This window comes from Neolamprologus brichardi, chromosome 14 (genome assembly GCF_056152115.1).
Source record: "Neolamprologus brichardi isolate AB-2024 chromosome 14, ASM5615211v1, whole genome shotgun sequence".
Lineage (NCBI taxonomy): Eukaryota > Metazoa > Chordata > Actinopteri > Cichliformes > Cichlidae > Neolamprologus > Neolamprologus brichardi.
Genome location: NC_142117.1, coordinates 36826872 through 36890000, shown reverse-complemented (window position 1 = coordinate 36890000; position 63129 = coordinate 36826872). Strand labels below are relative to the sequence as shown.

General features: G+C 46.6%; 2 protein-coding genes and 1 pseudogene across 2 annotated transcripts in view; 2 read left to right on the top strand and 1 right to left on the bottom strand.

The window, feature by feature from the left end:
• The first annotated feature begins 3558 nt into the window (after window positions 1-3558).
• Window positions 3559-35717, top strand: ece2b (endothelin converting enzyme 2b). The gene is made up of 19 exons (XM_087851275.1): window positions 3559-3853; window positions 19616-19702; window positions 23585-23720; window positions 24170-24385; window positions 24522-24646; window positions 26145-26291; window positions 26506-26571; window positions 26651-26839; window positions 29679-29821; window positions 31003-31117; window positions 31919-32029; window positions 32123-32221; window positions 32485-32562; window positions 32929-33032; window positions 33536-33646; window positions 34014-34081; window positions 34568-34758; window positions 34836-34931; window positions 35211-35717. The coding sequence occupies exons 1-19, from the start codon at window positions 3821-3823 to the stop codon at window positions 35385-35387; spliced, it is 2292 nt and encodes a 763-aa protein (XP_087707401.1). The 5' UTR covers window positions 3559-3820; the 3' UTR covers window positions 35388-35717.
• Window positions 35718-39339: 3622 nt separating this feature from the next.
• Window positions 39340-50743, bottom strand: LOC118455016 (scavenger receptor cysteine-rich type 1 protein M130-like; annotated as a pseudogene).
• Window positions 50744-57545: 6802 nt separating this feature from the next.
• Window positions 57546-63129, top strand: part of LOC148099665 (P2Y purinoceptor 14-like) — an 8653-nt gene continuing 3069 nt past the window's right edge. The window contains exons 1-2 of the mRNA XM_087851748.1: window positions 57546-57689; window positions 58992-59251. Coding sequence (XP_087707874.1) covers window positions 57546-57689; window positions 58992-59251 — 404 coding nt within the window. The remainder of the gene's footprint in view (window positions 57690-58991; window positions 59252-63129) is intronic.

Sequence of the window (63129 nt, the reverse complement as noted above, 5' to 3'; positions counted from 1 at the left end):
TGCAGAGGGTGTGTGTGACAGAAGAGGTGCTCACTCAGCTCTGTGAGAACAGACGCCTGGAGGATTGATGATGTGCTGCCACCTGGTGGACAGACTGTTCACTATCATCTGACAGAAACACGGCAACAGCCTCCATTAGAGGCGTCTGGCAAACAAGGAAAAGAAGGCAGCTGTGCGACACTCCTCCACGTGACGTCACGGCGAGTAGCTCACAGAGGCTGAAGAACTGCTGCTTGTACTGTGTGTCTGTGGCCAGCAGGGGGAGCTGCTGGATAACTTTGACTTCATCTGCACAGTTTAATCAGGAAGCAGGTGTGACACAGACACAGGCGTGAGTCACCGCCAAGAGAAGAACCTGTCCGAGCTCCAGGTGTACCTAATAATGTGGCCTGCTCCCAGGTGAAACTTTATTTTGATGCTGAAATCTGAGCACTTCCTCCTCCTGCTGATCCAGTCCAGCCGGTTCCTGGTTTGTGCCTCCTGTGAGCCGTGATGTGGGAGAACCTGCTCAACCCGCCTGACCCCGCCCACCTGCTCCAGGTGACAGCGCCAGCTCACATGCAGCGCAGTCGTCTTTATAAACGCTCCTTTCATTCCCTCAGCAGACATTTTGATTGGATAAAGTTAAAGAGGATGAGTTCTGCTCATTTCCTGCTTTTATTCTTGGAGCAGCTTTGCATGATTCACTGCTCAGAATAATCCTTCTTTGAGGTTTCTCCAAAAAGGCCACCGTCTTTTCTGGTTGGCCGGCTTCTGGAAGCCTGCAGAGGGACAGCACTCAGTGCCCATGAGCTGTACTCTCTGAGCTTTGGAGATTTCTGAGGTTTGTGTTCCTGGACACAAACAGTGAAGCGTGCTGGAGCGTCCTCAGAGGAAAATGCCCTGGATTGAAGTTTGCTGGACAGATAAATTCAGACCGTTATGAAAGCTCTCACTGACTCGTGGTTCGTACATGTGAGCGTCCCCCAAAGAGCCGTTAAGAGCAGGAAGAGCAATAAACAGTTTATTGATTTGGTCTCTCTGTAAATGGTCTGTGTTTGTAAAGCGCTTTTACTTGGTCCTAAGGACCCCAAAGAGCTTTACACTATACACAATCATCCACACAATCATTCACACATTCACACACTGATGATGGCAGCTACAGTAGCCACAGCCGCCCTGGGGCGCACTGATGGAGGCGGTTTCTAGTCTGTCCTGTGAGGCTGATGGAGTCCTCGGCCTCTCACGCCAGCAACCAGCGCTCAGCTCACACTGACCATTAACTACACATCTAATCATAGAGATACAGAAAGTGGTTTGAGGGTGGTGTAGTACGGTGGCCCTGAGGTGATAAAGAACACCTCACTTCCTGGGAAACGATGGATCACATTCGCAGTTCCCGGTGTGAAGGTTAAACTGAGCTGAGAGCAGCAGAGAAGATCAGAACCAGCGAACGCCGTGAAGTTGTGATGTGTTCATTTTCAGCGTGTTTACATTTTAAACAAGTGTTTTTTCAGTTCAGTTTAAAAATGTTTCGGTTTTATGAGCATCGTTGACTTTTGTGAATGATCAGAATAAATGTAACAGGGTCATAAATCACATTGTTATAATTACACAAAATGTGTTCTAAACCCCCAAACTGTTCCTTTTATGCCTGACTGCCTCCAAGCCTGTAGTTATGTTCATTATCAGTTAGAGCCCCTCCTCATTCTCTTCTTCTTCTTTGGTGCAGTCCTATAAATACACTGCACCCCTTTTGCCTCTCCCCTTTTCTACAATTCCCCTGTGGGAGAGGTGGGTGTCATTTCTTTCCAACACCTTAAAACACACATATAATGCATATTTAGCCACCTGGATGTTTCTGATTGTGATTTTAGTTCAATTATTGTCATTATTAAGCCTGTTTTTGTTAGATGTTATAAGTGTGTAGTATGTGTGTATCATAAATGTGTTTTAGGCGCCATAAATGCTAGTAGAGGTGGGAATCACCATACATCCCACGATACGATATTATCACGATACTTAACGCACGATACGATATTATTGCAATTTTTTAAAATATTTTGTGATATTCAGATTCTGTACATAAAGGTAAACTTTATCAATATTCGTTTTCTCTAATATCAAAGTCTCACACTCAGTCTTTCTCTCATTTCAGTTTTATTGTTGACAAACTGAACGGTTTGTATTACAGTCTAGTCCAACTTAACTGAATCAACCATCTGGTACAATTATAGCTATTCTGAACTATGCAGTTTATGAAAACTATGCAGCCCCTTCAGCAACTGAAGAATTTGAAAGTAAATTAAAACAAAATATAATTTTACATTAAATAAAAAAGTTTTAAACTTAATTAAAATAAAACATGTCTTAAATTAAAATAAGTAAACTGTCATGTTTATTGCTGCCAAAAACAAGTTAAACACATTTGGACAGTGAAGGAATGTCAGGATTCTTGCTCAGAAAAAGGATCAACATGCTCTGAAGTCAGAGCACAAAAACCTTTTTTGTAACAAAATATCGATTTCTGCTGTCCCTGTATCCATACATTATTAGCAAACAAAATATCACCATACTACACAGTATCCATTTTTCCCCCACCCCTAAATGCTAGCATGAATATATACTCCTTGCTAGCTTGGAAGTTGTGGTGGGTTGAGCTAACCCTCTTCCCCACTGTTTGTATTTGGTCGTAGGAGCTGGAGTGGGCAAATTATTTACTTGGAGGTCTTTCTTTCTTTTACCTTTTTTATCAGACACAACGCAGAATCACACCGGTTACATAAAGACTTAAAATAATATACAGAATACTCCTAAAAATACACTTAGTATACGTCTCAGTGTGTGTATATAAATGGAGAGTCCTCTTCACACGCTGAGGTTAACTGTGGAGTTCCACAGGGTTCAGTGTTGGGACCAGTTCTGTTTACATTATACACCCTTAGAGCGGGTCTCAAACTCGCGGCCCGCGGGCCACTTGCGGCCGTATATTGATGTGAAGAAATCACTGCAGTCTGGTGCTTGAAGTTTGGGAGGGTTGTTTGTTGAGTTTGTTGTTAAAATAAGTTCTTAAAAAATGATTCAGCATGAAGACAACATGAGCAGAGAGCACGTGAGCTCTGTGAGCAGATGTGAGCAGATGTGCAGGTCAGCTGCTTCTGTGTTTGTAACAAATAAAAATGAACATATTTTTTTTAGAGTTTCTACTTTGTTCGGTTTGATCTGAGTAACGTCATCACGGGTGACCGTGCCGTGATGTGCGCGCGGTAACGTTAAACCTTCAGGGTCGTGGAGGCTGAAGCTCTGCGGTCACAGGAGTCACTGCCGCCGTGGATTCTGGGAGTTGGAGGAAGAAATGAAAGTGTAATATTAAGGGAGGAGGAGGGCTAACAGCGGCGGGTTTTCGCCCCACGGGGGGGTGAATGAGGCCACGCGTGGTGAATTCACAAAAACTCAGTGCGGAACTGAGGAAAACTTACCGCAGCCACAGAGCGACGAGGAGCTGGAGGAGGTGACGTAGGGCCGTGTGAGTGACGTCAGTCCCTGTGTGTCTCGGGGTGTGTTTGTTTGTGAGAGGAAGAGGCTGGTTGGATGTTGGGCGGGGTCTGAGGAGAGAGAGGGAGAGAGAGAGAGGGAAGCGGAGAAAACCGAAAAACCTCCCGATCCTCCTCCTGCTGCTCCTGCTGCACACAGACAAAAGGAGAGCGGGACGACACACGCGCACAGACACACACACTCGCACCCACACACACAGAGCGCGGCACAGACGGACGGACACCGGGAGGATGGGCCGGCGGAGCGGTCGTCGGTAGCGCTCTGATTTCGGGGACGGAGCTCCAGGATGAGCGTAGCGCTGCAGGACCTCCGGAACACCGTGAGTACGCGCACACGCACACCGCGCCCGGACGCGTGACACTCGCAGCCCACGCGTGTTCTCTGTGATGCTGATCACCTGTCAGTCACTGTCGTCGGTGCGTGTGCATGCGTGCGCGTGAACAGGAACCCTGGCAGGCCTGAAATCAGGGCTGACCTGACAGTGACGTCACGGATCAAACAGCCTGATCAGAAATGAGTGTGACACACACACACACACACACACACACTGGTTTAGGTTTGTTTATAACCACAGAAGAAGAACAGACACAAACACTCTTCTTCTCCTCACCTTGTTGAGCTCAGGTGGACAGTGAGCTCGTGCTGCAGGTAAATCTGCTCCTGCACACTTTGATAGTAAAGATGGAGCTACGTGACACCACCCACTGGTTTCTGCTGTTTTGGCTGTGTTGGTTTTTATGGTGCCAGAAGTGACCATATTTGGATAAGACCGTATTGGAGCATCTCACACACACACACACACACACACACACACACACACACACACACACACACATCGATACCTGTAACTCAGTAGCACACAGTATTTCAGGGACTCCTGTTACCCAGGTGAAGCCCAGCAGCTACCTGTATCAGCAAGCAGCTGTCAAACAGGCCACGCCCCTCTTAATGTAAAGTTTAAGTCAGTGTCATCAGGGTGTGGGTGGAAGTGGGAGCAGCTGCACATAAATAAAACAAATAAGAGTCAGGGGTCCTCATCGGGTGCCCTGTGGTACTCCAGATCTGATACTCACCTTTGCAGTGATGTGATTTGTCAGGAACGCAGACACACGTGTGCGAATGTGAGGATATCTGAGGTGTTGTGCTTTAACTGTGTGTAGGTCTGTGTGTAAGTGATTTAGCTTCTTATTAGCTATTTAACAATGTGTCTGCATAGTGGGAGTGTGACCCACGACGGGCTCGCCGGACTCGCAGAACAGGAAGTTTCGGGCCAGACCTTAAATACCCAGGATGTGATGATAGCTGAGCCCTGCACAGGTACGAGCAGCCGCCACTCTGATGCTGACTGCTTCAGACAGTAACCGAGCACACTGGTCGAGGAGTGACACGCTGAGGTTTCCGTGTGTGCTGTCAGACCTGCAGATCCACACCTGCAGGCCTCAGACTGACACGTCCACAGGATCAGCCCGTCGGGCCCGTTTAACGCCGCGCCGTCACTTTACTGGGGAAACATCAGCGCTCACGCTTCAAGTGGGTGGTATCAGCTGTCCACGTGAGCTTCTTGGTGAAGTGTGCTGGAGCAACATCATCACATGTCTTAGATCAGCTGCAGTGTTGAACAGACTTCACCTGTTTGGAGCTTGATTTGATTTATCTGCACTGAGAACCCGAGCCGAGAGAGCCGAACGCCAAACGAGCCAAGCCCCCTGAAAGTGACGCAAACAGGAACACTTTGTTTGCACTCTGCAGTTTGTCTCACAGAGAATGAACACATGAGCTGTGTCTGCAGTCATGAATGCGACGTATCAATAGTTTCCTGGAATTAAAAGATTATTATTCAGCTTAATTGAGTTTAAATGGGCGAATTCTTGGAAGGAAAATCTCTCCCGGAAGTGTTTAACAAAGTTTAGAGGAAGTTGTGGAAAGTCTGGAAAACAAAGCATCGCTTGTTGGCCGTCCGGTTTGGCGACTGCAAGGATCTCAGACTGAAACAGGCTGATGCACAGACTGCCTGAGGGGGCGAGCTCAGGGGAAGAAAGCCCTCGTGGTTTTTATTGAGGTCACTTTTCCACTCCAAGTGAATCTGGAGTGGAAAAGTTCATGAAGAGATGATAGCAACTAAATAGAGTCTGTGCAGAGCCCACAGTTATACCTACAGAGCAGGTGATTGGACGTCAGGGAACGCTGTACTGGACCTCAGACATGTGATGTCAGGTTACTATTTGGTCTGTGGGACCTTTTGTCCCCGTTTACTCTGTTGCCCCAAAAATCGGAGTCTGGAGAAGCAAAGGCTGAAGCGCCGTCTAATAAAACAAGATCCACGTGTGACGTTCTCACAGTGCAGCTGCACAAACACACACCAGCACCATTAAACCTTCATTCCACTCTAACTGACACGGAGAGTTTTTATCCACTTTCTTTGGTTGTTTGGTGTGTGTGTGTGTGTGTGTGTGTGTGTGTGTGGGCTGGGCAGGGTTTACTGTTTCCTGTCTGCAGCTCTGTGACTTCCTGTCTTAAGACACCCACAGTTTCCATCTGAGCAACAAAACAAACGAAGACGTGTGCGAGTGTGACCTCTGACCTTCATCACTTACGTCATCATCATCTTTTTTTCCCTTGGCCTCTTGTGTGTTGGCAGAGCCGCCGCCTGCTCCTGTTGCTCAGCTGTGAAACCCTGAAAATCAGATTTCCATCATCATCATCATTTCCAGCTGGCAGCAGAATATTTCCCGTCCATTTCTTCTAATAACCGGTCTTTATCGTCCTCCCCACCCTCGTCTTCATCAGCCTAATGACTGGAGCTGAGACTTCTCCTCCGTTAACTGATGGATCCTGAATGCTCCGTCACAGTTTCATAAATCTGAGTCTTGCAGAGCAGGTGGAGTTTACTGGGCAGAGATACAGGCTTGGAACTGGGTGGAGGTTTGACGGAGGGTGGAGGAGGGTCAGGGGTCAATGAGGAGTCACTGTGAGTGATGATGTGCCCTCTGGGATGGGAGGTGGTTGCCGTAGTGATGACCTGCAGGTGGTAAAGGTCACGAGGCAGCTTTAGTGTTCAGTTTATAAAGTCACGCCAGTTTGATGCGAACGAGTGTGTGTGTGTGTGTGTGCGTGTGTGTGTGTGCGTGTGTGTGCGTGCGTGTGTGTGTGTGTGTGTTTGTGTGTGTGCATGTGTGTGTGTGTGTGTGTGCGTGTGCGTGTGTTTATGTGTGTGTGTGTGTGTGTGTGTGCAGAGAGCAGATTGGTGTTTCTGACCTCTTTTAGTTGAACTTTTGAAGATGAAAACTTGGTTTTAGAGTTAAAGTGAGACTTGGTTTAGCTCAGGGTGAGTTAGGCTCAGGGTGAGTTAGTCTCAGGGTGAGTTAGGCTCAGGGTGAGTTAGTCTCAGGGTGAGTTAGGCTCAGGGTGAGTGAGGCTCAGGGTGAGTTAGGCTCAGGGTGAGTTAGTCTCAGGGTGAGTTAGGCTCAGGGTGAGTTAGTCTCAGGGTGAGTGAGGCTTAGGGTGAGTTAGGCTCAGGGTGAGTTGGGCTCAGGGTGAGTCAGTCTCAAGGTGAGTTAGGCTCAGGGTGAGTCAGTCTCAGGGTGAGTCAGTCTCAGGGTGAGTTAGGCTCAGGGTGAGTTAGTCTCAGGGTGAGTCAGTCTCAGGGTGAGTTAGTCTCAGGGTGAGTTAGGCTCAGGGTGAGTTAGTCTCAGGGTGAGTCAGTCTCAGGGTGAGTTAGTCTCAGGGTGAGTCAGTCTCAGGGTGAGTTAGTCTCAGGGTGAGTTAGTCTCAGGGTGAGTCAGTCTCAGGGTGAGTTAGGCTCAGGGTGAGTTGGGCTCAGGGTGAGTTAGTCTCAGGGTGAGTGAGGCTCAGGGTGAGTTAGTCTCAGGGTGAGTTAGGCTCAGGGTGAGTGAGGCTCAGGGTGAGTTAGGCACAGGGTGAGTTAGTCTCAGGGTGAGTTGGGCTCAGGGTGAGTTAGTCTCAGGGTGAGTGAGGCTTAGGGTGAGTTAGGCTCAGGGTGAGTTGGGCTCAGGGTGAGTCAGTCTCAAGGTGAGTTAGGCTCAGGGTGAGTTGGGCTCAGGGTGAGTCAGTCTCAGGGTGAGTCAGTCTCAGGGTGAGTTAGGCTCAGGGTGAGTTAGGCTCAGGGTGAGTTAGTCTCAGGGTGAGTCAGTCTCAGGGTGAGTTAGTCTCAGGAGGAGTTAGTCTCAGGGTGAGTTAGGCTCAGGGTGAGTTGGGCTCAGGGTGAGTCAGTCTCAGGGTGAGTTAGTCTCAGGGTGAGTTAGTCTCAGGGTGAGTTAGGCTCAGGGTGAGTTAGTCTCAGGGTGAGTCAGTCTCAGGGTGAGTTAGTCTCAGGGTGAGTCAGTCTCAGGGTGAGTTAGTCTCAGGAGGAGTTAGGCTCAGGGTGAGTCAGTCTCAGGGTGAGTGAGTCTCAGGGTGAGTTAGGCTCAGGGTGAGTTAGTCTCAGGGTGAGTCAGTCTCAGGGTGAGTCAGTCTCAGGATGAGTTAGTCTCAGGGTGAGTTAGTCTCAGGGTGAGTTAGGCTCAGGGTGAGTTAGGCTCAGGGTATTACAGCTGAGTATTAGTGCTGTATGTGTGTAACATTATTCACACACGTGTCTGTGAGCCGTCATCAGGGCAGGAAGTTGATGTCCTACAGAGAGACCGAGGACAGCATGTCCCCCGTGGTGCTGCTATTTTAGGTCTGAGAGCACCGACATGACCCCGAGTAATGAACTCGGGCTCACCTGGGCTGTCAGTGAGGCAGCCACTCACAGACACACCTGCAGCCCAGGTGAGCTGACATGCACGTCCCTGTGCTTTGTGTGTAAGTGGGATTATAAGCCTAATTCAGAACAAAATCTCAGTCAGCGACTGCTCGGTGGCCCTTAAATCAAAGTTGGGTATTTCTCGTTTATTTCGCTCGGGAATTCAGATTACTGTCTGGAAACTTTACCGGGATGGCCAACGATGGCGAGACTTGTTCCTCGGAGGGCGTCACCTTTAAAACCAAAGGGAAGCATAAATACAGACAAGTTCATCCATCTGTTGGGAAATCAGGCAAAACGACACTTGCTCGGGTCTTTGTAGTTGTTCCCTGAAGGAAAGCTTACAGCAGAAGAGCTGGAGGTCACAATGAGGCTGCTGCCTGATTTAAGGGGAATGTTTTCGCTCCTTTTCCTGGGATGTTGCTTCAGCGGACTTCAGGCCTGATTTGTTCTGTTCTCGATTTGTTTTCTTGCCCTTCATCGTAGACGCCGTGACCCAAACTAAGAAGAAGATTGCAGCGTGAAGGTTTCCGTGATTTTCCTGCTCAGCGTCCCGAGCAGCGAGCTGATCCGGGACTACAGGGAGTACTGACGCCCCCTGCGGTTTTAATCCCGTCTGAGCGAAGCTGCAGTTTTTAAAATGCTCTTTTCTTCTGACTCGGCAGACCTGCTGAAGTCCCGCTTTAAAGCAGCCGGTGTTATTTCCACGGGAGGGGGTGTTAGCGCCCGCTCCCCTTCAGGAGCAGTTTGTTTTCGCCGAGCTCTTCCTGAGCGCCGCTTAAAGGAACGCAAAATCCAATTAGAGAGCCTGTGAAAGGCTCTGCACAGACTCACCGTAATCGTGTTTTCTTCACCCATCAGTAATTCAGCGACTGTTGCCGGTTTCTGTGGTTACACTCCGAACACGATTCACGGCACAAACAAAGGCTGCGGGCTGAGTCAGCGTTAAGCTGATAGCTCTGCTTTTACTCCCAAGACGAGGAGTGAAAGTGGCAGCGAATGAGCGAATGGGCGTCCCCACCAGGCCGGGAATTCAAACGCCGCTTCTGACACCAGCCAGGTTTTTTTCTTTTTTTTGAAACTTGTTTGAACAGATTGGCTGAAAGTTGCCGAGTGTGACCTTCACAGGCTCTTTGATGGCCTCTAACAGCTTTGTGAGCTGAGCTTCGATCTGCTGACACTGAGATGTTGCATTGATGTGCTGGTCGACACTGACGAACACTGATGAATGTTGTCTTAGAACCAACAAAGACTCCAACCGTCTCCAACCAATCTGTATTGAAACACTAAAAATTTGTTGGTCAGGTTCAGAATAAAGATTAAATACACGCCTGCTGCCTCTGGCAGAGGCAGACTGAAACAGAATGTGAAACGCGACGTGGATGAACAGAAAACGAGCAGTTTATTAAGGCTGGCAAAATAAATACAAACAAAGGGCATGGGTGAAACTAAACAATAACCTAAACTGGGGGAACTAAAACTAAAACATGAAAAAACCTTAAACGTGGAGAACTGGCATGGATACCTGGAGACGTGAAAACACAGACGACCTGACAAGGAATGACTGAAAACACACGGATCAAATCCACACAGGAGGATATCGAGGGAAATGCAAACAGCTGACACACATAAACATAACAACGTCACAAGGGGAGAGTAAAACTAAACACAGGAACACAGGACCTCTTCAAAATAAAACAGGAAACATAATAAGACGCAGACATGAGAACATGAAGGGCAAGGAAGACGTCACAGGGGAAACTACCAAGCAAACGAACTTAGATAAGCTAATGGACGTAAACATAAACCATAAACATCAAAATTAATTTAAAACTCAAAACGCTGAGTCAGAAGACCCAGGATCGTGACAACGTCACTAGCGCTGACAGAGATGGCCCTGCCCCAGGAACCGAGGGAAACTGAGACGCATCAGCAGCTGAAGCTAAACATCCTTATTGCAGACTTGGATGCAAAAAAAAATCTGATTGGTTGTTTTGGTCTCCAATCAGCTCGAAATGACGAAATGCAATATCCCAGAATGCATTTCGTCCAAAACTTTAACGAGGCAGTGGCGGAGGTTGAAGAAAGCCTCCTCCACCTCCTCCCCCACCAAGAACTTCGTCTTCAGCCAGCATCGCCTCACTCAAAAGGCGATGGAAAAAGGTGCTTCGACCTCTGGAAGTCAGGGTTCCACTATTTTACTCTTTCTGAGTCACAAAATAAACTTTTAAGATATTTTCATGTGAGAATGTTTCTGTGTAAACTTCAAGTATCTGCTTGATTCATCAAGACATCACATATTTGCACAAGTGCTCTGACGTTTTCAGAGACGCCTGTTACCCACCAGCTGACCGGGTGGTCACTCGGGTTAAACATAATATAAAAGGCTGAACTGACAAAAGAGAGGGGAGAAGAGGCAGCTGTGCAGCAAAGACAGAATAACTCCAGCTTTGTGTCCTTTTTTCATTGTAGCTGAAGTCCGGGACGAATCGCGTTCCTTTTCCTCTCAATACGGGTGTACTGTAATTGGTCCAGCCCAGAGTTGATCATGACCAATTGGCTAATCCACCACCTTTCATCGTTTATACCGTTACAAAAACAAACAAACATAAACATGAAAAATCACCATCGGCCCACCGGGCAAATGTCCGGGATGCCCAACGGCCAGTCCAGCTGTGCGGTCAGCTGGTGGGTAACAGGCTGAAAACATTAGAGCACCTATGCAAATATGTGATGTCTTGATGAATCGAGCAGATATTTGAAGTTTACACAGAAACATTCTCACATGAAAATATCTTAAAAGTTTATTTTGTGACCCAGAAAGAGTAATATTTCAAACTCCGCCCCTCTGCATTCCTCCGCCACTGCCTCGTTTGAGTTTTGGACGAAATGCATTCTGGGATGTTGCATTTCGTCATTTCGAGCTGATTGGAGACCAAAACAGCCAATCAGATATTTTTGCATCCAAGTCTGTGATTGGCTGGTTTTGTGGCACAAATATAACGGTGTAGAGAAAGAGTTGAGTGCACACGGGCAGAAATGTTGAGAGCGCGAGCGACACATGCAAAAACTGAGCGAGAGGGGCTGTTGTGTGTGTGTGAATAACAGCAAACACTGAAACACAGTTTTTGCACGCAGCAATGAAGTTTATTCACTCAAATTCAGCTTTTCCAAGCTCAAAAGAAATTTCTCCTGCAACACTTGCACCTGCAATTTTCAGAATAGTGGCACAAAAATAACGCCATACATGTTGGCCAAAGGCGTCACCAAAGATACTTTTATGAATTACAAACTGCAGCTTGTAACCAATCAAATGTTTGCAGCTGATAATAAGCCTTAGTCTGACATGGAGGTAAGTGTAGCTGATGACGTGGACACAGGAAGCCTGTGGTTGGTTAAAGCAGCAGCTTGTTGTGAGCAGCAGCGCTGTGTCACTGGTGGGTTAACTAAGGTTAGGAAATGACTGTAAAGGTTCTCAGTCATCCAGGTCATCGTAGTCGAAAGAGCTTGGAGAGAAAAGCGTCTGGACTTCTTTAAGTTTCTTGAAGATGTTTCATCCCAGAAGCTTCTTCAGTTGTAAGAGCAACTGGTCCCGTATTTCAGCCCTATGGGATTGTCCCCCCTTTGATCCTCTACCTAATCACACGAGCCAAGGTGTGAAAACGGGTGTGGGTCACAATCAGCCAAGGTTTCAGGTGAACCCATTATGAAGCCTAGCCCCACCCTACCATGTGACTTACTGAGGTCAAATGGCCCAGGATGTGAGTGGGCATCGAGGCATCTGGGAGTCTGGACATAGCTGCTTCGTTCACTCCTCTTTCAACCCATCTGTCTTCTCTGTCCAAACATTATGCAGTCATCAGCAGCTCTGAGAGAGAATCATTTTCAGCAGGATGTTTCCTCAGAGCTTTTGGATGGTTCGGTGTTGGGTTCAGTCATTGCTGACCTCCAGCAGCACGAGGAGAGCGGCTCGGTCTTAGGACTGCTGTGATGGTGTTTCACTGCTTTATGATTTACGCAGTATTTCCTGCACTGAGTTCCTTCATTGTGGAACTAAAGCTCGATTGTTTCATGGTGCAGTAAATCTAGGTAGCATCGAGGCGCTGAGTGAAGGCTCACGTACACCGAGGCCCCACTCATGTAGGGTGTTTTGCAGTTCTGCCCGGCTCGGGTTGGACTTGTTCTGGAGGTTCTTCTTCTTTCTGCTGTCTGTGCTGCTGAAGAGGAGCGTTTGAAGACCTGCAGCTGATACAGTTTGATGTGTATCTGCACGCGCTCAGTGTTCAGCTGACCTTTTCACTGTTTAGTATTACTTGGCGACGGTGACAGCGTCTAACCTGGTTATTGTCCGTGTGCTTTTCTGTGGAACACAGACGTCCTTTTACATGACAGCAAATACTAAACACACGAGTCTGCACGATCAGTGCGGACTCCCGAGACCACGGATGCTTTTTACAGGGCGGGTTTCCTTTTTCCAAGACTCTGTCTCGTCTTTATAGCATAACTACATTTTCCACGTGTACGAACACCTTGTAGAGGATATACAAATTCTATTTTCCAAAAGTAAAAGGACTTTCTACTAGTGTCTTAAGATTGCCAGCTGGTAGAGGAGGAGGGATAATCTGGTTCCTCTGTTCCCCCCCTCGGGGAGGACTGATGCATGATGGTTATTCTGTTTGCATCGAGCATGATGCGTATCATCGGGTGGAAAACCAGCCCAGCTGGTTCTTTGTGCACTGATTCTGAAGGAGACGTGTTTGGAGCGCCGGAGTGATGCTAGCTTCCCTGAATTATTCCAGGCAAAGCTGTGGGATTTTGAGAAATGTTCAGATAATGAAGTCCAAACACAAGCCTGCGAGTCCGGATGCTCTGTCTTCTACACTAATGAGAAGAACTTTGACTTCTGTCTGTGAAGGTTCTCAGTCATCCAGGTCATCGTAGTCAAAGGAGCTTGCAAAGAAAAGCGTCTGGACTTCTTCTCGGATGAGAGGTGAAACGTCTTCAAGCAACTTAAAGAAGTCCAGCTTTTCTTTGCAAACTTTGACTTCTGAGAAATCAAAGCGAGTGCTGGATCATCTCTGTAGGTTCCCAGTCGTCCCAGTCATGGTCTGAAGTCTGACCTACTTTAAAAAAGAAACACCAGGACTCCTTTAAGTCTGACGTTTCAAAGTGAAGACGTCTCCTGCATGAGCTGCTCTTGAGAAGCCCGGAGTCTGTGATGGAGGATGGTGCAGAGCGTCAGCAGAGAGGGCAACATGTGTGCACCAGAGATCAGATGCTTTTCACAGCAGTTCAGACGATTCACGAGAATCCAGATCCTTTCAAGAGTGTCGCTGGTGTCCTCGGGCGTCTGCTTGAGCAGCGATGTACTGGCTACTGTCGCTCTTGGATGTGAAGTTTTTCCCGTCAGCAGCACCGAGATGAAGCTCGCGTTCAGGTGTTTGTACCTCAGGTCATGTGTTTGAGTACGGAGGCTGTGAGGGGACAAAAGACTTCACATCCAGAACAGACAGACAGGCGTTATATAAGCTGCAGCGAACTCCATCAGAGCTGAATGGAGATGATTCACTGGCATTATTTAATTACACACACACACACACACACACACAATGACATCAACCTCTACAGAGAGATATAACACACACTCCTGTCTCCTGTCTCCTAGCAACCCACTCCCCCCTCTCTCCCCCTCTGTGTGCGTCATCAATTAAAGAGAACAGAGCCGGATGAGAGACACTGACAGAGAGTGAGACAGGGAGAGAGAGAGAGACGGCCCCGACTGTGGGTCCCGAGGAAGGAAACAGTTGGAAACCTTTGGTTTCCTGTAGGACAGCAGGACCGTGAGACCGCAGCGCCTCCGAGGACAGACCGGAAGACGCTCCCACCCTCCGCTGACACTGAGACAGACCCGCTGCCGCGCCCCCTTTGTGACCCGCGGTGGGAGAAATCCATCCTCAGAAGCTGAGCTCGCCGCTCGTTCCTGGGCAGCGGTTATTCTTCTGCCAGCTGGAGTGTATCCTCACGGCAAACGGCGCTCGCACGCTCGCGTGGGGTCGGCTGTTTGAGGTCGACTCGGTGTGACGCACGTTTCCATGGTTACACTCACTCGGGCTCATGTGCGGGCCCACGCTTGTCTGAAGCCATCACACTCACCGACATCTAGCTTTTAGGAAAGTCCCTCTTTGTGTTGTTTCTGATTGAACCATCAAAGGTCAAAGGTCGTATCAGGGGTGGCCGTTCCTTCAGGATACTTACAAAAGTTGCCTTTGATGTAAGCGTAGGCCACGTAAAAGCGTGTGTGTGAAACCGCGAGACGTGTGTGACAGCAGGTCTGCTCGGGGTGGTCACAGCTGCAGACACGCCCCCTTGTCAGGTCTGCTCTTTAGGCCTCGCACTGAGCGGCTCTGCTGTCGGAGCTTTTGGCGAGCGGGCGGTGGATCCGTCCGAGACACTGAGGAACGCCGCAAGCTCGCACTGCAGCCACAGCGAAGCACCGCTCGTTAATCTTCCCCGACTCGAACGGGACGTCGTTTCCAAATGAACTTCATGTTTTATTTATTAAGACATGAAAGCAGCAGCTGAGTCTATAAAGTCCTCAGCAAAGAGTTCACTGAGCTCGGAGATCAGCTGGTCCAGAGCCTCGTTTGGCGTCATACAGTCAGACTGTAAAGGAGTCGCCCTCTACGAGCGTGACAATCGGATCGTGATGCTGAAACAGGACGGCGGCTCTGAGGTGTGTCGGCCCTCAGGGCCCCCGCCAACCTGCTCAACATATGCTTCATTGGCCCTGAAACATGTGATTCAGCGGCCACAACAATAAAGACACCCTGTAAAAATATCATATTTCACTGGAGTGTGACGAAAACCAAAGCGCTCAATGAAGTCAAACTACTCAAAAAGGAAAGAGTGCAGTGAAAGCTTCAAACTTCAGCCCCCCCAGGGGCGGTCGCGCCCCCGCAGGCCTGAAGGGAAACATTTACTCAGCACAAACAACATGAAGCTCCACTTTGTGGGATTTCTTACAAAGCGGAGGGGGGTGAGGGTGGAGGAGGGGCGAGGGGGGTGAGGGTGGAGGAGGGGCGAGGGGGGCGTCTGCATAGTTTTGGTCAGAGTTCAGATCAGCTGTAAACTGTGGTTCAGACCATCATCATCCTCCTCCTCACGCCTTCAGCACAGCTTCACTGCTAACACGCTAACAGTTAGCACTGCACACGGTGGTTTCCATGGCGCCCATAAGCAGTATGTGAGCTGGTGTTGTGGTGAAAACGCAGCTGTTTGAGTTTATGTCTCTGCTGGTCCGGGATCAGCGCTCGCTTCTCCCTGCAGGGTGGAGCTGTGCTGTTTATGCTGCCACACAATGAGCGAGGGGGTGGAGGTGCAGTCGGGCGGGGGAGGAGGGAGAAGGGGGCCGAGGGTAAACAGAGGAAGTGCAGATTTATTTGATCACAGTTAACCGTCTCCTCATGCTGAGCCCCGCTCTGCTCTCAGTTTACTGCGAGCTGCACGTTTCTCATATTTGTTCATTTATCGCAGCACAAACACACAGAGTCTCTGCAGGGACGTCCACGCTCCCTCTGCAGGGACGGTCCACGCTCCCTCTGCAGGGACGTCCACGCTCCCTCTGCAGGGACGGTCCACGCTCCCTCTGCAGGGACGGTCCACGCTCCCTCTGCAGGGACGGTCCACGCTCCCTCTGCAGGGACGGTCCACGCTCCCTCAGCAGGGACGGTCCACGCTCCCTCTGCAGGGACGGTCCACGCTCCCTCAGCAGGGACGGTCCACGCTCCCTCTGCAGGGACGTCCACGCTCCCTCAGCAGGGACGGTCCACGCTCCCTCTGCAGGGACAGTCCACGCTCCCTCTGCAGGGACAGTCCACGCTCCCTCGCCAACGCCGGTCTGTGATGGTCTGAGAGCCGAGGTCAGCAGCTGCCCGGCGGTGCTGGCTCTGCTTCGTCCTGTTTCTGGGTTCACGGTCCTCCACCTGGCTCCTTCACCTGCACGTGTGGACGACACGCCGAGCTGCTGAGCGTGTTTTAATGAAGGTCGCAGTTATCGGCCATGTCCCTGCGCACAGAGATTCCTCTGAATCCTCTGATGAGTCTGTGTTTTCCTTGAGGACCATTATTCTGAAATTGTTCCATCTCCATATCAAAATCATCAGCTGTTTTCAGTCGGCCCCCCTCTGGTGCCTGCTACGCCCGCGGCCTGTTTTGGCCTCCACACCAACACCTTCAACATGAGCTGATATTTATTTGTGCAGCCCGACTCCTAACAGCCTCATGTAAACACCACCAGATTTCGCCGGCTTCCCGTACGCTCCAGAATTGATTTTAAGATTTTATTGCTTGTTTTTAAGTCTCTTAACGGATTCCCTCGTCCCTCTTTTAACTCAAAACACTCCAAACTCTAAGGTGATAAGTTGTGTGATCGCTGTGCGTAAACTTTGAACAGTCTGCCTCTCCAGCACTCGGCATCTTTAAATCTGAAAACATGATTGCGCCGTAGCTGTTTCCTGTGACGCAGGTTTGTTTTGTTCTCTTTGTGTGTTTGCTGTGCTTTCTACAGCACTTTGGTTTATAAATGGACTCAGTTTCAGTGTTCGACTGTGGCTTAAACAGAGTTTATCAGAGAAGTTGTTTCTTTAATTCTTGACTTTGATGGAAAAACGAGGAAGGACGTGGATCAGATTCCCAACGTTGTCAGAGCTGAGCTTTCCACGCTAACCAGGCTCATCACAGATGCTTCGGCCTGTGTGTTCGGACAGTTGTGCAGTTACACACATGTGGTGCAGACAGATGATTCACACTGAAATACAGAACATGCAGAGTTGCAGCGACTTTAAAGGAAACCATCTGCTGCAAATGCATGTGAGCAAAGATGCAGCTGTTGCTGAAACAGATCACCGGGCTGTTTGCATCCTGCAGGGCCTTTAAACCTCCTCTGTTAACACTTCAGTATATAAGCAGGAAATAAAACCATGTTTTCAGATCAATAATCAACTACATGAAATCACGATGAAGAAAATAAAAGTTTGCTGGATAACAAAGGCGGGCTCCTCATCGAGTGTGTGCTGAAAGCTGATATCGCACGTATGAAGCAGAACCAAGCTCGTACGTCCCCGGGGCCCAGCGTGGCGTCCAGACAGCAACGGGTGAATAATAAATGAAGTGCGGCGGAAACAACGGTGAACACAGAGCACAGGTTAACACTTTAAGGTTAACACTGTCACCAGCAGCCTTTCATTACGCGTCAGAAGCTTTCAGAGCGAGCAGCGGCGCGAGGACAACGCCGGGAACCAGAGTGATGGAGAGGAACCCCACCTCTGGTACCAGTGTGGACACAGTGAATGTCCATCAGGTTGATTCTGGTTTCAGTGGGAGAAACGTTTCGTCATCATCAGCTGACGTCTTCAGTCTCAGCAGGTTTCAACTTTATAAACAGGACATTTGAACAATGACTGAAACCAGCAGCACTAATGAACAATGGACTGGGAGGTCAGTTCATGATCATTAATAGCGCTGGGTGATATGGCCTAAAATTCATATCGCGATATAATTTGAAGCACGTGCGGTAACGATATATATCACGATATATTCTTTTCTTCTGTATAACGTATTTTCCACACTTAAAATCCTTTAATTTTTTCAAAAATCGAGAGTGTGCCTTATGTATGAATTCTGGTTGTGCTTACTGACCTCGAACCGATTTTGGCAGAAATCTGTTAAAAATGTTTTAGTACAACTTTGGTAAGCTGCACTGCTTGATGGATTGTCAGAGCATGACGGCTGCCGTACTGAGGAGCTTCGCGGAGTAATCTGGGTCCAAAACTCCGTCCGCTTCAGGTCCCAAAGTCAAACGAACGCAGAGTTAAAAACGGTCTAAATTCTTTCATCTTTAATAAAATCATCAGCAGTGCTCCTTTACCAGGTGTAACAATTAAGTTTAACATCCAGGCATCCATGAAAATAGAAGTTATTAAATTTAACGGAGTTAGAAGTTAACAGGAAGTTAGCTCGCTAGCTTCCACCTAAACATTTCATACCATGCTCTGACTGAGAGATTTCTGAAAAATTTCAAACGCACAGCTCTGCTACTACTGCCAACATAAATGAAGACAGAAAACTAAACAGCAGTGACATTTGCAGGGTTACTGAAGTTGGACTAGCTGGTATATAATGTTGTGCTACGTGACTGCTAGCGACACCGCTATGTTAGCATAACATTAGCACAGTGAAGCTGGAGGATGAACGCCAACTTTTTTCCACTCGATAAAAGTCATTAATGAATCAATGTTCCGGAAGTGGAGGAAGCGCAGTTTTTGGCTTTCCCCATATTTCAAAAGTGCTTCATCTCTTTGCTATGACTGTCGGCATATTTTGCAGATGATAATGGTTGTAGCCGCTGCGATGCTTTCGACCAAAACAGGCGCAGCTTGATGACATCATCAACATTCGCTATCGCGATAGAGCGATATAGTCAAGATCTCTATCGTTGGCCAAATTTATATCGTTTCTATCGCCCACCCCTAATCATTAATATGCAAATACTCATTCCCACTGATCAATAACCATGAGTCCCATTCACAGAGAGTTGGGGAAAGGCTGCAATCACAGCATTTGGTGACAGATGTACCCTTAGGCCCCCTCCTCCATTCAGAGATGGTCTTTCCCTCCTTTCACTCAGTGCTGCTGGTTTCAGGGCGAACAGATGAACAGAATCAACCTTTTGGGATTTATGTCTGTGAAGGTTCTCAGTCATCCAGGTCATCGTGGTCAGAACTGAAGAAGCTTCTCGGATGAGTCCAGACTCTTTTCTTTGCAAGCTCCTTTGACTTTTGGGGTTTCCTTACCTGGATGATTGAGCGTGCATCAGGACATCAGCTGTTTTTGTTCAGATTAAGTCAAATAAATCAGCCTTTTAGTGATCTTAGTGTAGAAACTGAGTTTACAGGTTTGACCTGTGGGTGTAGCGTGGACACACGTGTGATTCGCTGAATCTGTTTTCTGTGTGTTCACCTGTTGGTTCGACAGGTTCCTCTTACATTTGTGATGAAAGCCAAAGACAGGCTCCAGGGACAAACATGTTTGTCACAGTTATGCTCGGTTCACGTCTGTGTGCAGCGTGACTGCAGGTCAGCTGTAACCCTGTCAGACGTCGCTGCTGCAGCAGCCGAGCCAGGCCGAGAGGCTCTGTTTTAATAAAGGTTGATGATCATTTGGCAGCGTTTCCAGAAGCTCTGCTCTGTGTTTCCGCCCCGCAGATTCAATTTTCTCGGCTGTTTTTCTCATTTATGCGTCAGCGTGCACATCTCTGACTGCCTGCCTCTCTCTCTGCAGATGTCCAGCTACAAGCGAGCAACCCTGGAGGAGGAGGAGGCGTCCGACGTGCCGGCTGAGGCGGCCTCGTCTCCTGACAGAGTGGAGGTCAGTGAACGCGGCAAACACATCTACAGGAAATTCATTTTATTTGTAAAGCTCAGATCGCAGCGTCAGTCGCGTCACAGCGAGGTCACGACCTCTCAGCGTTAGAGAGAGCAGCTCTGAGCGACAGTGGAAACCACTTTAAGCCTTTTAACTGGTCCCGGGTGAAGTCCCAGACCCAGTGGCATCAATCCCCTGCATGCAGGCCTTTGCGGGGTCAGACTGAAAACCCAACAGGGGCCCCGCAGTGTGAGTCCACCACCAACAAAGAGAGGAGCAGCAGGAGGTCTGGAGCGCCGCCACCAAGGCTGCTGGGGAACATTTTGGCAGCGAGGGGAGGACAGAGCGTTCAGACACAAGCTTCTGGCCCCACGTCTGCAACCTCTTAATCCAGCAGGCCTGTGGTGAACCGCGCAGGCTTCAGTTACGTCACAGCGTAACTTCGCACTGAACAAGGATGTCTGAAACAACAGAACTGTGCAGGAGGACTGCTGCAAACATGAAAACCCAGCGTCTCAGACAAAAGCTGAGAATCAGTGTGAAGCAGCTCTGTGACGATCTTCAGGAACGCTTCTCCAGGCTCTTCAGGATGATCCCACACGGCTTCAGTGGTGCTGAGGTCCACCATCATGTGCTGGACAGCATTTTCATGTCCTCTGCTAACCAGAGACAGGCTCATCTGCTGAGGTCACACAGGTCAGAGTTCATGTTGCTGTGAAAATGGTCAAGTACAAGGACGGGAGTGAAAAACATCTGACGAGTACTTTTTCAGCGAGCCAGAGAACTGCTGCTGAAGAACCTGCAGGAGAGTCTGACTACTGGCAAGCAAAGTATAGAAAATGATTCAAGACTTTTGCACACGCTGAGGACTTATAAATCAGTTTAAAATGAGGATATGTAACATTCGAAGGTGGAGACGGTGCGGCCTCATCGTTCGTCATTATCAGAATTTATTTTCGGCTGACATTTCATCATCATTACACTGTTACAGCGCTCGTCAACAATTGGCTCTGATAGCTCTCTGATATTGAACGAGAAGAAAACAAAAATCTCTTTGTGTCTCTTTGTGTCTCTTTGTGTCTCTTTGCGTCTCTTTGTGTCTCTTTGCATCTCTTTGCGTCTCTTTGTGTCTCTTTGTGTCTCTTTATGTCTCTTTGCATCTCTTTGCGTCTCTTTGCGTCTCTTTGCGTCTCTTTGCATCTCTTCGCGTCTCTTTGTGTCTCTTTGCATCTCTTTGCGTCTCTTTGCATCTCTTCGCGTCTCTTTGTGTCTCTTTGCATCTCTTTGCGTCTCTTTGCATCTCTTTGCGTCTCTTTGTGTCTCTTTGTGTCTCTTTATGTCTCTTTGCATCTCTTTGCGTCTCTTTGCGTCTCTTTGCGTCTCTTTGCATCTCTTCGCGTCTCTTTGTGTCTCTTTGCATCTCTTTGCGTCTCTTTGCGTCTCTTTGCATCTCTTCGCGTCTCTTTGTGTCTCTTTGCGTCTCTTTGCATCTCTTTGCGTCTCTTTGTGTCTCTTTGCGTCTCTTTATGTCTCTTTGTGTCTCTTTGCATCTCTTTGCGTCTCTTTGTGTCTCTTTGCGTCTCTGTAACAGCTCCTTTAAGTTTGACAGCAAGTGTCCTCTGTAGTTAAATCTAGTTTCTACCAACTGCATCAAATCTCCGGGGCCAAGCACTATCTACCACACAAGGACCTTGAGAAACGTATCCATGCTTCTGTGACCTCTAGATCAGACGACTGTAATCCCTTTACTTTGGTCTCCGTCCTTCTTCATAGGTCGCAGCTTGTCCACAACACTGCCGCCTTCTGACTGGAACCACAAGGTTTGCCTCTGTCAGTCCAGTCCTTGCTCACCTGCACTGGCTCCCTGTCAAATACCGAATCGAGAATGCTTACCTTTAAACAATAAACAATACTGCGCCGTGCTACCTCACCGAACTCCTTAGTCCATATACGCCTGGGTGAGCCCTAAGATCATCAGGACAATTACTCTTGGTTCAGCCTGGATCCTGGTAAAGACCAGAGGTGCTTTTGCCCGGCAGCCTCGAGCCTCTGACTCCATCTATTCATTTAAATCTCAGTTAAAAACTCACCTGTTTGACTGAGTGTTTTCAGTTAGTGCACTTCCCCATGTTTACCCTCATGTTACTTATCTTCTATGTCCCACTGTATTTACCTTATATTTATGAATACCCTGTAATTTTATCTTCTAAACGAATGTTTTACTTCTTATTTTGTCTGTACCTTTGGTTTTAAATGTGCTATAGAAATAAAGTTGTATTGTATGTAACCAAGAGGTTACACAATAATTAGGGATGCAACGATACCAATTTTTTCAAACCGATACGATACCGATACTTGGATCTGAGTACTTGCCGATACAGAGTACAAAAACCGATACTTCTACCACACATACACACACACACACACACACATACACACACACACAAATGCAATGAATTGGAAGACAGGTTTTATTTTATTCTCTGCCGATAAAAAATAAAATCTTAATAAAAATGACCACAAAAATTTCAAGTGAAAAATAAGCACTTCTGTTAAATTATTGCAGAGTGTCCACATCGTAATTTAACAAAATATCACTGAACTATTGGCACTGTCTCGAGCTTTCAGAATAATAAATAAACACTTCTGTTTGGAATAAAATAAATACAAATTAGGTTTGAGAATAAAATAAACTTTTAAATTGTTGCAGAGTGTCCATATTGTAAACAAACAAACAAAATAACGAAAGTATTGGGCATTGACGAACGAACTCCCCATCTGCCCGTGGATCATCAGTCCACTGTGCTGTTAAACCAAGGACTGACATCGCGCACACACTGCTTGTGTTTACCTCTTCAGAAAGTTTTGGCACCATTATCTCCCTGATGTGTGGGCGGCTGGGAATTTCATATCGCGGCTCGAGTATGCTGAGAAGACGGTGCAATCCTATGTTTTCCACGACCGGCATTGGCTGGTCATCCAGAGCGATAAAATGAGTCAGAGCCTCTGTTATTTTAACTGCCCGTGGATTTTCTCTTGACATTTTTCTTCGCTTTTCCAAAACCTGAGTTAAAGTTGGCTGTTCCACACTGCTGACATTTTGTTTAGCCTAGCTACAGCAGCCTCCAGTTTCTCTTTTTTATCTGGAGCCGCCAGTCTCACTCGCCTAACCCTGTGCCTGTTTAGCGCGGGATGTCCCCCTAGTGGCCAATCTAAAAAACTACAACAGAAATGACAAGCCACCCTCTGATTAATGAAATAAGTTAGTATCGGTTCATGGTATCGGTTAACTTTTACGAGTATGAGTACACACACATTTTACAGTATCGGCCCCGATACCCGATACCAGTATCGGTATCGGTGCATCCCTAACAATAATTATTTGGGGCATGAAACGGGAAACAGACTCTCTCGTTTGTGGACGTTTGATCTGCAGCCTTGGTTTGTTAACGTGTTGCACAAATGTCTTGATGCATCCTCAATCATCCAGGTGAGTAATCACACAATGTGAACCAGCCTGAAGTCAGGCCGACCTGCTCCGTGTGCTCGAGCAGCCGCTAGGATGCGCTGCAGCTCTCTGATTACTGTGCTACAGTAAACTTCATAGCAGCTCCAGTACGATCCTACAGGTGGCGTCGCTCATCCCTGTGTCCACATACATCCATGTATAATCCCAGTAAATGGTAAACAGACTTACCCCTAACCCTGACACTGGGACATGCAGACCTTGTGGTCGGCGCTCTAACTTCACCACAGCTCTTCTCAAAACAGGATTCAGAGATTTTCCAGACTGAGATTTGAAGACAGTTTTCCTAAATGTGGATTTGAGCTTAAATATGACCATTACCTGGATCATGGATGGATGACCCTGTCTTTGTGTCTCAGGTGGGCTTCAGGAAGGGTGGTGTGGACATCCTGGGGAGGAGGACTCAGCTGGAGGTCCTGCTCTCAGTCCTGCTGCTGGCCGCCCTCCTGGCTCTACTGGCCTGCCTGGTGGTCCTGGGACTCGGCTTCAGCTCAGGTGACGTATCCCTCCTTCACTCCTCTACCTCCTTTTTCCTTCAGTTCTTGCCTCCTTTCCTTCCCCCTTTCGGTGACCGTCTTGCTTCCTTGGTGTTGGCTTCTGTTGCTGCTCCTCCTTAACCTTCACACCTTTGCCTTTCCATCTCTGTGTCCTCCTTTCCTTCCCGATGCCCTTCTGTCCACCTCAGCCTTTCCTCTCGTTCCCTCCTCCCCCACGTTATGGATCGTTCCCACGCCTCCTTTCTTTTGTTTCTTTGTCTCCATCTCTTTTTCCTTTCTCCTTCCTTTCTGTATATTTATCTTTTCTGCCTCCATGATAACCTTCATGACGTCCTCCTGACTGTCCCTACGACGTCCCCCCCCCCGGACTGCCTCCTCACCATCTCTCATAATTACAACTCTTTTCTTTGACCTTGAGTTTTTTTTCTCACCCATGATGCTCTGCAGACAGTGGGCGTGGCCTGTGCCTGTCGGAGGCCTGTGTCACTGTGGCCAGTCAGATCGTGGAGGCGATGGACCGCAGCGCCGACCCCTGCCAGGACTTCTACCAGTTTGCCTGCGGAGGCTGGATGAGGAAGAACCCGCTGCCTGACGGGCGCTCGCGCTGGTCCACCTTCAACAGCATCTGGGAGCAGAACCAGGCGCTGCTGAAACACCTGCTGGGTACGGCGGCGGGCGGCGAGACAATGGTCTCGCTGCTGGCTTCACCCTGTTAACACTGTGAAACGTTACTGTTACGAGCGCGCGGCCGGCTTTCTAAACGTGGACTCTGACCTTAAAGTTTGTTTTCATTCTTTAGAGAACGGGACGTTTAACGGCAGCAGCGAAGCAGAGAGGAAGACTCAGTCCTACTACCTGTCCTGCCTCAACACCCAGAGGATCGAAGAGCTCGGAGCTCAGCCTCTCATAGACCTCATCACCAAGGTACAGCCGGTCACCATGGCAACCGCATCACTCAGGCAAATTTGCTCCAAGTGTTTAAGGTTGGAGACAGAAGTGAGTGAGTTTTTGTCCTGCAGAATGAAACGCAGGAGAAACGAGACATTATTGTTTTCATCTCTTTACTGTAAAACGACTTTTTCTTTTGGACCCTCGGCATCTTTGTGGTTGGTGGAGAAAATCCTTTTTCATTTATACAATACTGAGGATATTTGGTATGTTATCATAACAAATGACCACAACGGTTTAATTTTGTGTTGTGAGTCAAGCTGCTTAATCAAATGATCCCAAAGTAAAGGACATGGAGCGATCGGCAGAAGTCCACACTCGGGAATGGGAACGTTGTTGTTCCATTTATTGCACATTTATCGTTACAATACAATACAAGTTTATTTGTATAGCACGTTTAAAAGACCAGTGGTACACCAAAGTGCTTTACAATAAAAACAGGAAAATTAAGACAATAAATAAAAGACTATTAACAAAGTACCACATACGTCATCAGGTTAAGGGCACTAATTATACAACAATAAAAGGGAATATAAGAACAAAGTTACTAAGAACAGATATAGCTAAAAGATAAAGTACATAAATAAGAAATTGAACCAAATATAAAACGGGGACGCTAACTAGATGGAAAAGCTATGTTGAATAAATGAGTTTTTAAACGGGATTTAAAAGATAAAACGGAGTCTGACGCACGGATAGCGATAGGAAGGTTGTTCCACAGATTCGATCGCTGTAGCTCAGAAGCTTCCCAAATCAAAACAAAACACAGAAATCTGCACGATTCAACACAAAGTGTGTGAAAAGCAAACGTGTTATTCCATCGTGTGTTTTTGGAAACTTAATGAACACTATAAACATGATTGTTGGCCCAATCAGCGTGTTCTCGCTCTGCTACGACTTCAAAGTTCCTGTTTGATCAGTTACAATAAAATGTATTATTTATTTTATTTATTATTATTACAGTAGTTTCACCTGGACCCTTTATCACAGGACTGTAGCAGCATCTTTGTGTTAAACTTTGTAATATTTGTTTAAAATCTTTACTTGGTTTTATTCCAGTTTTTAAAAAAATCATTTCTTTTAAGCTTTTATTTTGAAGTAATCCTGTGCTTCCTTCCTGTAGGATGTTTCCTAATTGGAGTAAAATGAAACCATTTATATGTAGCAAAATCAATAATAAAGTATCATCAGCGTACAGGGTGAGGATTCAGTCTGTAAACACACAGAAGTGATAACGTCAGTTTTATTTACACGCTTTCATTTGTTTTTCCCACCGAGTCCAGCTCAGAGAGGGAGCAGCTGATAGGTGGGTTTCCTTTGCTGCAGGGTCCTCACTTTATCATCTACAGCACGTTTAGGTTTGCCATCAATATATTGACAGGAAATGGGATTTTGGATGACGGTGTTCTGTTAGCCTCCGTGGATTTCCACGTTTCTGGTTTGTTGTTCCAGTAAACATGTGAACTGTGTGCAGATTGGAGGCTGGAACATGACGGGCCCCTGGGACAAAGACAACTTCATGGATGTTCTGAAGGTGGTCTCCGGTCCGTACCGAGGTCAGCCGTTCTTCAGCGTCGGAGTCAGCGCCGATCCCAAAAACTCCAACAGCAACGTCATTCAGGTGAAGCAGAAACACCTGGTGACACGTTCAGCCACGACCCACTGAATGAACGTCTGTCTCAGTAAAATGTTTCCTCTTTAACTTAAACTATTTCATACTAGAATATTTATGCTTCTGCAGATGTGTTTGCTTTTTGTGTTTGTCTGCGACGGCAGAAAGAGAAGCTTTCAAATGACTTCTGTGCTGTGAGTCACCGTGTCGATCTCTTCTGCAGGTGGACCAATCAGGGCTCTTTCTGCCATCCAGGGACTATTACCTTAACAAGACAGCCAATGAGAAGGTAAGAATACCTGGAGCGGTGTACCTCTTCCAGTGACATGTTGACTTTATTGAAGCTTAAATAGAATAACTTCTTCCAGGTGTTGGTGGCGTACCTGGACTACATGGTGGAGCTGGGGATGCTGCTGGGGGGCGAGAGGAGCTCCACTCAGGCTCAGATGCAGCAGATTATGGACTTTGAGACAGGGCTCGCCAACATCACCGTCCCACAGGACCAGCGGCGAGACGAAGAGAAGATCTACCACAAGGTCACCATCGCGGAGCTGCAGGTGAGGCTGGCGTCCTGATTGGTTTCTGTGTCTGGTTACATCACGGCCCTCTGTTACTGAAGGAACCTGGTGATGTTTGGCCAACATCTGAAAGACGTGAGGGTTCAGAGCCTCTCCTCCCACATAGGTTGTTTCCTCTGAGGTTGGACAGGAAGTGAATCTTTACCTGTGTCCATCTGGCTCGTCACGTTTCTGTGTCGTGGTTTGAGTCACAAGGTCTACGTGGAGTCACAGATGTGAACGGAGGCTTCGGTTCTTCACTTTGTGTTTGATTGGCTGTCATGTTCTGAAACGGCGTCACGTGTGCAGAAAAACGTTTGCTGGAAATATTCAAAAAGTCACCGAGAGGTTTAGAAAGAGCTTCAGAGACGCGTCGAGCAGACGCAACCTGACTCTAACAGAATCAACATGAAAGCAGTTGGACAAAAGGTCAGAGGTCAGGGCTGTCAGGGGTGATGGAGACAAACGGACGGCCGATGCTCATCGGTCTTTATCAGCGTGACGCTTGTGTGCGTCCTCTTTCCTGCTGCTAACTGGGTTTGGGTTCATTTCCTGAGGTCAGATCTGATTACAGCGTTTGTTCTGCAGCGCTCAGACCGTGCGTTTGTGTTTTCTCCTCGCGTTCCTCTGACGCGCCCTCCTGCCATCTTCACGGTGGCCACAGTAATACAGCAGATGTGTTTCATTGTTGGCGCTGTGGCTCTGATGTCGTGGCGGCGCAGCCTCTCTGCTGCAGCTCTCTGTCCTCCAGGGCTGCAGATGCTTCGGGGGTCCCCATGGCGACCGTTGCCATGAGTCGTTGCTATGTGACTGCACCTCTGAGAGAGGGAGGGAGGTTAGATAACAGGTTATTATATAAACATGGTTGATGTGAAGATAGACCTCAGCAGTCTGGACTCTTCCTCCTCTTCGTCTCTTTTCTGTTTTTTACCACATTCATTTTAATTCTTTCATTTATTGTTTCAGATGCTTTGATTTTGCTTATTGAAGCATCTAAATTTATATTTTTGCACATTTTTTAATAGTTCTGTTTCACAGTGTGAAATGAAGTGAAAATGAGAAGCTGATATATTTCCTGCAGAACGAAAGAACAAACTCTGCAGGCTGTACAGTACTGTGCAAAAGTCTTGAGTTAATGTAAACAGGCAGACTGAAACATGAAACATAGCACATGAGACAAAGTTTGTGCATTTCTAATGATCTGAAATTGAACGTTTGGTGTGAGCAGCTCTCTGTGACGATCTTCAGTTCTCCAGGTTTCTTCTTTGGATGTTTCTGCCGTCTGTTCCCTGTCAGGATGAGCCCACACTGCTTCAGTGATGCTGAGGTCCGGCTCTGGGCAGGCCCATCCCTGACCCATAGAAATGAAACTGCAGCCAATCAGAAGCTTTCCTGTATTCGTGATGGCACTTTTCTGAGTTCATAAGTCATTGTTTTTAGCAAAGATCTCCAACACCACCGACTGACACGCAGCCCAAACCACGACTGAGCCTCCTCCGTGTTTCACAGACTCTGTGCACTCACTGAGTGTGCACAGGCCTGGCTGCTGCGTGTAGGTAACACAGGAAGGAAGGTGAAACTGCTGATTTGTGATCTGTTATGTCAGAGATGCATCCGTGTTCCACCTATGCATTGCAGTATTGTGGGGGTCTAGAGGCCCACTGCTCTGCTGTAGCAGGGTGAAAGGCGGGGCACACCTGGCCCCGTCCTCAGCCCGTCGCACAGTAACGCAGACCCAGAAACCCGTTGGTGTCCACGCCTACGGCCAGTGCGGGAATGTCACGTAGCCTCACACAGGACGGGCAAACCCAATGACCTCAGCCGGCTGGTGGATTCAGACCCTGGACCTGTTGCTGTGAGGACCGCTGCTGCGCTGTACACAACCCTGTGGTGAAGTCATGTTGTTTAGGGCCCTCTGCTGTGGAAACTTTACGTGGGCTTTGCTGATCGGAGAGCAAAACATGTCAAAGCTGTGAGCTGCTGCTTTCTGTGCCATTGTCTTAAAAAAGCCTCCGCTCATTCGCTGTGGTGTGTTTCCTCCCCGCAGAGTCTCCACACTTCAGTTTTTGACTTTCTGACTGTTTGAAGCTGAAGCAAAGCAGACAGCAGGGATTAGCTTTCCATCTCTGCATCTCCCCCCCGGGTAGTGCAGTCTGCTCCCACACTGAGGATTACTGCTGACAGGCAGGCAGCCCTGTTAAAAGCCCCACTGCTCTTTCTCACAGACAAACAGGAGCTGCTAACTTTGAGATGCGCATGAAGTCAGAGCCACATTTGTGGAACGTAACTCCAAATTATTTGTGCAAAATTTGCCTGTTTTTCATAGCGCAAATTTAAAATATTCGCTAATTATTTTGATTTTATTTTTGCGACTAAGTAGTAAGTTGTAAATCGAAATGGTATTGTTTGGGGTGGTAGCTTGGGTTATACCTGTCTCTAACCCCGGCAAACACACAGGGCTCGAGTGTAAGGCCTTTATATGCAGCGCAAACTGACAGTGTATCTACACCGTGTGCATGCAAACACACACGTGTACATAGGTGTGAATGCAGATGTGCCTGCTGGTCTGCAGTGTCAGACTCTTTAAACACACTCTGATGTCTCTGCTCGATGTTCGTGGTTATGTTTTTTTTATTCTTTCTGGATGTTAGCGTCTCCTTTGGGATTCTCTGTTTTACTTCCCTCCTTTGTTCTTTTCCCAACACTGTTATCCTCCTGACTGGCTTCACCTGCGTCCTTGTCCTTCTTCAGATGCTCCTCTGTCTCATTTTTCCCGCTGATTGGTTCATTGCTGGGGTCAGTTTTATTGTGATGTGTCCCGATGTGTCTGCCTTTCCAGCTGCTGGCTCCAGCCATCGACTGGTTGGACTACCTGTCGTCCTCTCTGTCTCCTCTGGAGCTAAACGACACCGAACCTGTCGTCCTGTATGCCAAAGAGTACCTGCAGCAGGTGTCGGAGCTCATCAACAAGACAGACCGCAGGTCAGCCACTATCCACTTCACCCCCCCCACAGAGGTAACACACAGGTCTTATTGACATGAATTGTCAGACTGTGCTGCTCTCATGAATGAAGTGCAGGTTTGAGCAGCTCCGTGACTCTCACTCAGAGTGAGACTCACATCACAGACACAATTAATCATTAACCAGCCAAATTTTTTGTCAGGTAAATGCATTAAAAACCTTCCCCGTCTAAAGCTTAAATAGGTGAACAACAAAACAGTAGTTAAGTTGTGTGAAGTATACCCACCGCTGTGAAGCCGGACATTTGAGCACTGGTGTCTGTGGGGACTGACTCACTGCTGCAGCCTGAGAAGTGAGAGGGTTAACTTTAGAAATATGCACAGATAAAAAAGCCAAATCACACACCAGCTAAAGATACGGAGCTTAATAACTGTGAAACAGAAATTAGGATGACTACAATTTCTAAAGGAATAACTTCTCGAGTTCATTTTTTAAGAATGAACGTCAAAAAATAATCAAACACTTATGTCTGTGTTTACGTGCATCTGGTAACACTCCTGTCAGCCCAAACACTATAAACAGAACAACACTGACTGCTGAGTTCTGAAAGTTCTACATTAAACCTGTACAAACTTCTTATTCACCAACATGTCCCACAGTGACGTAGTCCCTGGCATCCATCCAGGGTGCCAGGATGGATGGATCCTGCCCTGCCCTGCTTATCCTACCTCTGCTTGCCCTACCCTGCTTATCCTACCTCTGCTTGCCCTGCCCTGCTTATCCTACCTCTGCTTGCCCTGCCCTGCTTGCCCTGCCCTGCTTATCCTACCTCTGCTCTGCTCTGCCCTGCTTATCCTACCTCTGCTTGCTCTGCCCTGCTTGCCCTGCCCTGCTTATCCTACCTCTGCTTGCCCTGCCCTGCTTGCCCTTCCCCTGCTTCCCTGCCCTACCCCTGCTTGCCCTTCCCTGTTTGCCCTACCCCTGCTTCTCATGCCCTGCTTGCTCTGCCCTGCCCTGCTTGCCCAGCCCTGCCCTGCTTGCTCTGCTCTGCCCTGCTTGCCCAGCCCTGCCCTGCTTGCCCAGCCCTGCCCTGCTTGCTCTGCTCTGCCCTGCTTGCCCAGCCCTGATTGCCCTTTCCCTGATTGCCCTGCTTATTAAATCTGCCTGGTTGGTGTGTAATGAGAAGTGTGTGTGTCTCCAGTCTGCTGAACAACTACATGATGTGGACATTGGTTCAGAAGAGTGTCGCCAGTCTGGACCAACGCTTCGAGAATGCTCAGGACAAACTGCTGGAGAGTCTTTATGGGACCAAGAAGGTACAGAAGCTTCAAATACTACTGCCACTGCTGCTGATACACACATTAGTGTTACTACTGCTGCAACTGGTAATCCTGCTAATGGACCAATGTGTGTTTGGATTATTGTGTTTCTGACTGGGACTAACGCTTTCTTTTTTAACTCCTTAAACTGATGGTGCATTCAGCTGGTGTCAGAATAACTGGAGTTGTAAGTTGTAATATGGTGTTTGGTTTCCAACCAGTCGGTGCCCTTCAAGTAGAGTGACCTCAGTTAGCTAGAATATTGTTTATTTCAAGGAATGCTTAAAACAACCTGGAAACAGCAATCAGTGTGTTGTTTAAACATTCTGACGATAGAATACTGTGCATCGTGTTTAAAATTTATGTTGTTTTAATGTTACAACTTAGACACACACGAACACAATAAACTCAGAGCTGGTCTGATCATTACTAAGGTCATGTCTGAAACCATTCACTCGTCCTGTGGGTTACAGTTTTGTTTGTTTTTTTACAGTTTTTTTACTCACTGTTTTTTACTGGAAAGTACTTGGTCAGCCATGTTGTTTTTAAAGTACTCTATAAATAAAGTTGGATTGAATTGGTTAGCTCATGCTTAGTTTCATGTGTTATGCCAAGGAAGGAAGTGATACCTTAGTTGGAGCCAACTGGTTCAATCATTCAGGACTGGTTTCAACAAGCAGCTGCTTCTTTATGCTAATACCAATCTGTAGCAGGTTAACTGCTTCTAACTGGTTGTGGACTCACCTGCTCTGGTCTAACTGGGCCTAGGAGTTTGTAACTGCATGTGTTTTGTCGTAGTCCTGTACGCCGCGCTGGCAGACCTGCATTGGGAACACTGACGACACCCTGGGCTTTGCGCTGGGAGCGCTGTTCGTCAAGGCAACTTTTGACAAACAAAGCAAAGAGATTGTGAGTCACTGAGCCGGCCCTGCCTTCGGAAACTTCGTCATGAGGTCTGATTGAGGTCTGGTTAGTTTGAGCTCACTCGCTCATCTCTTACAGGCTGAAAAGATGATCAACGCCATCCGGTCAGCGTTCAAAGAAGCGCTAGACCAACTCAGCTGGATGGACGACCAGACGAGACAGGCTGCAAAGGACAAGGTCCACACAGACACACAAACACAGCGCATACGCAACTTAAAGTTTGTACCCTTGGGGTTTTGAAATATAGGAGAAAGAAAATGTTGGTGGTGGTTAGGTTTACAGACGGGTTAGGCTACCTTAGTTGAGCTTAAAGTGCCCGATATCCCATAATATAACAGTTTCACTGTAAATAATATCAACAGCACAAGGAAAAGAGGCAGAAAAAGGCTGAAAATTAGGAAAAGGGTTAAAGACCGATTTGTCTGTGTGCTCCTCGTTAGGCAGATGCAATCTATGACATGATCGGCTTCCCAGAATTCATCCTGGACTCCAAAGAGTTGGACGATGTTTATGACGGGGTGAGTGAACACTGCTAAACATCGCTCGGTCCTCTGCAAACCAACCCAAGTAAGTGATGGTGGCTATCCCGCCCTGGCTCCCAGAGAGCCAATCAGTCACATCACACGAGACGTCACAGGGCTTTGAAGTGGCAGCACCAAGAAGTGCTCCAAGAAAGACGACTGGTGGTAATCAGTTGTCTGCACAGCACACACTGAGGGTTGAAACACTGTGAAAGCCGTCCTAAATCCGATTTAGGACATTTGCAAATAAATGTTTCCTGCAGACTCTGAATGTCAGACTCTAGATTTACGTTTGGGTGGTGCTGTGCTGCCCCCTGCTGTTCAACTTAATGTATTCTAACAGCTTGGGTCTGTGTGTTTCAGTATGAAGTGTCAGATGACAGCTTCTTCCAGAACATGTTGAACTTCTACAACTTCTCCGCTCGAGTGATGGCCGACCAGCTGAGGAAGACTCCCAACAAAGACCAGTAATGCACACGTGCATCAGTGCACACAGAGGTCACTAATACACGCCGACATCAGGAGGCGCAGCTACACAAATATACAGGCGCACACGTCCTCAGGGGTCGTACTCACAGTGTGTAACCATCAGTTTACATTATTTATATTATTTATTTTTTATATTATTTTACCAATTTAAACCTACACATCAAAAACTTTTAGTTAACAAAATGACAGGACAAGAGCTCGCATTAAAAACAGGCTGATGGAGGATTTTCACTATTTTATTTATGAGGTCAGAGGTAGCTGTGCGCTCAGTCTGTGGAGCTGATTATGAGACTTACGTCACAGTTTAGTTTCTCATGTGCACGTTTGGGGAAATGAATTGGCCGGCCCCGGTAAAGGTCAGAGGTCCCTGAACATTTATACGGTATGGCTGGACCGCAGATTAACTCCTCTCCCTCCCCTTCCTTTCTCTCTTCCTCTCCTCCTCCTCCCAATCCTTCCCTTGTTTCCTGTCCTCCTCCAGATGGAGTATGACTCCTCCTACAGTTAATGCCTACTACATGCCCACTAAGAATGGCATCGTCTTCCCTGCTGGGATCCTGCAAGCTCCCTTCTACGCCCACGACCACCCCAAGTCTGTTTACCTCAGTATCTACCTGTCCATGCGTCTGCCTGTCTGTCTTTACACTTTCACACTCTTCAGGATGCTGTTTGCTCTTATTGTTGTTGTAATGAGCTCTGCTGACTGTAGGGGGTGCTGGCAGGACTTTAGACTTTCAGTTTGTGGGTGTGGCTTAAATCATCACTGAGTTTGGGCATAAAGTTCTGATTAAGTGCTGATCCGGTCATCCGCACCATGTATGTGTGTGTAAATATTTAAAAATACTAATTATAAACTTTATAAAACGTGTTTTTTATAAAGAACTTCCAGACGAATCGCAGCTGCTTCTGGACTCGGTGTGTGGGTAAACATTTTGACTGCTGTGTGTTTGTGTTTTCAGGGCACTGAACTTTGGTGGAATTGGGGTGGTGATGGGCCACGAGCTCACGCATGCCTTTGATGATCAGGGTGAGTTTCATGAATTTGATTCACTGCACTCAGTGTGGGCGTGACGGTGTGTTTATTCTGAATTGGGATGATTATTAACGGACGGCTGCAGACCTGGCGGCCGACCGTCGTTCCTGTTGTGCGGCTTTGAAGTCTGATTGAAGTCAGCTGCCCGGGGCGCACATGCAGCTGACGTGTTGTGATGTCAATTCAGATTTGTCCACGTGGTCTTAGAAACAGGCAGGCGTGGGGACGGACCCTCATGCTCACCGCTGGGCTCATAGATCTGGGTTAGATTAGACATTTGAGGGGACTGAGGAACCTGTTTGTGTGCCAGTAATTCCATAATTTACCTCAAAATGAACTAAACAAACCTAATGAGCTGGAACTAAATCATGTTTAGCTTAAAACAGGAGCGTGAAACATTAAAGAATTGGAGAGCCACAGACGGTAATCCTGATTACCTCAGGAAAGTACCAACACAGCTGTGGTCCTCGTGTCCATCAGGTCGTGAGTATGATAAAGAAGGAAACTTGAGGCCGTGGTGGCAGAACTCGTCCGTGGAGGCGTTTCGCCAGCGGACCGAGTGTATGGTGGATCAGTACGGCCGCTACACCGTCAACGGAGAACACATCAACGGAAAACAGACACTCGGAGAAAACATCGCCGACAATGGGGGGCTAAAGGCCGCGTATCACGTGAGTAGGACCGCAAACCGCTGCAGCAACAGGTCAACACCTCGCACTAACCCGCGTGTTGATGCTTTCCTCCTAAGGCCTATCGGTCGTGGATCCAGGGAAACGGAGATGAGAAAAGACTTCCTGCTGTCAACCTGACCAATGACCAGCTTTTCTTCGTTGGATTTGCCCAGGTGAGACGCTGCAGACAAACGAAGCTCAGCTATTTGTTTTTTCAGTTAGAGATCTAGACCGCCAAACCTAAAGGGGATTAGTTCATTCAACTCAGAAAATGTCAAACGCCATCCGTTTCCTGTTACCGCTGGTGTCCCCCAGGGATCTGTCCTCGAACCTCTTATAATAGTCGTCTACTTCCTGTTGCTCAAAGGAAGTAGATGATTGCGAGACATTTGATTTAAAAAATGAAAGAAAAGAGATTTGTCCCTTCTCAGATTTCTGTTCTGTTCTTTTAGGTGTGGTGCTCAGTTCGGACACCAGAGAGCGCTCACGAGGGCCTCGTGACTGACCCCCACAGTCCTCCCCGATACAGAGTCATCGGCACGCTCGCCAACTCTCCGGACTTCAGCCGCCACTTTAACTGCCCCGATGGGACACCCATGAATACGGGGAAGCGCTGCGAAGTTTGGTAGTCAGACCTGAAAGGACCAGCTCGGGGTGGAGCAGGAACGGGGGGGGGAGGAGTCTGTCAGCTGACGGGTTGACGGGCTCGTTAGTGTCTTAATTAGAGTTCAGGTTCTTTCATGGGGTGGGGGGAGCAGGTGTAGTCTTCAGCTTCAGTTAATCTGTAACTTGGTGACGATCAGACTTACTTCCTGTCTGGAAACTAAACGGACTCGGTGGACGTCACAGACACGACGGACTGACGAGGAAGAAGCCACGTGGGCGGTGTCGATGATTCCTGCTTTTATCACGTTATTGATTCATAGTGTTGTTAATGGGCTTTGGTTTGTGTGTGTGTGTGTGTGGGGGGGGGGGAGGGGAGGGGGGGGGCAAGGTGTTTCTGCGCAGTGTACCAGGGGCACGGAGAAAAGTTGTCGTACCATAGGCACGAGGAGTGTGTGCGTGTGTGTTTGTGTGTGTGTGTGTGTGCGTGTTTTGTCCGTTGTGTGAAAGAGCTCTATAATTCCACCCCCTATGACATCACTGTGATGACCTCATACAAAGTTGAACTGTTACATAATCAGTCATGGCTGTGTGTGTGTGATTGGCCACTCAGTTATTGAGGAAGCTGTCGTCTGATTGGCTGGGAGGTTTTAGGGGTGTAGATTAGGATTAAGGAGAGGAACGAGGGTTTCGTGGGTTATTTATGAGGTTTTAAGCATTTAAAACACTTTTTCTCGGATTTATCTCCTCGCTCCGTTTCTCGTGTATATAATCTGTCAGAAATGTCGAAATTGAATCCACGCTGTAACCACTGTTTTACGCTAAATTAAGACAGACGTGACATATTTTAAAAGGTTTTCCATCATTTTGTAATCTATTACAACCCTTTAATGAGTCTGTCGAGGATTGCCTTAAAGCCAGCGTTATCTTTAGGTAACACAGAGCATAGCTCACCTTCCAGTTTGCACAGTTTAACCGACTCACTACGTTAGCGCTCTGCAACCACTAAGTAACTCACTGTTATCAGGAGACGCAGCCTCACCTACAGGTAAAGACCAGTGTCAGTGAATCAAACAGTGAGGAGAGAGGAAACAGCTTAAAACCAAAACCTGATCCTAAAACTGAGTTTGGATTTAAAATTTCAAAATAAAATGCCCTCCAAACACAATCCTGTCTATGGTCTATCTCACAAACATAGATGATTTATTTGCTCATCTTTATCAGGTAAACGGTGAACCTCTGAACATCTACCACGTCACAGCGGTCTGGTTCACACGCAGCTCCACGTCACCAGCTTTCACCCATTTGCCAACAAAACAACTTAAAACAGAAGAAGTGGGAAATCTACACTGGTGGGTGAAACTGGAGGTGTGGAGTGTGTGGGCCGCTGGTGAAACGGTGGATATTAAGAGCTTAGTGACACAGGAAGTAGTGCAAGTCAATCAAATTTCCCAGTTGTATTTGTTTCTAATGTTTTATAATAACTCAAGTTTGCTGTTTCAAACACTAGTTATAGAAAGAATCATAAATATATAAAAGTATAATGAAGCTCACAGGACTGCATTTCAGATACAGTTTGTGCGACCGGTGAAAACACTAAACTGGACACTTTATAATGAAGCTAACACTTGCAGTCACAATGAAAGTATAAAATGAAAACATGATCTCCACAATGAGCTACGAAGCTCCACATACTCCTAATATACTCGTATAGATATCAAGCAGTTGTGTTTGTAGCCTTTGGATTTTTTTATCGGTGCGCGGGGAATGTGATTGGCTGTAAGCTTGCTGATGTAACAGCTTCTCTTGTCACAAACCATTTGCCTGATCTTTGAGTCAGTGAGCAGGAGTCTGTCCTTGGAGCTCTGCTTCGGTCTTTCCCACTCTTTCATTTTTTGAAATAATCGGCTGCTCACTGCGCTCGAGGTCTGATGTGATGTGAAGGTGGCGTGAAGTTCAAAGTGTGACTTTTGGTGTATGAATGGGTCCATCATCAGACCTCGGCAGTAAACAGCTGGACCAGGAGTGGGATTACCTTTAGAGATACTCAGAGTAAACATAAATATGAGACTGTCGAAGTTAAAGATCCAACACACGTTAAACCTTCACTCGTTAAAGAACTGACGACTTGGTACCTCAGACTTCATTACCAACGATTCCTTAAAACATGGCTGAACTTTAGCTCCCGCCCAGTGCAGGTACACGACTCTGACGACAGGTGGCGCTCTCGGCCCGCTCACCTGAACCACAAGCTTAATATTCATGTTAAAGTCAGTGTTGTGATAATAACCATACACTGTGTATTGTCAGTGTTTGTGCACGTGTGGGTGCGCGTGTTTTGGAGTGTGTGCCGGCTTCGCCTCCCCCTATGACATGACCGTCCAATCCTACGCAGCTCCCGTGTGTGACGTCTTTTGTTCTTCAGAAGAAGAAGAAGCTGCCTCCGGCGAAAGATGTGTGTGGGTGCGTTTGCGTGTTCTTGTATGTCTATTGTTGTAAGGACGATTAAAAACGTTGGTTCTCCACTTTGGGACAAATTTTCTGGGACCCTTTAGAAGCAGGGTTAGGTTATGAGTTGGGGGGTGCATCGCATCTACAAGGGTCCCTGTGTAGGTAGATGCAATGAAACAATAGACAGACAAGTGTGTGTGTGTCAGGAGTCAGAGCTGTGTAATAATCTGTGTGTACAGTAAACAACAATAGAGCTGAAGTAGAAGAAACTCTGCTCATTTTAAACTCTGTGTCTGTCCTGAAGGGGGCGTCAGTGCTCGTCCAATCACAAGGCTGCGTGTCAGGTGGCTGCTGTGGGGGAAAAAACACACCTGAAGTTTTATCTGCTTTTATTTTATTGCCCGAGAATGTAGAGAAAAGAATGAGAAATGTTTTCTATCAGGCTGCAGAAATATAATAAACACTGAACACACTCAGCCACACAGTCCTGCTCTGTTATTACAAGGAAAGGTGGAGCACGGGTGGGGGTGCATGATCGCTTTGGCTCCGCCCAGCATGTGAGTGTTTGAATGTAAGCTTGTTTCTTTTACCTTCTCTGTAACGGCTGCTGACGAGGATCAAATCAATCAATGAGAAAATCAATGAGAAAAGGCACTATTGAAAGTTAGTGGTGTCCTCACCCTCAGGTTTCGAGCTAACAACGCTCCAGTAATCAGACTCATTTTCCTTTTTTGTGCTGATTTATTGAATAATGACCTCTGACCTTCTCTTTGACCGTTGCAAAACTGAAAACATACAAAATATCGTATTAGCTAACTAACATTGCAAACTAGCTTGTTACAAGCTTACTGCAAGCTAACAAGATAAAACTTTCATAATCAATTAAACAAAGTTTTAAACCATTTTAAACACAACAAGAGACAATTATTATTTAATCATCACTCATACATACGGACAAATCTCGTCCGAAGCAATATTTTAAGATCAGCTTGGAACGATAATACTTCAGCATTACGTTCAGCCATCTTGGATTTTCCGCTTCCTCTATTTTCCTTTTTCCAAAGTAATCAAAATAATATTACAAATCAGCCACTAGAGGGGGCTCTAGGGCAGATTACAAAACTGTATTATCCAGCGTAACATATAAAAGGCAGAACAAATATCCTTTATTTATATAAAGTTCTGCCAGGAGAGCAGACTCTGCTCCACACTGGAGCCTCCACTTCTCCATAGAGCACCCCCTGGAGGACCGAAGGAGGCCCACAGACCACCTCTGCATCCTGCAGGTCAAGCTTCACGCACTGAGGACCATCTCTGGTTACACTTCCCTGCAGTCAGTGTTGAACAGCAGGTGCATTAGGGGCCAGTTTCTGTGTAAAAATGTGATTAAAAACCTGAAACACTTTGATGGTTTTGGTCTTTTCATGCTGGCAGTAAGAAAACAACCGAATCGTTCCAGCCTGACTGATTAACGGGATCTTTGGTAGAAAGAAAGTAAAATCTGAGGTGATAGATGAGCTGAGAACTTCATCTGGATATGACATGAGCTCCTTCCTCTTCAGCCGGCCCTTCTTCAGCTGCACCAACACCAAAGTTAACCAGCTTGTTGTTCTCCCGTCTGCCCAGCTTCTGCCCCCTGCTGGCCTGGAGGGACACAGCAGCACACATCAGACTGACTGCATCGCTCCTCTCTCAGGCTTCGTTCTCTGATGCAAACATGTGTTCAGTACCTTACAGTAGAAATACAGGACAACGTTCTCCAACAGCAGGATCAGTGGCAGGACGAGCGCTCTGATGATGAAGCCTGTGGGATCTGGATGATCTGTGGGAGTCATCACGAGTCAAACAGCTGCCATTAAACACAAACTGCAGGGAAATCTGTGAACATCACCTCCACATTCACCTTCACTGACTGAATGCTGACTGTGTTTCACAGCTTCATCTGTGTTCTCTGTAAAGACGTCTTTGTCCTGCCTGTCTGATCTGCTGTGTTGGTCCTCCTGAGGCTTTTATTGTGGAGTTTATCTGGACCTGAACCTCTGAGGACAAACCCCTTTAAACCCCTCTGAGAATAAACTGTGACTGGAGCCTGCACAAGTTTGAGTTTAGTGATACTTAAAAGTCAGAAAATGTTTTTCATCAATTAAAGACATAAAAAGCCCATTAGTCATGTGGATAAAATACATATATCCCTTCATTTATCGTCTCTTCCAACCATCCACGTAACATCAGGTGTTTCCGATCAGGTCATTGGTATTTAGGGAGTGATGCCTGTGACACTGAGGACCTGCTGTTATCACTGATGTTGAAGTTGTCTCATTATACTATTATCTACACCAGCGGTCTCCAACCTTTTTTGCGCCACGGACCGGTTTATGCCCGACAATATTTTCATGGCCTTTGAGGTGTCGCGGATAAATACAACAAAATAAAACTAGTACTGGTACCGAAAAAATGAAGATTTATTCATAACACACGTGAAAAGACCAAGGAAAACCAAGTTAACGATAAAAACGATAACAAAATAACGCTGAAAACCAATAAAAACCCTAAAAACTATACATTTCACACCTGAGCCTCAACTCTCGCGGCCCGGTACCGGTCCAAGGCCCGGGGGTTGGGGACCGCTGATCTACACAACATTCTCTGGGGTTCGGGGTTCGTCTGGTATTACATTTTAAAGGTACCAGGAGTGATCAATCGGTGTATTTTGTGGAAATCGAGCAGCTGCTTGTTTCTCCAGGATGGAACGTTTGCAGGTTAATCCTGTTTGAGGCAAAAAGCTGTCTCCAAAACCCCCCACCACTCATTCCTGGATCTGCCAGTAACTCTACAGCTGTTAGTGTCCATTTAACCGGCACAGCAGACGCACCAGGAAAATCCTTTATGGTCAAGAAAAACTATAAACTACAGTTGGTCGGTCAACATCCAATCAAAGAGAAATAATTTGCTTTAGATAGACGAATCAAAGATGAAATGTTTGGCTACAGTAACTGTAGAGACATTTAGAACAAACCAATGGCAGATGTTAAAAAACAAACCAGGCAGAACTATGCTGGTGTGTTGTTGCTTCACAGCATCAGAGATGGAGAGACTTCAGCCACTGATTCCACTCTGAACTGCAACATAATGATGACACATCTGTCTTAAAACTGAACAAGGACTAGATGAGTCGATGGGATAATGATCCTCAACACATGAACACATTCACCAATAAGTGACTCAGAAAGAAGAAGCTGATCAGCTGCTCCTGAAGATGCCCAGGACTGGGCGTAAACTTAGAGGAGATCGTGCTTTTGCTGTAGCAGCTCCAAAACTGTGGAACGAGCTTCCTTTAGAGATCAGACAGGCCACTTCTTTACCTGTTTTTAAGTCACTCTTGAAAACCCACCTCTTTACCCTGGCCTTTGACACCACGTGAGATGTTGGGTTTTTTATTTTTATTTTTATTTTATTTATTTTTTTAATTTTAATTTTAATTTTTAATTTTTAATTTTTAATTTTTAATTTTTAATTTTTAATTTATTTTTATTTTTATTTTTATTTTTATTTTTATTTTTATTTTTTATTTTAGTTGTTTTTAGGTGATTCGATGCTGTTTTATCTTGTTTTTGTTTTAATATAGGGCTGTTTTAATTTTATGTTTTATGTGTTTTATTTATTTATTTTGCTGTTTTCTGTTATTCTATTGTTTTAACTTATTTTCTGTACAGCATTTTGTTCCTGTGCTGGGTATTTTAAAGTGCTTTATAAATAAAATTGGATTGGAATTAGAAGAGGAAGGAGTCAACGCCCAGTTCAGCTGAATCCCGCTGGAGTGTTGTGTGACGAAGCAGGTGGCACACGCAGGAAACCACCCAGAAACTGCATGCTGGCTTAAACAGCAGTCCAGATGTTAACAGGATGTACCTGGGAGGACTGATGTTTTGATTTGAAATAGTTTTCAGAGAACCGGCGTTACTGTGGTAACCATTGATACTCTGCTCGTCACTGTTTCTTGCTGCAAACTTTTCAAAGTTAGATTTTACAGAAAACGTGTGCGTCTCTGCTTCAGCTCACCTGAGACAGTCACAGACAGCCGGCGGCTCTCAGAGGAGAAGTTGTGAGAAAAAACATAAACACGATAAAAGCAGCTGTAGTTTCCTTGGTGGGCGGGCTCTGTGACAGGAAACAGGAAGTGGGCAGAGTGATTGACAGCTGGCTGGGTGTAGTTGTATGATGTGTTGGAGGAAGTGAAGGTGAGCTGGAAGGAGCCTCCTGGGAACTGTGGCTGGATGGAGCAGCTGATGGTCAAGCTGGAGCCCCTGGACACCCGAAGCCCCTGCTGCTGTGCCTCGGAGACCCCGTCCATGGAGGCGGGGACAATAATGCTCGGCTGAGCCAGCAGGTCTGTAAATGAACAGAGACCATGACAGGTGAGGTTATCATCAGAGGCCTTATGGCAAACAAAACAGCCTCTGAACAGGAGCAGCAGTGAACTGAGCGACGATGGACTGTAGACTGAGATACTGGATCCAACTTCAGGACCTCCACAAACACAGCTTCCTCCAGATGTTTGAACATCAGCAGTTTATGGAAAGACTGAAGTTTGCAAAAACGTCAGGTACTGTTAGCTAGGTTAAGTAGGTCATATACCAGCAAATTTCAACCTGAGTATTGTTCTTTTGCTTCATAGACTCTAGTGTTCAAATGTACAACTTCATAAGAGTTTGCAGCTGGTTACATAAACTTTCTTGGTCTCGGTGCTTAAATGTTCCCTTCATAACTCTTTAAAATGAACTAAATCTACGTCTTCCACTAACAATCACTTCCTTCGTGTCACACCTTCAACTATTTTCCCCCGTGGTAATTGATGGGCTTACCTGAACAGGTGACACTGAGCACAGAGGAAGAGTAAGATGGTTCTACACATTCCCTTAGGGAAGATCTCAGCTTGAAACAATCAGGTTTGATTGTCAACACAAATCTGTATGAGGACTTTTTTGGTCCCATAGAAACAGCAGAGCCACAGTCCAGATGTTCACAGAAGACACCTGCTGCCTTCAGAGGCCCGTCAGAGCCAATCACTGGTCTCCATTCTCCCAGGTGTTTCACCTCCAGTGTACCTGCACAGCGACTGGCTCCTCCCACCAACCTGACAGGCTCTGACAGAAAGCAGAGAGTCATCAGTGAGAGAACAAAGTGAGTTTGAACCAAAGCTGCAGCTCCTCTTCTACCTGAGCAGGTGAGTCCAGCAGCTTTGCCAGGTGAGCAGCTGCTTCTAGCTGAGCCTGAGCTTCTACAGTCCAGGAGAGCAGACTCGTGGCCTCCACACTGGAACTCTCTGCTCCACACTGGAGCCTCCGCTTCTCCATAGAGCGCCCCCTGGAGGAGCGAAGGAGGCCCACAGCCAAGCTCCCTGCAGACCACCTCTGCATCCTGCAGGTCAAAGTCAGCTTCACACACTGAGGACCATCTCTGGTTAGACTTCACCTGCAGTCTGCCTGAACACAGACTGGAACCATTCAGCAGCCGGACAGAGTCTGCAGAGATCAGAGATCCATAATGTTCATGTTTCCAGACTGCCAGCTAGATGATCTGCACATCTGCAGATTGTAATAACTCAGAGTAAGTTCTTTGTAAGTTCTTTGTGGTTTTGTTTTGGTTCCCCAAAAGGTCGATTCTGTTCATCTGGATGTTCAACCTTTTGGGATTTACTTAGCTGGATGACTGAGCATCAAGGAACAGGAAGATAACAGTGAATTAGATTAACAACAAAAACTACAATAATATCCATTCTGTCTTAATTAGATCTGCATTTCTTGGCTAATAATTCAGTTCCTGGAAGAATGGGGTCCGTACCCGTGTGCTGTGAGCTCACCGAGTACCGCATGGTTTATGGATATCACGACCAACAGCAGATCAGCAGGTACAGAAAAAACCTTGCTGTGAGGTGACGATGTGCCACTGCACCTCCACGTTGCACCAGTTTGTGGTGTGTGAATGTACAGACCCGTTTAAAACCACTTGGAAAATGGCAAAAAAATCATTGGATTTGTATCAGGGGAACACGAGGGCTGGTCCAAAAGTCCTGCAGCACTGTGTACTGTAGCATTGTCCTGTTGATAAACCCGGGCGTTACCACACAGACGAGCAGTGTTGGTCACGTTACTTGAAAAAAGTAATCAGTAAATAATTACTGATTACTTCCCCCAAAATGTAATCCCGTTACTTTACTGATTACTTATTTTCAAAGTAATTAGTTACTTTTTAAAAACACGATTTACAAGCTGAATAGGTGATAAAGTGATAGATCTTTCAGCCCAATTCTACTTTTTCTACATAATCCATCATACAAAATGTAATCAAATGGAAAAGTCTCTTTTTAAAACTTGTTTTATTAGTTTTAATCTTTTAACTTTATGCATCAAGCAAAAATTTAATTATCTGCAACATTCTCTGACTGGAAGAAATTTGTTTAACATTTAAACCTATTTTCTGCACATTCCAGCACATAAAATATATATATTTTTTGTGTTTACACTCAGTCTTTCAAATAGATGCAAGTAAAACACAGCAGAAAATAAATAAAGTCACAGACTAGCGGTCCTGTTGCTCTATTTTCACCTGTAAAGCAGGAGTGGGGTAGGCGGAGGTTTACCCTGGTGCAGGTGTGCAGCGGTCAGTTGAAGAATCCGCGAGTTTCTCTGTGAGTTTCCCATTACGTCGTAGCTACTCGGTGCTAGCTCGGAAGTTTAGGGGTTTTTTCGCTGTAAAAAGAAGTTTTCTTCCCACGCACAACGGACACTAATGTTTTTGTCACTTTTTATGGAATCAAACTCAAAGTAAGGTCAGTACTTCCACGCTTTAAACGCTGCACGCTCATATTCTCTCTGCACTCGATATATGATCCATTGTTGATCTGCACACAGCTGTTGTCACGAACGTCGCACTCGCTTACGTCACTGTCATGAGACATTCTCGCAAAAAAATCACGGTTTTGTAACGCAGTAATGCAACATTCCTACAGGAAAGTAACAGTAATCTAATTACCTTTTTTGCAATAGTAATCCCTTATTTTACTTGTTACTTGAAAAAACTAATCGGATTACAGTAACGCGTTACTTGCAACGCGTTACTGCCCATCTCTGCAGACGTGGGCCCTCAGTCATGAGGGATGCTCTCTGCATAGCCACATGGCCAGCGGCATTTGATGCCCCTGCAGCTCCGTTGTTCCACTGAAGGAAAAAGCACCCCAGACCATGATGGTGCCCCTCCGCCCCTCATCAGAGAATAAAACTTTCCTCCACCTTTCAGTGTCCAATGTTTGGTCCAAACGGTCATTTCTGTGGTGTCCAAGGAGACGAGGCCTTTGAAGGCGTGTTTGTGTTTTTTAAGGCCCTTCAGTCTCAGATGTCGTCTGATGGTTGCTGGCTGCAGTCGGCTCCAGTAACGGCATTGATTTGTGTTGAGAATCGTCCGGTGTCTTTACGGACAGCAGGTTGGATCCTCCGGCTCAGTGCTGGTGACATGTTTGGGGTTTTCCACTTGACTTTTTTGTTCCATAACCTTCAGGATCATTTAAGGAATTCCAAATGACCTTCTTACTGCGTCCCCCCTCAGCTGCGATGGCGCGCTGTGAGAGACCCTGCTTATGCAATTCGACAAACCGAGGGGTATCCTTCGGACATAGCAATGGTACCACCTATTTTCATTAGTCTATATCACCTGACATGGCTGCATATCTACCTTCTAATTATAAATAACATTTATGAAAGTGATGGCCTTACCTGAGCAAGTGAGATCAAGGATAGAGGAAGACGACCAGGATATTGCACACTCCCTCAGAGGAGATCCAGACTGAACACAGTCAGGGTTGATCCTCCAAACAGATCCATATGACTTAAATATCAGTCCTACAGAAACAGCTGAGCCACAGTCCAGATGTTCACAGACAACAGCTGCTGGTTTCATGGTCCAACCATTGTCATCCACTGGTCTCCATTCTCCCAGGTGTTTCACCTCCAGTGTACCTGCACAGCGACTGGCTCCTCCCACCAACCTGACAGGCTCTGACAGAAAGCAGAGAGTCATCAGTGAGAGAACAAAGTGAGTTTGAACCAAAGCTGCAGCTCCTCTTCTACCTGAGCAGGTGAGTCCAGCACCTTTGCCAGGTGAGCAGCTGCTTCTAGCTGAGCCTGAGCTTCTACAGTCCAGGAGAGCAGACTCGTGGCCTCCACACTGGAACTCTCTGCTCCACACTGGAGCCTCCGCTTCTCCATAGAGCGCCCCCTGGAGGAGCGAAGGAGACCCACAGCCAAGCTCCCTGCAGACCACCTCTGCATCCTGCAGGTCAAAGTCATCTTCACACACTGAGGACCATCTCTGGTTAGACTTCACCTGCAGTCTGCCTGAACACAGACTGTAACCATTCAGCAGCCGGACAGAGTCTGCAGAGATCAGAGACGGCAGACACACAAGACAAAGATGGCAGCAAACAACTATTCACTCGTTCAGACTCACAACTCCAACATGAGTTCATCATTAACAACAGAGTGTTATAACAGCGACACTGGGCTCACGTCAGCATCACGATTAGATTTTGTCGCAGATTTTTGAATAAAACTTTGATTAGAAAACGTTCCAAAGCTGTCAAAAGGATCAGGGCTGAACTTTTAAAGAAGTACCCAGGGTGACCATGTTTCTCTGGCCTCCTCTCACACACTGCACAGCTCTTTCTCCTCTTGAGCTCATGATAAACAGGTTTCTATGCAGAAACAGGATTGTGGCAGTCTGCATGTTACAGGTTGAGGCTGATGGCATACACATGGAGCTACGAAGAAGTTTAATTTAGGTTTAATAAACTCCTACAGTGATCTTGCATGGACAAAAATTCTTTTTGGCCTTTTAATTATGAAGAGCAGACAGAAAGAGAGAGGGAACAGCCCCTTTCCCCCATTTATTCAATATATTTTTGGTTTTCTTTAACAAAACTTTGCTGTGTCTGGTCTCATCGTTCACACCATCTGGGCTCCGTAGAACTTTAAATTCACCCACTGCAGTAAAACTAGCCCTTAAATAACTTTGCGTTACATGTGGCGAGTCGGCCTGATGTGTGAATGAATGGTTTTGTGTTTTTAATTGGGTATTTTCTGTGTTTTGAAAGGTCTGCGACCAGAAAAACATGAAGTTTATTAAGAAAAGTGGTGTCAATGTTGCACTTCCTGTCAATGTTGCACAAGATTTGAACTGCGTGAAACTGAGATACGTGTGGTGGAACAAAATTAAAACAAGAACAAGTCAAACAGTAAAAACTGGAAACCAGCAGCTCAGAAACCCATTAAGCTGAAGAGGGAGCACCGACATGCTGGTTGGTGATTGGTCCAGAGGACTCCTGAAGTCCTGCTGGTCTGCTTACCTAAACAGGTGAGATTGAGGATGGTGGTAGAGGGTAACGGTCGTAAGCAATCCCCCAACTTAGACCCGGACTGAAAACAGTCAGGTCTGATCGACCATACGAGCCTCCGTGGGGACTTCCTCTCTTGCACAGAAACAGCAGAGCCACAGTCCAGATGTTCACAGACCACAGCTGCTTTCTTCAGGGTCCAGTTATAGAAGTCTACTGGTCTCCATTCTCTCACATGCTTCATCTCCAGTGTCCCTCCACAGTGACTGGCTTTTCCCACCAACCTGACTTCATCAGGCTCTGAACAGGAAGCATCAGTAAAGAAAAAGGTCAAAGGTCAAACGCTGATTCGACTTTTGTGATTATTTATTTCTCTTTGACTGCGTTTACCTGCTGAGCTCTGGTTTCTCTCACTGATTCCTGAGGAGAAAATCAGAGAAGAGAGATTGATAAAAGTAACACGTTACTGTAATCTGATTACTTTTAAGTAACAAGCAATGTAAGGGATTACTATTGCAAACAAGTAATTAGATTACTGTTATTTTCGCATAAGCACACTGCGTTACTAAACCGTGATCAACGATGGATAATATGGAGCAATGGAGAGAGTACGACTGTGCAGCGTTTAAAGCTTGGAAGTAATCACATTACTTTGAGTGTGACCCTGTAAAAGTGACACAAACATTAGCGTCCGCTGTTCACTGTGTGGGAAGAAAACTTCTTTTTACAGCGAAAACCCCTAAACATCCGAGCAAGCACCGAGTAGCTGCCAGGGAATGTGAAACTGCAAGGCTGGATCCAGCTTCTATGGGGGAGAGGGAGGGTCTAACAAATGATGTGCCATTTACAGATGTTTGCCTTTAAAGTTGTGTTTTTATTATACTTGTTATTCCAGCCACCCATGTCTATGAACTATATAAGAAAAATGTGGAAACTTCTTCACAAATAAAATTTTAACCATTAGACAAAAAAGGACTCGAGAGCATGATTTAGACACAGTCTGCAGCTCTGAAACCTCCGGTACATCCTCACTCACAGAAACACATCTTTGGCAGTGACGCACAAGCTAACCGCACGAGGTAAACACGCCCACAGCACAGAAAGGAAGTGTCCTGACGTATGAGACGTTCTCACACCTCGAGTTTTTTCTTACATTTAGTTTGGTGCTCCTCACATACAAGGTCGTAAATAATCAGGCCCCATCTTATCTTAATGACCTTGTAGTACCATATCACCCTATTAGAGCACTTCGCTCTCGCTCTGCAGGCCTACTTGTTGTTCCTAGAGTATTTAAAAGTAGAATGGGAGGCAGAGCCTTCAGTTTTCAGGCCCCTCTTCTGTGGAACCAGCTTCCAGTTTGGATTCAGGAGACAGACACTATCTCTACTTTCAAGATTAGGCTTCAAACTTTCCTTTTTGCTAAAGCATATAGTTAGGGCTGGACCAGGTGACCCTGAATCCTCCCTTAGTTATGTCGCAATAGACGTAGGCTGCCGGGGGATTCCCATGATGCATTGAGTTTTTCCTTTCCAGTCACCTTTCTCACTCACTATGTATTAACAGACCTCTCTGCATTGAATCATATCTGTTATTAACCTCTGTCTCTCTTCCACAGCATGTCTTTATCCTGTCTTCCTTCTCTCACACCAACCAATCACAGCAGATGGCCCCGCCCCTCCCTGAGCCTGGTTCTGCTGGAGGTTTCTTCCTGTTAAAAGGGAGTTTTTCCTTCCCACTGTCGCCAAAGTCCTTGCTCATAGGGGGTCATATGATTGTTGGGTTTTTCTCTGGATGTATTATTGTAGGGTCGACCTTACAATATGAAGCACCTTGAGGTGACTGTTGTTGTGATTTGGAGCCGTGTAAATAAACTTGAATCTTTTCTGTCCTCATGCTCCGTTCATCTTAGCATTTCTGTTTTCACTTCGTGTTTTTGTTGAATAGTGAGGCAGCACGTAGATTGGAAGGACTTGTGTAACCCGGAGTGAAATCTGTTTTACTAAATTTTAGTAATTTCCTGCCATTGAACACTTCACAAATACATGACTCCAACCACATGACTTTGCTCAGCCAATCGGATGGCATGTAGGTCATAGTAAGCCTGTCCCGGCTTCCTCCTGTCAGATGCGTGGAGGTGAGCCAGGTGACAGAGCTGCTGCAGGTTTGTGTTGGCAAACACTTGCTTTTCCCTTTTTAATGCATTTTTAACACCCACTAACTTGTGCAACTTAGACACTGATTACTGTGAGCCGTAGTGTCGTCCTGCACTGAACAGAACGGGACTGTTGAGTTTGACCTTTTAATTGACTGTTTTGCTACCAGCTGGCGCTAATTGGCTGCCGGTCCAAACAATTTGATTTTGATTTGATTGATAGTTGTTGAATAACAAGTGTTGTGAAGCTATATAATCTGTATATAGCAGTTGAAATGTTTCAGTTAAATCCTTATTGTTTAAATATACTGTTTGTTTATTTATAAATTGTGTACACAGGAACAAGAATAACTTCATGTATTTAGCTTAACTCGCTGACATTTTTGTATTCTTGTGATTTCTTATTGGCCTTGTTTATTTAATGCAGGCCAGGTGAACCTGTTTGGTATGGAAAAGGATGGCGAGCCAGTGAACGGCTGGGAGCAGGACATTGAAGCTTCCACTGGTTGGGTAGGAATACACCGAATACACTGATTTCCACAATCATACACACCAGCATTTTGTGCTGTGTGTATTTATTAATTACTGCCCATCAGCTCCAGTAGCGTTCCTAAATCTTCTGATTCATAATAACCTAATATTTCACTCAATACCCAGCCTGTATTAATTCATCAGTGTTACATTTGAGTTCAGTGTCATAAACACACTTTTATTTGAGTGGGAGTGTCCTGTCAGAGTGTGCAGGATGTCAAACTACTGTGTGGTTTCGAGCTTGAAGAATTAAAAGTTGATGATGTGTTGACGGTTTTAAACTTGAGCGTTTTCTCTTTTTCTTTCCTTCGATGTGATTTTCATTTACGCTCTAAATAAAGCTCACAGCCGATCTTTTAACAGATTTAACTGAACATCTTCCATCCATCCATACTCTGTCATTTATCCAGTTCAGGGTCAATGCGGGGGTGGAGCCTATCCCAGCTACCATAGGGCAAGAGGCGGGGTACATCCTGGACACCAGCCTGGCGCAGGGCTAACACAGAGAGACACACAACTGTTCGCACATTCACACCGATGGGCAATCACCCATTAACTTAACTAACTGCATGTCTGTGGACTGTGGGAGGAAGAGAGGGAACCCACACAGCACTGTGCATCTTCTTTATGTGGGTTGTCCAGAATAGCCCAGGATAACAGCTACCTCTAAACCTGGACATTAACATCTGCATTCACATTTTTCTCAAAGCATTAAAGACGAAGCTTTAATCAGTAAATCTAAATATTTACTGCAACTCGTGTTGTTAAAGCAGAGTCCTACCTGAGCTCCACAGCAGCAGCAGCAGCAGCAGCAACAGGTGATCCATGTCCAGGCCGACGTGTCTCTGATCTGATCGTCACATGTGTCGTGCTCACCGTATATCTGCAACAGGAAGAGGGGGGGCTTCACTCCCCTCTCTGTGTTAGAGAATTGTGCATTAATATGGTTGTCATTGAGCAGGAAGGCTGAGATGAGCAGATTTGTTTTCAGCTTTTAGTCATTTTCCACTGCAAGCTTTTGGTTTTTAGATTTAGCACGAAAACTTGGTTGGTTGAAAGGTTGCACCATATATGGTGTAGCAGGAAATGTCACACACACACACACTTACATGTGAGTGCATTAACTGTCATATGACTAATGAGATGTATGTGTAACTGCTGTGAGCGGAGGCTTGAGTACAGAGTTGGCTGAGATCAGGTGAAGAGCTCACAAATCTAAGACCCTGACCAGGCTTTGTGTTTTGCTTTGTTCACAGTCGGACGGTCTCAGCGTCTATCTCTTTAAGACCCCACGCTCTATTTGGCAGTTTTGGTTCCACAGAGAACCATCTTTCAGTTTAAAAACTATATTTCTATCTGTACGCTCGGTTATTTCTGCCTCTCGGGGTCAAATACAAACATCTGAGGGACTCATCATCTGTTAGCATTAGCCTGAGTGAAAGTCCAGCTCTGTTGAAGTGCCACGGACACCCAGAGGAACTGTCAACGGCGGTTTTATTCCATATTCATCCAGCCTGTTTCGTGGACACTGAAGTCTGCAGAGGTTTTGATGGTGCCCTTGGGGGCACTGAGCACTGGTCACCTGATCCTGGGGTGAATTTGCTGGGACGTCCACTCCAGAGAAGATTCAGTCATCTTGTTAATTCGTGTTAGTTTCTCAGACAGTGCTTGGGGTGGTTGCCTCTTGCTTTCGGGATTGGTGGGGGTCTGGGAGTGAGAGACTCGTTGAGGCTGGTTATCTTGCACCTTTGGGGTCACCCGTGGCATCTGGGTTGTGTTGGCCGGTGCCCTGCTTGGGATTTGGGTTGGTTCGTTGTCCCTTGGCTTCTGCGGTGTGCCGGGCTCTTCTCTCTGGGTGCCCTTCCTATGTCTGTGGGGCTGGGACGTGCTGACTGGCTCTCCGTGGGGGCTTTGGACACAGACTTTCATGCATGTTTATCACACAGCACCCTGGTGCTCAGCTTCATGGTCATTACCAGATGTGCAGCAGATGTGGGCGTCTGTCAGTGAGGTATAACCTGCGTCCTGCAGGTTCAGAGGGTCGAGGCTTTATTCTTCACTTTATAAAAAGTTTTTCTCCATTAAAGTTGAAGTTGGACTTCTTGATGTTTGCGTTTCTGGAAAATGCAGTGGCAAACTTTGATCTGATATAAATCAGCTGCGCGTTAGAGGTGAGAGATGTGTGGTTGTGTTTCCATGACAAACAGGATGGACCGAGCAGGGCTTATCAGATTCATGCCGGCAGCTTCCTCTCATCGTTTCTGCTGTACGTGAAAACATCAGACTGAGTGACAGCTGCTGCCTATCATTATATTAACTGCACAAAAAGCTCTTCCTCACATGTCAATGGGTTTTTTGGACACCACTCAGACAGCAATTTAAGGAGAAAGTGCGGCTAAACATGTCACTGCTGGTCTGATTGGGGAGAGAAAACGTGTAACTGGGTGTTAACAGACCTCTCTGCATTGAATCATATCTGTTATTAATCTGTCTCTCTTCCACAGCATGTCTTTATCCTGTCTTCCTTCTCTCACCCCAACCAATCACAGCAGATGGCCCCGCCCCTCCCTGAGCCTGGTTCAATGAGAGGGAAAGTACAGGAGGGACAGGTGAAGAGGTCATGCTGCTTGCGAGTTGGCTATGAGCTAAGCTAGCAAATCCCTGAAGACACAGTGAGTGAATACACAGAGAAGGTGCTTTGGGTGAAGCTTGTGGAGATTACACAATGAAACAAGAAGTTATCTCTGTACGTTTTTAATTCAGTTGGTTAGATAAGCTACACAAAAGCTGAGATGTATTGATATATTTATGATTCAGGTATTTTAATTTAGGTAAGAAAACTACTGAATCATTCCAGTCTGACTGCTTAAAAACAGCTTTCTAAATTAACTTTGACATAAAGCCGTCTGTGATCATCTGTTAAAGCAGCCGACTGATCATTTATTTTTTACCCAAAAACAAAGAAACATGACATTTAAATGAGGTTTCATCAGACATTTGAGATGGAATAAAGAAATAGTGCCAAAATGTTCAAATTAAGTTTTAATTAAAAGTGGGGGGGGGATCCACTTCATATTAAGTATCAATCAAACCAGATGGGGTCATCTTTGACCCCTGAGGACCACAGCTGTGTGGAAATCAGGAGGACATTATGAGGGTTAACTCGCTGTCTTCCATGTTATATTCTTTCAATCTGTCTCTCAGTGTCAAGTTTGCATCTTTGTGATTTGTTTCCTGTTTTATTTTGATAGTCCCAGTCCTATGTCACTGTTTTCAGTTTTACTTTCCCCTGTCTCGTTAGCCCCTCCCAGCCGTGCCTCCCTCCTGTTTCCCATTCGCTGATTAGGTCTCTGTGTATTTAAGCCAGGGGTGGGCAACTCCAGGCCCTGAGGGCCGGCGTCATGCAGGTTTTAGATGTAGCCTTGAACCATCACAGCTGATTCAAATGGCTAAATTAGCTCCTCAACATGTCCTGAAGTTCTCCAGAGGCCTGGTAACGAAGTAATCATGTGATTCAGGTGTGTTGACCCAGAGATCTAAAACCTGCAGGCCCTTGGGGCCTGGAGTTGCCCGCCCCTGATTTAAGCCCTGTGTTTGCCTTTGCCCTTCGTCGCGTCGTTAATGTTTCCTACTTTCTACATGCTGTGTGTTTGTCGTGTTCCAGTTCCTCTGTTCTGAGTTTTGTTTTTGTGAGAGTGATTTATAAGGAGATTTTTCCAGCATTAAAGCTGCGTTTTGAGTTCCAGTCCCGTCTTTGAGAGTCCTGCATTTTGGGTCCTTTTTCCTGCCTGCCTGCCACACAGCCTATCATGAGAGAAACATCACTGTGTCCCGGCGAATTGTGCCCCCTAGTGTATAACTAAAATACTGCTTCTCAGTTAACAACAACAATAATAATAATAATGCGATCAACACTTTTACAACTTGAGTACACATCTCAACATTTAGCTGTTCCTGTCCCTATACTATAAAGACACATCTCCTGGATGCACTGGTACGCATCTTCAGTGATGTATCCTGGGGTCATCAGGTGTTTCGGGTCTCACAACATCATACACCCTCACCCAGGCGACCCAGCCGGGGGTGATCAGGTCCCGACTGCGTACCAGTAGCTACCCACGGATCAGCCCTCTTGATCCACAGCCACCTTGTGGCTTTCTCTGCCGCTTCACTCACAGCCTGGATGGCCCTCTTCTTGGCTGCCCCAGCCACGCCCAGCCGGCCTAGGACTTTGCAGAGTGATCGTCCTGCAAAGCCCCTACAACCCACTTCTATGGGCTCATAGAAAGTCTTCCAGCCCCTTCCCCTGCACTCCTGCACTAGTTCCTGGTACTTTCCTCGTTTCCTTTCATTAGCCTCCTCAATCCGCTCTTCCCAGGGCACTGTGAGTTCCAGCATGATCAGCTGTTTTGAGGCCTCAGAAATAATTATGTCTGGCCGGAGGGATGTTTTTGCAATGTTCTGAGGGAACTTTAGTTGTTTACCCAGGTCAGCCTGTAGCTGCCAATCAGAGAGGACATAGTGTGATTGAACTGACGTCGATCAGCCTTCCTGTCTCTGTCACACATAACCTGTGTGTGTGTGTCTGACTTTTACTCCACATGTTGCAACATTTGGACACCATATAAAAGGTTAAAAACTAAGATTTGTATTCAGATCTTTACCTTAATACATCATAATGTGACAAAGACAGTCACAAATGAAAACACAACTTTGATATTGTTTTAACCAAATCCAAAGCCTTAACATAGACCCTGTAACCACAAAAACCATGACATCAGTAAATCCAGTTACATCTGTAAATGGAGTCACACCCTTAGATGTGGCACATCAGCTCATCTCCTTTAGTTCCTCTGACAGTGTTTACACATGAGAACAGCGAGCAATAAAAAAGAAGAAATCTGATTAAAGCTGTGGCCAGAAAAACCGCTTCAAAGAGAGCACGGCTTCCTCTCTTGTGACATTCAAGGTGTCTTCATATTATTATTGTTTCTTCATAAAAGGTTTTGACACTTTTTTTTGTTTCCCTTAATACAAAAATAACCACGGTAACAAAAACAGTGCAGCTGTTTTTAAAAATGGTTATGGCCCTGGCCATAATCTGTTTTGGTGGCTGTTTCTTTGTCTGTGTCTTTAAGTCTTTCCAGGTCCCTGATTGGATGAGCTGACAGCTGCTGATTGGTCCCCTGGTCATGTGGTCTCATTCAAAATCCCTCACCAGCAGTTGTGGGGCAGCCACTGACAGCAGCAGCAGACCTGACCCTGGCCTCCAAAATGTTTCCTGGGTGAGAGAGGCCTTTTTGTTGTTGTTGTGCTAAGCTAACAGGCAGAATGCTAAAGGTATAGCTCTAAAGAATGTAGCATCATGGGCAGTGTAGTCCGTGCTGCAGGGAGAATGGACTGCCATACCCGTTATGTGTCTGTGAGCGAGGGAGGGAGAAAAAGGAAAAGTACGAGCTGTCATCGAGCAAAAACGGGAGCTGGAAGCATGTAAATATAATAATAACCACTGCAGCCAAGAAGAGAGCCTGACGAGCCCAGTTGTAAGTAAGCTATTAAGACTCGACTGTACACCGTGTTCGTGTTTTCCTCTGAAACAATAAGTTCTGTTGGAGCAGCCTTTCAACACCTCTCTCTGTCTCTGCTAGCAAAGTTGACCCAGACAACAAAGTAAAGCTAGTTTTCAGCTACGAGCCCGACACAGAACCCACCGTATTAGCCAGAGGTCCCTTTACTACGGTTCGGAGCCGCGGACCTTCAGTAACAGTAATAAATCACAGCAATAGTACATTCATGTAGTTGTAAACAGCATGATAATATATTAAGTAATCCAAAGTATTCAGAATACGTTACTCTCATTGAGTAACGTAACGGAATACGTTACAGAATACATTTTGGGGCATGTAATCTGTAATCTGTAATGGAATACATTTTAAAAGTAACCTTCCCAACACTGCATTGGGTACAGATCAAGTTCAATATGAAGACTTGGAGAAAAAGTTCAGAAAGTTTATTTACAATAAACACGATGAGACTGAAAGGCTTCAGCCAGCAGGTGAGTTTGTTACTTCCAGGTGTGCAGAATCCAGGAGGACCCACCGTACCTCCAGCGCTGTGATGCATCCTCATCAGGGTTTTCTCAGAGTGAGCTCCTGACAAAGTTAATTTAGACAATTGAAAGTGATGTGTCTCAAACTAATAAAACTAAAACCTTGTTTAGTCGCCGTCTCTCGTTTCGAGCTTCTGTCTGTATGTTTAATTAACTCTTTCTGTGACGTTTGTGTCCATAAGTGCCAAATCAGCTCAGCAGCAGCTGCCAAATAAATAATAAAACATTTAATGTTTCAGCTGAGCAGCTGAGGTCTTATTGGATCAGACTAGTTACTTTAACTAGCAGAATTAACAACATCTCACATGAAAGAGCGGAAAGAAAAGAACTGCGCATCAGGGTGACTGCAGAGCAGGTCGTCTACTAATGGGAAGGTTGGTAGTTTGATCTCTTTTAACAGGAAGAAACCTCCAGCAGAACCAGGCTCAGGGAGGGGCGGGGCCATCTGCTGTGATTGGTTGGGGTGAGAGAAGGAAGACAGGATAAAGACATGCTGTGGAAGAGAGACAGAGGTTAATAACAGATATGATTCAATGCAGAGAGGTCTGTTAATACATAGTGAGTGAGAAAGGTGACTGGAAAGGAAAAACTCAATGCATCATGGGAATCTCCCGGCAGCCTACGTCTATTGCAGCATAACTAAGGGAGGATTCAGGGTCACCTGGTCCAGCCCTAACTATATGCTTTAGCAAAAAGGAAAGTTTGAAGCCTAATCTTGGAAGTATTTTAAGTTCCACGTCGATGACGTCAGATTAGTGATGCCTCTATTCATGTGTTCAACCTTAATTTCAAGTCAGAACGAGCCGTTAGCGATGGCCACGAGACAAGTTGATTCTGAAAGCTGAGCCTTTCAGACCCAGCGGGAGGTTTTATTACATGCTGACTGAAACCTGTGTGTCTTACACGTGGAGCTAATTTAGGAATATAATCTAAGACGGCACTACGACACAAAACATAAGTTCAAAAACTTGACTGCAGATCATAAACTCGAGAGGAATCTGACGTCACCACAGCCGTGACAGAGGAGCCACGAGCTGCATGACGACCGTGAGTCCAGACAAAACGACGGCGTTTGAAATCTTTCAGACTCGTACTCCCGACTGCTTCGATTTATAGTTATGTTTTGGTCGGTTCAGTAAATGTTTATCGCGTTCGGCTCGTGGCCTGAAGCGTCCTCTGAGTGTGTTGTGGTTTATCTGACTAATAACGCGGCTCTTTATCGTCACGCCAACCACATCCGTGGTTATCAGCAGTTCTTCTTTCTGTGTAAGAGCAGAGGGGAAGTAGTGTGGTGCACGTTAGACATCGAGGAGAGTTGAGGGTGAGTGTGCTCTGTGTGTGTTTGTTGCAGAAAAACATGCTTTTCCATATTTAAATGTTAGAGATGCAGCTGGTCAGCGCACTGAGCTAATGATCAAGGTTTTAACGTCGTTTTCTTCAATACGATACCTGAAAGTCAGCAGCTCCTTTAAATATGCAGCTAATATTAATAGTGATCACTCTCCTCTTTGTCAAAATGATTTTTAATTATTATATGATTATAATAAAGAATATTAATGTGGATGATCTCTGTCCAAACCCAGAGAAAGATGAGTGGACTGACCTCATTTAACAGCAGCTCTTCATTTTCCAATGAGACAGGAAGCTGTAATCCAGTCACCCAGCTCTTCTTCATACCCATCCTCAGTTTGGTGTTTCTGGTGAGTTTCAGTGACTCAGGTCAGCGTGTTGCTCTCAACTACTAATTAAGGTCATTTACATTTTAGAAATTTCTTCAAATTTCAGCAAAAAGGTGTCACAGTCCTTAGTCTTAGATCCAAGTGTAGCATAAAAGACTTGAGCAGCGAGCATGGGCGGGCACAGTGCAGACACATCTGTGTTACAACCAACAATAACTGCAATAGCGTGAATGCACAGATAGAAAGGGAAATGAAATCAGATCCTGGTCTTTTAAAATCCAGTGTTGACTGAACACACAAGCAAGTATGAGGGATGACGCAACGTCGAACAGGAACATACACAGACACTAAATGCCCTTAGGCCCCTCCCAAGTACAGAAAATAAGTTAAAACAATAGAATAACAGAAAACAGCAAAAATAAATAAATAAAACACATAATACATAAAATTAAAACGGCCCTATATTAAAACAAAAACAAGATAAAACATCCCATCCTGGCACAGACAGGTTCCAACGATCGCCGAGAGAAACAGAAGTTTGCTCTGCTCCTTGTTTTCTGGATCAGGGCTTAAGAGAAAACCTTAAAGAAGCTTTCAGCTTGTAGCAGCGGTCTGGCGAGGAAGGAGCGGCTAGCAGGTCCAGCGAGCGTGTGGTGTGGGGGTTAGCTGAATAACCCGAAGCCAGTCGGTTAAATCCAATAACAGACCTTTATTCGCTGTCAGCAACATTACACCTTGTAAGCCAGGTCTCCACGGCTGTACCGTGCATACATGCGCGGAGATTGGCTTGTCACAACAGTAAGGTCTCTTTTGAGGGAAAAGAACATGAGCAGCATGGAAGCTGCCGCTAACAACACACACCCACTAGGAGACTCCCACAGCTATTACAATAGTAGGGGCCCCCCAGTGGTGCTAGGTAACAATGCAGCCGATTTGAGCCAATAAAGCGCTGCTTAGCATCCTCAGCTGTTCGTCGTTGATGGCCTTGTCTTTGTGTGATTGGAGCATCACGGCTCATGATGTGTCCATGTTACCGCTATGTAACATGCTGTTCACTTTATCTTTTATGGTGATTTTGTAGTCTCAACCACTTCATTTATTTCTTATTTAATAAGCAAGATGTTAATTTGGTCGTTTAAGATCCCATCAGAGTCAAGCAGAGGAGAGCGGAGCCCACACGAGGGTGCTTCATGTCCTCCGGCCTAGTCAGAGATGGCACGTTGACCAGCAGATCAAACTCAGTCAGAGATCTTCATTTTTCTGTGGATGAATGGCGTAAGTGTACCAAACTCTCGTCCTGAGCCTGGTCTCTCTCCTCCTCAGGTGGGTTTACTTCTCAACAGCTTCACCATGAAGTTTTACTTCTGCCGAGCTCATCACCGGGTATCCAGCAGCCTGACGGTCTACCTGAAGAACCTGACGGCCGCTGACTTCCTGCTCTGTCTCAGCCTACCCATCCGCATCACCAACTACGCCAGCGCGTCCGTCACCATCCATGTGCTCTACTGCAGCATCGGGGCTTCTGCACTCTTCCTCAATATGTACGCCAGCATCCTCTTCATGGGGTACATCGCCGCCAACAGGTAGTAAACCTTTTTTTTTTTTTTTTTTTTTTGCCTGTCCCGTTTGGCTCTTTTGCGATCAGAATTATTGTCTAAAGGCGAAGAAAGATGCCCAACGGATTTTCTTTACCAAATTGACCATCCCAGCTTTGCCGTAATGGTCCATTTGATTCACCTTTTATTCTTTATTTTATTTTCACTTGCTGAATACGGGACAGACTTGACTGGGGGAAAGAAAAGGGAGAAAGAAAGAGGGAAAGAAAAACAGTTGAGAAGAGGGACGGGGGAGAAGGGCAAAAAACAAAAACCAACAGAATAAGCGCAAAAAAAAAAAAAAAAAAAGAAAATACATATATCAATCACCTGGATCACCTGTTGAGAAAGAAAAAAGAAAACAAGCAGAAGAAAACGAGAGTAATACAATAAACAACATCACAATGATATATGGGAATATGACAGTAAATACTAAATATTAAACATTATTGTGCAGCACGTAAAATCGACAGCACAGTGTGCATTGAGGTAGGAGCCAAAAAGGGTGTAGTTTGTGTGTGTGATCACCCGTGTGTACACCTGTGAGCATAGACGCGCTTGTTTTCTTAAAAGGTTCCCTCATGTAATGATCTGCTAGAGGGTGTGGGGGGCCACTGCCCCGTCCTCCAGGGCATGAAGCAGGTATGGAGGAGATCAAAACTCCAGACATCCAGAGGCCCCCAGAACACAAGAGACCAAGGAAGACCAACAGAGGGGCAGCCGTGCCACTGTCCCAGAAAGAGCTGAGGAGAGTCCCAGATGAGGGGTCACCCAGCAGCCACGGAGCAGAAGCCAGGGGGGGTTGCAGCGACGTGCCCGTGAGCTCCGCCGGCAGCCAGCTGTGCCTGAGTGACCGAGCCCCAGGCTGAGAGGCCGGGGGCACCCCACCTCCGAAGTGGCCCAAGCGAGCCCCAGGCTCCAGGCCCCGATAAGCAGCCGCCAAGGAGTGAGCCGGTGTGTACCCGGACGCCCACCCCCGGACACAAAGAACCACCAACGCACCGATGTCTGAGGGAGTCCGCCCCCGGCAGGGGAAGTGGTGGGGGGAGATAGGCCTCCAAACCTTGGAGGGCCTGAGCTGTCCTCAGAGAGGTGGCGTCTGATACCCAACCTGACATATCCATTCCCACCCTCATGCTCTCATATGCACTTACTCCACACTTAACCAACGTGGAGACAGACATAAAGAGACGCTGTACACACAATCACACTCCCCAAGCGTACTCTACGAACCGGGTCTAGGTACCCTTGCCCCTGGAGGGGGGAACCGCACCCAGACCCAGGTTGTGTTACCCTTTTTCCCTGCGGTGGGGAGAAGCAGACCGCCCCGACTCCGCAGCAGCAGGGAGGCCCCACATTCCGGACCCCAGTCGGACGGCCAACTCCTCCTCCTAGCCCCCCTGCTCCAGCAGACCGCAGAGAACGAGGGTGAGAGAAGACTCCTAACCTCCCTCCACCCGCTCATTGTAGTGTTGATGTATGTGTGTTCTAAGGTGCATTTAAAACCCAGGAGGGCATGGAGCTACCTGCCAGAGAGCAGCAGGTAAGCGCATAGTCCCTCCTGCTAGCCCTCAATGTCTACGTGTATTTAAAATTGAGAGGTGGGCAACGACGCCAGGGGTGAGGTGTACACCCTGATGGTAATTGGGATTCCGTGTAGCGTGCCCACCCCCAAGATCCTATATGTATGTGTAATGAGAGTGTGAGTAATGTGAATGTCTAAGTTGCGGGATAAAATTGAGGCAGAGGCAGCCAGAAGGGGACGGGGGGGGGGGGGGGGGGGGGGGGTTACCTCCTCTGCACCCTGGTGACACACCCCTACTCCAAGGCCCTGCATGTGTGGGTGGTTGTGGTGGAGCGGGAAGAGGGAGGCAGCTGGAGATGGGGAGGGAAGGAAGGGAGGGGCAAGTGACCCCTCCCTGGGGCCAGCTCCCCCGCTGACCCCAGTAGGCACCCCCATACTCCGCGACCCGCCAGGGAAGGGGGGCCCAGGCCCATCCGAACCGGGGCCCAGTGCAGCGGCGCTGCCCGGCCCCACAGAGCCCGGGGCAGTCCACCCAACCCCACCACAGAGAAAACTGCACCCACCCCATCATCCACTCATCTTCCAGACTACATAAGACAATAGACGCCCAGGCTGAGATCTTCCTCCACCTCTCCTGTATCTCCCCCTCTTGCAGAGAGAGTTCCTGAGAGAGGAAAGCTCCTGCAAGATGTGACAACCCCCGCCCCCCCCACCAGTTGAAGAGCCCCCCAGGTGGCTCGGCGCACCGGCGGCACCCCGCGCCAGTGGTGGGCCCCCATATACCCACCGGCCCACAACCCCGGCAACACACCAACCAGGACCCAGGCCCCCGAGGCCCGGCCAGGGCCCCAGGCCAGAGCCGGAGCGCCCCCAGAACCTCACGCCCGTCCCGGACCCACCCAGGGGCAGCCAGGCTACCAGGTCAGTAACCCCCGTCCGTCAGCACAGACCCTCCCCTAGCCCCGCTGCACGTAGCCACGAGGAAACCGCCACCTAAGAGCCAACAGAGCCTCTAATTGGCCATGACCGCTACCCCGGGTTGAGCCCCCCAAGGAAGATGCTCCCGGGGGAACCCCCCGACGCCCTAAGCCTGACCCTACCCCCACACCAATCACAACAGTGAAGGCGAGACCAAAATATGAACCCCCACCCCCACTAGGTGATGGAGCTGATCAGAGGAGCCCAGAGCGATTGATCTGATGTGGTGGCAGAGGCTGTATCAAGACTAATGTAATCTAATAGATAATTTCTATATTGGTTAGAATTAAGATTGTTTTTATTTTTCCAGTTCATGAGGACTGTTTTCTTGGCTATGCATAGGGCAGTGAAAACCATATGGGCTATATTCTTTTCTGAAGTGACATTATCTAAGCTGCCCAACAAACACACTAAGGGGGAAGTTGGAATGTTACATTTCAGACACTTTGATAAGTCTTCACATATCTCGCGCCAAAACTTCTGAACTGGTGGACAGAACCAAAGAGCATGGATATAATTGTCCGGTGAATTGGTTTGGCAGTGTGAGCAGTTGTTGGTAGATGCAAAGCCCATCTTGAACATCCGATGACCTGTATAGTGCACTCTATGTAGTATTTTGTATTGAATTAATTGAAGACTGGGATTTTTGATTAGATGAAAGGTTTTTAAGCAAATCTGAGACCAGAAGTTTTGGTCTAAGTTAACTGATAAATCCGCTTCCCATTTTGCAATAGGAAGTGATATTGATTCATCTGTTTTAGAAAGCATTCTGTATATTTTGGATAGTAATTTGGGGGTTTTAAGAGTAAAAAATTGAACCACACTTGGTGGTGTTTGTAGTTCAACTTGACCCGGTTTAAATTTCTTTTTTATTATGGATTTAATTTGTTGATATTCTAAAAATCTTTTCTTGTTGATCCCATATTGTGTAACTAGTCTGTCAAATGAAATAAATTCTGTTCCTTCTAGTATATGTTCTACATATTTGATTCCTTTACCATTCCAATCTGAAAAGTTTATCATATTATTGTTTTGTAATATGTCAGGGTTGTTCCAGATAGGTGTACGTTTGCATGGGATTAATGAAGACTCTGTCAACTTCAGAAACTCCCACCATGCTGTCAGAGAAGAGCTGATGTTGATGCTTTTGAAGCATTCATGTCGTTGGATGTTTGAGCTGATAAATGGTAGATCTGAAATCTCTAGATTATTGCAAAGTGCTTGTTCTACATCTAGCCAAGGTTCATCTAAAAGGGTATGTTTTAGCCATCCTGAGATAAACTGAAGCCTGTTGGCTAAGAAGTAGTGCTGAAAGTTAGGTAGTTCTAATCCTCCTTTATCCTTGGTCTTTTGTAGTGTTTTT

What these genes read in the sequence shown, in the direction of transcription:
- ece2b (XM_087851275.1), top strand. Translation starts at nt 3,821, where the DNA reads ATGAGCGTAGCGCTGCAGGACCTCCGGAACACC. An exon ending in GGGACTCGGCTTCAGCTCAG is followed by an intron (nt 23,721 to 24,169) that starts GTGACGTATCCC and finishes GATGCTCTGCAG; the next exon opens with ACAGTGGGCGTGGCCTGTGC. An exon ending in GCATGCCTTTGATGATCAGG is followed by an intron (nt 34,082 to 34,567) that starts GTGAGTTTCATG and finishes CGTGTCCATCAG; the next exon opens with GTCGTGAGTATGATAAAGAA.